The 72,089-nt window shown below is 34.6% G+C and overlaps 2 protein-coding genes across 6 annotated transcripts in view; one reads left to right on the top strand and one right to left on the bottom strand.

The window, feature by feature from the left end:
• The window catches only part of LOC149792354 (solute carrier family 49 member 4-like), a 47,573-nt gene extending 32,172 nt beyond the window's left edge, over nucleotides 1–15,401 (top strand). For all 5 annotated transcript variants that reach the window (XM_089970930.1, XM_089970928.1, XM_089970927.1 and 2 more), the window contains 4 exons: nucleotides 3,047–3,114; nucleotides 7,451–7,569; nucleotides 9,979–10,161; nucleotides 13,366–15,401. In XM_089970930.1, the coding sequence (XP_089827056.1) occupies nucleotides 3,047–3,114; nucleotides 7,451–7,569; nucleotides 9,979–10,161; nucleotides 13,366–13,556 (561 nt within the window). In that variant the 3' untranslated portion in view covers nucleotides 13,557–15,401. The remainder of the gene's footprint in view (nucleotides 1–3,046; nucleotides 3,115–7,450; nucleotides 7,570–9,978; nucleotides 10,162–13,365) is intronic.
• A 24,743-nt stretch (nucleotides 15,402–40,144) lies between these two features.
• On the bottom strand, nucleotides 40,145–55,045 carry LOC149792353 (uncharacterized). Its single transcript, XM_089970932.1, has 9 exons — nucleotides 54,934–55,045; nucleotides 51,745–51,860; nucleotides 50,678–50,770; nucleotides 48,552–48,602; nucleotides 47,071–47,121; nucleotides 45,267–45,470; nucleotides 43,484–43,696; nucleotides 42,305–42,542; nucleotides 40,145–40,555 (listed from the first exon to the last, which is right to left on the bottom strand). The coding sequence occupies exons 2-9, from the start codon at nucleotides 51,842–51,844 to the stop codon at nucleotides 40,420–40,422; spliced, it is 1,086 nt and encodes a 361-aa protein (XP_089827058.1). The 5' UTR covers nucleotides 51,845–51,860; nucleotides 54,934–55,045; the 3' UTR covers nucleotides 40,145–40,419.
• Between the last annotated feature and the right edge of the window lie 17,044 nt (nucleotides 55,046–72,089).

Here is a 72,089-nt window from a genome sequence, read left to right as displayed (position 1 = left end):
TTCAGCTTTGCATAGGCAGAATCCATTTCATCATGGCCTAATAGGTATACCTTTTCAGTTTTCTGAAAAATGCTTTACCAGATTAAAATTGTTGAATACAAATCTTTACCACATTGCAGGCTGTTATTTTGAGCAGGTGAGTTAACGTCAATTTCAGTTAGATGTACAATATACAAGTTTCTGCCCTTGCTGGTGTTGTTATGGCAATAATTATAATGAGTGCACCTTTTAGTTCAAATGTTTGAAGCTTTTCACATAGGTTGTGGTTTCATAACACATTCACCTAATGTTTGGATTATAACATCAACTATGGTTTTAATGTTAAAAATTATAGTGAGAATCTCCCTCTCTTCATTTGAAAAAAATGTTAGGAATTTTCTGAATATAGGAGAGATTTAATGAAAAAAAATAAAAGTAGGGGCTCAAAATATAATTTGCAGTATTTTGCCATTTTTGGGGGATATTTCAAAATTAGCATGAATTTTACAAATATGTGTCTGATGATAACCCCCCCCCCCCCAGGTCATCACATGCTCTCCATATGTTTTAATCATTTCTGCCACAGTTCTGCTGCCTGGTACTATGACGAGGTCAAGTGCTATCTTGGAGATACATTTTAGTTAAACATTTCATTCTTTTCATCACTTAGATGTTGACAGCCTGTTACTTGATTCACTTTATATTTAGAATATAACATCATTTACTCCCCTTTTTTAAGCACACATCCTAAATTATTCCCCTTTGTTGGGTCATTGGATCAGGAATCATAAAGGGGGACGTATTTTTGCTGAAGCTGTGTTATTTAAATTTTTTTAAAAACACTGATTACATGCTGCATGAGCTAGTTGTATGTGCCTGTTTTGGTTATTTCACCTTGTATTTGGTCATTTCACTCTGTATTTAGTAATTTTACTCTGTTTAGGTATTTCACCCTGTATTGGTCATGTCGCTCTGTATTTAGTCATTTCCCTCTGTATTTACTTATTTCACTGTGTATTTGGTCATTTCACTGTTTATTTAGTGATTTCATTGTGTATTTAGTCATTTCACTCTGTATTTGGACATTTCACCCTGTATTTGGTCATTTCACCATGTATTTTGGTTATATGACTTCAAATAAGCACATAATCTATATAATGTAAATAAAACTTATATGAGCGCTTAGATTACATTAATAAATAATGAATAGGTTCAGATATTTCATGAACTGCAATTTAATATTTGTAGCTTATAAATCACTAAAAATATTTCAAAACAACCCCAGTAAATGTACAAGAGAGCACATGTGCAGATGTCTTCACACCAATGGTCAGTGCAAACCATACTGGTTAATAATATTATAGATGAGCAGCCTCAGCTTTACAACTACATGCTTTTAATTGGACTAAATGCATGTTGGTGAAGTATTGGAAAGTTAAAACAATGAAATTGCTTGTTCTAGTGATAAATTATTCAATATTCATGCCTATATGGTGTTGTGATCTGATTTGGATTTTTAATGTAGCTTTAACAATTTTTCAGTCATATCGCTATGATGTCTGCAATGTGGCAGTTTATAGTGATGTTTAGCACTGGGGCATCATGCTGCAGACATGTAGCATGATGTCCCACCCAGTCACTTTATTCTGACACCAGGCCAACCAGTGCTAACACTAGCCTCTTAATGCTGAGCTCCAAGTGAGGCAGCTGTTAGTACCATTTTTGTAAGTCTTTGGTTTGACTCTGTCGGGGATTGAACCCACAACCTCCCACACCCAAAGTGGACGTTCTAACCACTAGGCCACTGGATCGGTCATACCTATATGTAATCTAGGTTCTTCTCTCCATTAATATTAATTGCCATTTATAGTTTCTGGTATACTGTTATGAAGTCATGTGTCTAAAATACACACTGGGCACATTAACCTTAAAAACAAAAGGTAATTTAGAATTAAGAGGTAGCTGGTATGTGACTAAGGTGTGCTGTTGTTCACGTTTATGAATGTATATGTCAAATAAATGTTTAATTTTAAAAAAAAGCATTCTACATAGATTTCATACACATTTTTTATTATAATATATCCATTTTGTTCCCAATTTGAAAAAAATGGGCAGCTGGAGAGACTGCAGTCATGTTTAATATTGCTACTTTGTATAAAATGATCAACATACCATTGTTTTCAAAACATCAACTACCTGGGCTGTAATAGCCAAGCCACCAAATACCTGGGTTTTTTAGCTACGCCATCAAATACCTAGGCTGTAATAGCCACGCTATTACATGTCTTTTGTGATATAAGCCCTTACCCTTTTTCAGACAGGCACACCAACAAACTCTCCTAAATCATGTACAAAATATAAATGTTATTATGGTTTTAAAATTATCTTGCTTTTTTGTTTTAAAATTTAAGGCTGGTATTGATGATATCTGTAAACCACTGTTTGTTATTGTTTGTGTGCATTTAGTGTTTTGGTGTTACAGATTCAGTACAGTAGTGTCCAATGTCCATATACATGTTGTTCTGTGGTATGCATGGTGAGTGAGTAGTATGTGAGTTTCTCGCATTGTACTAACATGCAACCGCTGATTACTTTAATGAGTTCTTTGTTCCATTATTCACTCTTCAGTGACTCTCCAGGAGTCAACTTCAACTTCTGAGTGCAATATGTTACTCAGTACTTTGCAAATTGTATTGAAGATAATGACTATTGCACACCAAAATACTACATGGTACTGGTAAATTTTTCATTACATTGTGATAATTTGATAATAATTCCACACCTTATCATTTTGTGAATTGTCTGTGTTAGATTCATTTGCCTTTAATTATTTATATATTTCATGTATATATGTTGTAGGTCTTCTTCTTCATCATCTTTGTTGTCTTCATTTTCTTCATCTTCTTCTGGTGATTCATTTAGTCATCAAGCCTGATTAAAGTACAAGAACCCACGAAGATGTAACCTTATTTCTCCCCAAGGCATACTTATCCAAATATGCGATATATGCTCAGTAAACTTAAAACCTCAAAACCCAAAATATAAATTATATATATATATATTACAGCTAGATGCTGGCTGGATGGGATTTTATGGGACCATATTTGGTTGTTTAGCAGGACTTGTCATAGCTAGGTAAGATTTTTTCATGTATCTTTTTAATAAACATTGACCTGAATTGTTTTATGGTATTGTTGTTTTGTGGTGCTGTTGTTGTTGTTTTGTGGTGTATGATTGTTGCATTTATTCAACACTGGACAAGCCTATCTCTAGGTGATTTACATGCTGCAGTGAATTTGTATAGATTATATATGTTGATGGTACTATAATTTATCTTATAAGCCTAACTACCTACTGTTTGACAAATTTTTGAGTCTGGCTACTTGTCTTATTATGGGGAAAACATAGTAAAATTGTTATGGTACATTACCTTCAGATGTAAAGATGCATTCAAAATCATCATTTTAATAATCTGTTACCATTTATACTTGTTTATTTCATCAAAGCAACTTTTTATATATTTGTATGATGTATATAAATAGCATGTGAGATATATTTATTAAAAGGATCTTAACTCTTCTTTATGTGATAAAGATTGTAATCTAAATTTATCCAGTGTAACAGTGACCATGATTAATGGCAGTGTAACAGTGACTGTGCTTAATGTAACTTCCTAAAGACAGTGTAATTGTGAATATGCTTAGTAGCAGTGTCACAATGAATATGCTTAATGGCAGTGTAACAATGAATATGCTTAATGACAGTGTATCAGTGACTGTACCTAATATGACTGCTTAATGGCAGTATAACAGTGAATATGCTTAATGACATTATAATAGTGAATATGCTTAATGTGACCACATAATGACAGTGTAACAGTGAATATGCTTAATAACAGTGTATCAGTGACTTTCCTTAATATGACTGTTTAATGATATTGTAACAGTGAATATGTTTAATAACAGTGTAACAGTGACTTTGCCTAATATGACTGTTTAATGATATTGTAACAGTGAATATGTTTAATAACAGTGTAACAGTGAATATGCTTAATGACAGTGTAACAGTGAATATGCTTAATAAGTGTATCAGTGACTTAGCCTAATTTGACTGTTTAATGATATTGTAACAGTGAATATGTTTAATAACAGTGTAACAGTGAATATGCTTAATAACAGAGTATCAGTGACCATACTTAATATGACTGCTTAATGCCAGTACAAGTTACTGTGCTCAATGACAGGATTAGCAGTGACTGTACTTAATGATAAGGTAATAGTGACTTTGCTTAATGACATGTTTACAGTGACTATCCTTACTAACAGGGTGACATTGTCTATTTTTAATGACAAGGTAACATTGACTATGCTGAATAAAAAGTAATAGTGACTTTACTTAATGACACGGTTACTGACTATGCTGAATGACAGGGTTACAATGACTATACTTAATGACAGGGTTACAGTGACTATACTTAATGACAGGGTTACTGTGACAGTTGTTAATGATAGTTTGATAGTGACTACATTTAATGACATTGTAACAATGACTATGTTTAATGACAGGTTACAGTGACTAAGCTTAACGACAGATACATTATTTAACTGAATACCGTATTTCTTGTAATTTTTCATATCCAAAAAGATAATTATTAAATAATTTCAGTGTACAAAAAGTATTTAAAATATTTCAGTGTACAAAAAATATGTAAAATAAATATCACTTTTTGGTACTGACTGTATACAAAAAATAAAGGGATCATACCCGAACAAGTTCTACAGAACACACGCTACTCTACAACCTAATGGTACAAATGTACAAAATGAATGTATATTTTCTGTCTGATTCTGCATTTAACTCAAGAATTCAGTTACAATAAAAATAAAAGTACTCAAAAAGATTTCTGTTGTTATTAGTGAACGAGAAAGATTGAGGGGAGGGAGATAATGTCTCAGTGTGCAAGCTCATCTGCATTTAGAGCATATGTAGCTGTTATGTTGTGTAATGTTGGCAAAATGGTTAAGATGGTTTGAACATGTATTAGTTATGTGTATTATTTATTGCTAAATTGTACGCAACAATATGAATCCATGTCAAGAAATTAAGTGCAGCTTGTATTCCTACAGCAACAATAACCTCATTATCAAATTGCAATAAAAAAATAAAGAGCTTGAGAACACGTTTTAGTTAATGCGTGTGAGCGCATGTGTGTGTTTCAGAAAGAGAGTGAGAGTGGGAGAGAGATGAAGCAAAATTGTGGCAGTGTACAAGACCTTTATTATTCAGGGTGGCTTTTATTGTAGTGTTTGTAAAGAGAAAAAATACTATTTTCAGTTACCTGACAATTCTGATAATCCTCATGTATTGCAGCACTATATTCCATTATCAATTGACACCTCTACATCAACAATGCATTCCTGTTTTAAATACAATATACATTGTCAAAGCAAGCACATGGCAATGCAGTGTTATTTACATGCTACTTAAACATATGTAGAGCTTTGGTTATTCCAGCTGAAACAAGATAGAGGGCAAGATTTGTCAGAAGAGGTCAAATCAGCAAGTCTGCCAGTAGGGAAATGAGGCTTTCTTTAGGGAAATGTGCTATTGAGACCATTGACCAAACAGCATATGTTGTAAGGACAAGTGATCATATGCATTACTTGTTATTCGAACTTGCCAATACAGATAATAATAGAGGAGTGTATTGTAGAATATATTCACATTAAAATGTTAATTTTATCCAAGTCAAAACAGTACAAGCACTTAAAATATTATATATACATACAAATATATTTAATGAAGGCCGTGACTTTCAAATTATGATAGAAAATGACAAGGTTTTTATATTTTTTTTTGTATGACTATGATGAAACAATAAGACTAATTAAACAATCACTTAAGCATGCACTGAGATATAATTGTTGTTTTTGGATAAGAAAACATCAAAGGTCTTCCAAACTCATTTTGAAATGCACATAGTGTTTTGCTACAGTTATGGACTTAATAAGGAGAACTATTTAACGACAATATTTAAAGATATGTTCTGTGAAGACCTTTGTCCAATTGTTAACAAACACTGGTAGATATTGTAATGACAATATAAGAACTTATACATCAATCATTGTATTTTCTCACCAACAATTAATTAGTGATTTAAAACAAATAAAATGGCAATATGGTATTTTCGATCTTTTTAGCAAATGTAAATATTATTAGGAGAAATTTCATGTTTGAAACTTTAAAGGAATTTTCGAAAAGATACAAAGTATTATGTACAAAAAAATATGATACATTTAAATAATTATGCTTCTGATAATTGGATTTTGTATAAAAACTTAAAGGGTACGAAAATTTATATGAAATACAGTATACATCTTTTATTCACTGAATCGCTATGACAGTATGCAAAATGTCCTGGCTGAAAATGATCAGACAGCTATTGTAACAAATGTACTGACCATTCAGAAAATCAAGCTTTCTCTTCTCTTGTTTAAATGAATGATGCCACTGACATTTAGTTTACATTAACCACTGTATTATGTATTTAGTCCTGAATAAAAGTAGCCCAGTTCTGACCACCATTATGTATCTCATTTCTGTGAAATAGTTTAAACATCAGACCTATTTGACATTGGTGTTAAGTCAGAGATCACTGCTTGCATTTTTATATGTTGTACTTCACTGAGCACCTGAACACATTTCCTTATAAATATATAAATTAACTTTTATTCAGAATTTTTATTGGTTGATTTTAAAAAAAATAAGTTAATAGTCAGAAATCAAATGTTGATTTCAAGACTCAGATTTTTGCTGTATCTGAAGAATACCTTGAATTGTGATTTATTAATAACCAGTATATCATTTAGTAATTTTGGTGTTTTAATAATTATGAACTGAACAGAACTTTGCATTTGGGCATATGTTGATAGTATCTGAGACTGTTTCTGTGATCATGATTTGGGACTGGTTCTGTGATCATGATTTGAGACTGGTTCTGTGATCATGATTTGAGACTGGTTCAGTGATCATGATTTGAGACTGGTTCTGTGATCATGATTTGAGACTGGTTCTGTGATCATGATTTGAGACTGGTTCAGTGATCATGATCTGAGACTGGTTTAGTGATCTTTTATCCATACTATCAAATTCAAGGTCAAACACCATAGCACAGATTTTGTGCTACAATTTATCTTGTAAACATGCTCACAAAGACATGTAAGAAAATATATCAGTTACCAGATTTGTTATGTTACACTTTTCCAAGAATGTCCTGATACTAATTCAATAATAGGCAATTAAAACATAAATAAAAGATCAGAAAAAAGACTTTGTGATAAATTCCTGCAACTGTTTTTTCTTTGGGACAAAATCTTGAATGCCTTTAAGGAACTTGACTCTACTTTAAGTTGATAATAAAGTCATCCAAGTACTTGTTTTATGAACACAAACAAGTTTTTCTCTTTTGTAGGTTTTCTGATGTATTCATGAGGAGAATTAAAATGTTCCTGATAATACTGTTTCTGTGTGCCACAGGGTCCATAGTATGGTTTACAATCATGTGCAATCAATACATATCATATAGCAAAGGTAAGTACTGTGTAGCCTGAGTTCCAATTTTCGACCTGATCATTTTGTTCCTGCTTCTCTTCCAGTTGCATCATGTAACTGCAGCTTTTATTATTTTGAAGCATTTTGTAGCAAATGCAAAGATAAGTCAAATTAGCTTATTCTTACTTTAAATCAGTTTATCTCTTTGTCATTCAGTTTTAACAGTATATTTGTAAATTTAGTAAAAGATTACAAATTAACAAATTTAATAACAATTAGTTATTAACTGCATTATTGTTGTATTAAATCTCAGACATTTCAGTGAAAGGATGGGATCTCCCAGAACTTGAAAGATTTCATTACAGATGCTTCTGAACTGATAGCCATATAAACATCTTTACTCTTCTTTCCTGCAAGTTGTTCTTATATTCAAAATGATCTTGATCCAGTCACCAAAATGGCTGCCTTGACAGCCCTCTTGAAAGTTTGTATATGTTTTCATCCTGTGAACATGGCTATTATCTGGGGTTTTACAATATAATAAAATACTTGACATCTTCAGAATGAAGAGTGTGCTTATTTGATCGTCTGCTCGGTACCACAATGGCTATCTTGAAAATCTTGTTTTCAGTACTCCTGCAGCACAGATGGTGGCATTCCGATTGTGTTCTCACTTGTTATGACCCTATGGTCCTAAACTAAGTAACAGAAAAGAACAAAAACCAATAAGTTTTGTGTGTGTATGTGTGATTTGGATTTTTAATGTAGCTCTAACAATTTTTCAGTCATACGCTACAATGTCTGCAGTGTGGCGGTTTATAGTGATGTCTAGCACTGGCGCATTATGCCGCATACATGTAGCATGATGTCCCACCCAGTCACATTATCCTGACACCAGGCTGACCAGTGCTAACACTAACCTCTTAATGCTGAGCGCCAAGCAAGGCAACTGTTAGTACCATTTTTATAAGTCTTTGGTATGACTCAACCAGGGATCAAACCCACGACCTCCCGCATCCAAGGTGGATGTTCTAACCACTAGGCCACCAGATAGGTCATTTTGTGAAATGTAACAAATAACTTATTTACCTAGAATACAAAGTGAAAATTTGAGAACCTGACAGCATCATAAATTAAATTCCAAATAGTCCTTAAAGTTATACCACAAGTCTAGATGTAGAGAGTTCCAGATTAATTCCATCAGTGTTCCAAATAAATTTCAATATTTAATTTTCTAATGTAAATAGCCTTGAATGCACTAATGTGCCAAGGATATTGATATGTCACTATCCAAAATGTTCTTGAATGAATTCACAATAATTAAAAACAATTATTTAGTCTTAAATATTATTGATCACTTTGTAATTCCAGTGAATAATATAAATAAATAAATCTCAAATTAAAACTGAACACAGCTACACAGATGATTCCACTTTAATTGGATGTTAAGTTAGGAATAAATAATTTTAAGTAAACAACATTAATACAAAAAGCTACAAAAAGTAGCAGAACCAGGATGAAGGTCACTTTCCATTCTAGAACATTCAAAGCTGTCAACAAGATCAGGAATTTCCAAATGAAAAACTAATGTCCTAAACTCATATAGATGTAAACGTGTTAATCTCCCATTAATAATAATCTGAATAATTAATTTATAATCGTAGAGAAATATTAGCTACCAGTATACATTATATTGTTTACAAAAACAACTGTCACTTGACTTGATTACTAACAAAGGTCATCACACAATAAAATGTCTGTTAATTCTAAATGAATATGGATCTGATATGATGTCCATTATAGTTGCAACAGCAGCCATCTTGAAAATCTTGTTATTACAATTGCTTCTGAATGCTGTGTCATATCAAAATGGGATTAGCACCAGAGGATTATGTATGCTGTCTAATTGGTCTTGATTAAAAGTTTTCCTTGTAGACATCCAGTATTATTGCTTCAATGGCCATCTTGAAAATCTTGTTATTGCTACTTCTTAAAAAAATGTTGACATAAGAAACAATATGTCCTGAATGAAAATCTTCAAAATAGTTTTCATCACTTTTATTATTCAGAATGGAATGTCTTAATGGCATAGGGTTTTCATCTGAACACTTCTTATAATATCTAGTTGGTCCAAACATCCAATATGACCACAGCAGGGCCATCTTGAAAATCTTGTTATCACTGTTCTGCTTGAATGTATCATCATTTCAATATGGGCTTTTCACTGAAAGACATCTTGCAATGTCTTGTTGGTTCTAATTAATACTGGTTCTGATCTGGCATCTGGTATGATCACCACAGCAGCCATCTTAAAATTCTTGCTACTGTGAAACTTTAAATTTTCGCTGCAAATCAGACAACACAATGAACGGTCATCAGTGTGGTCATTTTAAGAATGAGCTGATGCAAGATACTCTATTTATATTTTTTTTCTTTTCTTTGTTTCAGTATCTCTCTATGCCTCCTGCATTTTGTCATTTGTATTTGTAAATGGTGGAGTTCCGTTATTCTTTGAAATTTCTTGTGAGGCATCCTACCCAGTAGCAGAGGGTGTGACAGGTGGATTTCTTACCTTATTGAACAACCTGTTCGGGATCATCTTCCTGTTCATGCTGCTCATTCCTGGAATAGGTAAAACACTTTTGATTGCATACTAACAATGATCTCTGCTTAAATGTCTGTCGAGTGCTTTAGGGATGAGATTTCCCACATTTTACAAAATGGTTGTTTTTACATTGGAAGTAAAATCATTATAGAAACATATTGTGGTAGCTTTATAAAATGTGTGTTCTGTGAAAAGTAAAATTACACAGAAGTGTTAATAATGATACCCCATTGCTGTATATTCCTAAGATGATTGTATTAATGATGTAGATGTTATTGTGAGCAATAGCACCACCTTTTAATGACAATGCTGTGATAATGTCATTATATTAGATTTGTTTTTCTCTACAAAGTACACGGAAGACAAGTACCTGGTCAGGTACTATGGACAAAGGACATAGTAAAGCTAACAGAAAATTTAATTGATAGATGCTTGGTTTTTAAGCCCATGTAACCATAAAGCTGAGTAAACTTGGGGTGTTGTCCTGCAATCGATTGTGCATGTTGTCCATCAATCTATCACTTTTAGATTGTTACAACTCTGTAGGCTATGTTTCTGAAAAAAAATTTGTACAACTTGAAATATATCCACACAATCTCAGATGTGTTAGGTAATGATTGATATCTGCCATCTGACTGATTTTTTTTTCACTCTGGAGGAAATAATTCTGGTTCGATATATATCAAACTTGTTGTATAAGGCAACATAAATGATCCACTTCTTAAACAATTTTGATACCAAGCAAGATCAAAAATACCATCTGATTAGCCAAGCAAATTACCACTCTGTGGGTCACATTGATGGTCCAAGTTTGATCAACTTTGGAATATAAGCTAATTTTTGTTATCATCTGAGATACTATAATAATAAACTACATCCATCCATATTAATGAGGTGATTTTACATCTGATTGGCTGAACTTGTTACGACTCTGGATTTCTGTTCATATTTTTGATCAAGCTTGACCTGTGGGATTATGTCATTAAGATCTCACATGAGTTAAAAAATAAAAATGAATGAAATCCTTGTAGGTTAAAGAGGTGACATTGAATCTGATTGGTTGAGCTTAAGGCCATAATTTGGTCTAATTTCGTACATATGTGAAATACTGGCTTATATCATAAAGATATCCAACAAACGTAACAATGATCAAGAGCCATGCATATTAATGAAGTAATCTTGCATCTGATTGGCTGAGACAATTATTTCTCCAGCAACTCTTTCACATCCAGTGTAGATAAAACTTGGTATGGAGGTTTATATCGTTAATATCTTGGACAAATTTGATTGTGAGATAGAACTACCAATAATGACTAAGCTTTTATCATTGAAGTTTTTAGCCGATAGAAAAATAAGTACAGTCTAAATGATCTAAAGGTTGGGAGTTATCTCACACAAGGTTGTGTTCTTACAATACTACATATGTCTGCTTTAGTGAAATGGTCAACTGATAAATCATATGAGTCAGGTGAGTGATATCACTTGTTCAACTGACCTGTGGCCTTGTTGCTATAACTGAAGTAATATTTTGCTGTATTTGTTTGATGTCAAACTCACCGATTATCCCTACCTGCAGTTTTACACATAGTCATGCCATTACTAAAATAATTCCTATTGCTTTGTTTATTTGATGACAGTCCCATCCTACACCCCAACAACCATTACACATGACTGAAATAATCCATATTGCAGTGTTTATTTGATGATAGCCCATCCATCATCTCCACCCTAACCCTCCAATTTGTATGCATAGATATATCTGATTATAACCCATGTTTTGTTGATAAGGCAAACCCCACCTCCATCTGCAGCCCCATTGTATACAGTTTGTGTTAAATATTGACTCAATATATTTTTATCTGATAAATAAGCCAACCTACACTTGTTGAGAAAAATTGATTAGACCCATCCTTTTTTGTGTTATCAGATCATTTGAAAAGTATATTTCATGAACATTGTTTGGTTCCAAAATCCATCGATTAACACTTGCAAAGTATTTTTATTGTTCCAATTTACATGGGCAAACTATTGTGTAACAAAATATTTGTTAAATGCAGCTCCAGAAGTGAGATTGTGAGATCTTGTTCTCACACTGTGGGATATGAATGGTTTGTATTGACAAGGAGCAGATTGCATTAGTGTACATTTTGTTAAGTATATATTATGCTTTAAACCTAAGTCCATGAATCCATATTTTATCAAACTATTATTAGTGTAAGATTAGTTAATTAGTCAGTATATATTAAATAAAGTACATAAGTCCATTATTAGAGCAATAATTGATAAGTATGCAGCATGCTTTAACTGAAGTCCATAAGTCCATTATTAGTGTAATATTTGTTAAATATATAGCATGTTTTAAATAAAGTCCATAAGTCCATTATTAGTGTAAGATTTGTTAAGTATATAGCATGCTTTAACTGAAGTCCATTAATCAACTCTTTTTTCCTTTGACTAATTCTATAATTATTTTTGGGGTCTTAAAAACTATTTGATTTCATTCAGACTAAACATCATGTGAACATATTTTTTTCTGTTCATCTTTAAACCCAAAATAATCCTTTTGTGTTAAACACAGAATATAGGTAAATAAGGGCAGTAACTTTAGATTATGTTTTGTTAAATGTGGGGACAAGCAAAAAGATTCTTTGGGAGGGGACACAAATAACCCAAATTTGTGCCAGAGTTAATATAATTAATTTAGTTATGTTGATTGATATTTAAATTCATTATTAGTTTTGACAATGTAATCTTAAGGCAGGTTTTTGATGACCTTGATGTATCACACAATATCTTTTCAAGTGTGCCATAATAACAGCTGATACTGTTCAGAAATATAATATTACCATATGACTTGGAGTTTTTATTTCAGGTGATTTAGCAGTTTTGAAGTTGTTTCTTTTTAAACAGATTGCATAGTTTATATTTTGCCTTTTTGTTTCTCTCACAAAATGCTGCCAAACTCACTAGGTAAGCAAATGAATTTTTGCATACTGATTTTTTATTTAAAGTTTTATAGAAACAAATATTCTAATTTGCAATTTCTATTATTAATTTCAGTTATATTATTGGAAGTTCGTTTCCAAAACATGTTTTATAAAGCAAGTCAATGCTTTACGTGGCCACTAAACTATCTCAAAATTCATGTCAAGGAATAGTATCATTCTAAAATAAACATTTGCATGAAAAAAGATTTTCTAGATTTGTAAAAGTTTTAGTTTTATTTCCAGGGACAGCATGGATGAATTGGTGCTTGCTGGGATCTTCTGCAATTGCACTTCCTCTGCTTCTAATTTTTCCAGAGAAATACAGACGGACAGACATAGACATAACAGTAATCATTCCAGATCCTAAACATATTTGTGTTCAAAGAGATCAACTTGAAGAAACATCAGAACAGTTGTCTGGTGTTCCAGGATAAAAGTGTAAGGAGTAGGGAACAATTTATAAAAAAAAATGCCCAAAAGTCACTTTTGCTTAAAAAACTCAAGGAAGAAATATAACTTTTGACAAATCAGTGGTTGGCTGAGAGTAAAATTTTGCTTGTTTTGCGTTATATATTTTTCCATGGCTATTTTGTTCAGAAAGACCTTATTTGATTGATAAAAATTACTAATTAAATTAAATTGCTAATGACAAATTTTAACTATATGCTGCCTATTCAAATTCTTTGTGACAATTTTTATTTGTTTACTATCAAAATCTTTTCTTTTAAAGCATCTATTTTTTTAATAAAGTATAGCATTTCTGTTGATGATACAATTTTGAATGAAAAATAATGAAGTTATTACAATATTACAAATTGAGTTTATATTTGTTATGTCATGGAATTGTCCAGGTGTTCAGACAATGGCATGGCTTATAACCAGTTAAGTAAATAAGATTAATACAACAGGTGTCATTACATAATAGTTAGCTCTTTGGCAGAAATCATTCAATTTGAACTGCAAATAACAGTTGGTTGTAGATTTGTTGAGTTTTAGAGTATTTTGTCAGTTATCTAGTGCTCCTTGGTACAGTTAATAAAGTATGGAAAGTATCATATATTAAACTGTCTCCCAACAATTAGGTTAAAAAGGAAGAATTTTAAGAAACTACATAATAATTATATAGTATTCTCTGATAGAATTATGTTGATTAGAAGAAGAATTTGAACAGAAGAGTATGATGGAACATCAGATCAATTTTCTGGAAGTTGTATGATATAATATGAAAGATTTACTATCAGGGAAAAATTGAAAAGAAGCACTGTTTAAAAAGAAAGCTGGATAGAACATTTAACAAAGTTTATATTGTTCTAATTTTAATGGATATCATCTGGGAAAGATTGAAGCAAGAATTGCTATCCAAAAGAAGGATGTTAAATAGAACTGCAGAATAATTTCCTAATGTTCAGGGATATTATTGCAAACCTCAGTTAATAACTTTTATAGCTAACTTGGTCAAAATAAAGCCTCATTTATTCTAAATTGTTTTATAAAAAGATTCTTTTAAAGAAGAATCACAAATGACTATCTTTAGATTAAAATAACATGTTCAGAACAATTGTTATTTTCAACCATGTTCAAAGGATTGTTGGGTGACTAAATAAAATGGATTAATTTAATAAAGGTTACTCAATAGATAATTGTGTTTATTATATGAAAACACTTTCGAGTATGTTTCAAATTTTAAACAAAAATTTATGACACTGTATTATATTTATTAAACTTTATATTTATTGAGCATGTTCAATAATTTGATATATTAAGTCAAATGTTTGATAAATTCATATTGCTTACTGTACTCTCTGATATTTTGTAATAATTCTGTCAAACTCTGAAATGAGATTAAATCTTATTCAGAATATTTTAACTTTTATTATGTTTTAATAATATTTTTATACAGAATTTTCAATTTTCATACATATTAAATTAAGTGTATTTGTACCAGCATATTCATGAGAGAATTGATCTGGCACTTTTGTCTCTCCTCAAATCACATATAGATCCTATGAATAAACTACATGTCTTGCGATTTGTGTTATGTCAAGTGGGAGAGACTTAATAATGGCCAAGGCATTCTTTGTTGAAATCTTGAACAAATCTTTTTAAAAGTTGGTGATGATTTTATTTTTTAAGGATGGATGTATTATTGGTCAGATAGAAGTAAATAATACTCTGACAGTTACTGAAGTAATATAGGTAAATATTCTGATATTTATTGGTAAAGGATGCATCTTGTATAGTGTGTGAAGAAAGAACGTAATAAATTGTATGGATGAAAATTTGTTCATATTCATTCAGTTCTGTCTGCATGCTTGCTTTATTAGAAATTTTAGGGAAATGAAAAAGTGAGCGTATGGTTTCGTCCCCCATTCATCATGCACTGTTTGTACAATTTATATTGACTTCTAAAAAAATTGCTGAACAACATTTGACGAAATGTGAATGAAAACATTGTGGAATAACATGCTCTACAGTTGATAAAAATAATGGAAATCTGCTGATTATGCAAAGAAACAACCTCAAAAACAAAACAAAAACGAGCATTCAACTGCTAAACATCATCTCAAAAATCATTCAGCAGAATTGAGTATGGAGTATTAAAAAAATTCAAATGAGGTTAATTCACCATTCACCATCAATCATGGTTAATGTTACCAAATATAGACAAAGTCTTAAATGGCTAGTTTTAAAACAAAACACATAAAATAATTTTACCAAATTTGAGAGCAATTATCCTGGCATAAAGACCTTTCAAATTTGCTCAAATGATTCTGACCCATTTGATATGGCCACCATTGCTATAAAAGTAACATAACAAATTAATTAACATTACTGTATAGTTTGGGAGAAAATGGCATGGTATAGATTAATTTAATTTTGTAAATAAAATTCTGATCTGCCATCAAATATGGCCACTGTTACTTTAAAAAAATGTTGACCTCTCCGAGATTGCTCTGCATAATTTACTGACAAAGGAAAAGAAACTGGCATAAATATCTCTTAAATTTTTACAAATAGTGCCAATCCAGCCCACCATCAGGTATAGCTGCTGTTATTAAAAATAGGCTAAGCTTGAAACAGTTTTACAATATTTATCAGATTTGAGAGTAAGTTTTATAAAATGAGATGGTTGCTAATAATAGAACGTAAAATGTGTTAAATTACATTTTAATTAAAACACACCTAACAGAACTGGACAATATTTTTCAGACAACAATTTGGTATTGCAATAAGTCAATGGTTTTAAGCTAAGTAACAAAAAGTAGCAAAATGACGAAGTTTAGTAAAACTTAAAAAATAATTTAAATTATAAAAACAAATACTGAAGAGGAATATTTTATTATGAATTCAATCCAACAAAATCCTAAAATGTTATACACATGTCGATAATGATCAAGTGTTTTCAATACATTCCATTCCCTTGAATGTGCTGAAGTGCCAACAGTCGTGATGTATTACAGTGGCACTATTCACAACAACTTAGAGTAAATTCACAATAGTCTTAGAATAATAATTTAGTACAAAGAGCACTTTGTAATTCCAAAGAATAATCCAAACGATTTCTTATCAGAGTATATCTACACACAACATTATACACAACTGCAGACTGATATTGAAACAAGAACATAGGATATAAGAATGAATTAATTGACCAAGTCTTTATCTCATTATATACAAATTATTGTCGTATTACAACACTTAAGTCACAATACTTCCTACTGAATGTTGCAGCAGAACGCATCTGACTAAACCATACAATGAGAAATCCCTGCAACTTTGTACACAGATTTATTACAATTAATTCTAAAATTTGTCAACACCTATTTATAGCACATATACAATCTACAGAGACATGCCAAAAGGGAAACACACAAAACAGATGGATGCATAACATTATGGGTTTTTAAGTGTTTGGAAATAATGCCCATCTGCCATGTGATTTGGCTGGTGTTACTAACGACAAAAAATTCTTAACCTTTTTGCAAATGCCCCACATAACAGATTTGGATCAAATTTGACAGAAAGTGGGCTAGCTTGAACACCTTTCTGATCTGTACAAATGAAGCAGTCCTTCCATCAGTTATGGCTGCCATTAGTAAAAACTGAAAAATATTTACATAACATTATCACAGAAAAAGTTATGAATAAAATGGCTAACTTCTGAATTATTTTAATATTGTACAAATGACGCGGATATTTCAAAGACTAGAGAAATCTAATGGAAACTTCTTTTGGCAACAAAACTTGTATAAAATACAGTCAACAGCATTATAAGAAACTTCAACAGAAAGCAACCTTCTGTTTTATATTTCTTGTTAAAATAAAGCAAGGAAAGTAACTACTGATAAAGACTGTTAAGAATAATAATGAGGACTTTGTAAAGCGCCTATGATTACAAAAACAGGCACCATGAACTTAGAAAACATTAAAGAAACATGCTGAGAATATTTAAGGTAGGAAACATTATTAGGTCGTTAAGTTTGTTCTTGCAGTCGAAATAAATGCGTTTTGAGAGCCCTCTTGAATGTAATTACTGTGTGTTTGTGTCTAAGTTCAGTGGGCAATTCATTCCATGTTGCTGGGCCCTGGTACGCAAAAGAACGCTGTCCATATGAAGGGTTTTGGATTATGAAGATTTCTCAGCCTTGCAGAAAATGTTTAAAACAGACAAAAGTTGTTTTCAGGTACAAGGTGCATATATTTAATTAGACCAAGTTTTATGAAAAATACAAGCCAGCAATTACATGAAATTCATTGGTGCCAGCGTGGTCATAAGTGCGTGCCTTTAACGATCAATGCCATATTATCTCTGTTTACGTGGATTCAAATCTTTGGGTCAGCTAGTGTAGGTGTATGACAAAACTGACAGTAGCTTCCTGTGGGTCATTGGTTCTTGCAAGGCCTTTGCCAGGTTCTTCCTTCACCATGTATTATGGCTGGCTTGTATAACCTAACTTGCGCTGCAAAATGGTGTTACACCCCAACTAGAAATAGGCAATGGATATGCTAATATATGTCACAATTCGTCAAAAACAGACCTATAATTGTACATATATGAGAATACAAGGATAAGCCAAGAGTCATAAAGAAAGAACATAATGACAGACTAATGGATAAACATACTGACAAAATGGACTAATGGGAAAGACAGATAATATATAAATATGTGGAATGACTAAAATGGTATTATAGTCAAAAAAAGACGTGAATAAGACCTCAATGCAGTTTGATAGGATTCTGGCAAAACAAACATAAAAGTGCTAACTGATTTTGTTTCCTGTACTATTTTAGCATGCTTACTCCCATCGATTGCTTTCATGGCTTCTGGTTCTGAAGAGGATGAATGGAGGTATAGTTCACTTAATGGACACAAAATAACCCAAATGAACCTAGCAATCAATCAACCATCTACGCAATATATAAGATAAGTTACCACCACACTATTCTACCAACCAGCTTACATACCGATGTCTTGACCTACTATCGTGCGTAATACTACATCCATATAACAAAATACGAAGTTCACATTAAAGCGATCTTATTTTAAACATTTCAATGTCTTCTGGTATTTTGACATCTGAACTGCTATATACAACAACAATACACAATCAGAAAACAATTTATTGCTTCTGTTTTGCTCTTAGATGATCTACCTCTGCAGGTAAATTAGCAAAATTTGAATCACCCATGCTAATACCACCCATATTATGACGAATTTGAAAGATCGTCTTGCGATATTCATCCTCATAACGTTCCTGATGTTATGATAACATATCAGACAAATAATTAGAATCGTTGGCAGTATATTCAGCTAATTAAGCAACATTTATATATTTTTCATTGGTTCCAGGTTTAAATTTATCAATTAAGTTTTGAACAGATGGAAGAGTTTTGCTCTCTTGTTCTTTCTATCGTCGTTTTCATTCTCTCGGCTACTGTTGTCTTCGTTTTTCATAGTCATCACAAACATCGTTTATGGCCCTGATGTATTCTATGTAGGATACACTTTTGTGTCGATTCGACCTCTTCCAGTTTTAATTTTATAACACACATCAGCCCAGTCTTGTATACTGGAAATATATTTCCATATGTTGGTCTCAACATTTTTGTCATTTCTTAGTATGTAACAACAGGAGCTGGAAATCCATCTGAATTAGTTTTATCGATTAAGTTTAAAGCAACTTCAGTAAATTTATTATGTAATTCATCGACTATTTCTTCATCAGTTTTTTTTCCTTCTCTTCAGTAATATGTTTTTCTGGTTGAGGCATTTGAACAAGAAGATTTTGTAAAGATCTCGCTGTTTCTTCAGCTTTTTATTCAAATTGAGGAAGAAGGGGTTTAGTTATTTCAGTAACAGGTTTGAATTTTTTTCTGTACCTTCTGCATATTCAACTTGTGATTCTTGACGTTCTTGAAGTTTGTGTCTAAAAGAATCTATAGCTGGTGCCATATTACTGTTATATAAATATGATCTAATTATAGCAGCAGAGGAGGCGCGAAGTCAGTGAGACGTCCGGTGAGTAAACAAAAACACATACAAATTTCGACAAAAATAAAGTAACCTAGTTAGAGAAGCTCTCGGTAAAGTTAGAGGCTTTGATTTAGAGTTATTGACCGTATTTTATATTTTTTTCGTATAAGGTTTCAGTTTCCAATGTTACGTTTCAGCAAAAGGTCTGTTCGCCTCCTCTGCTGCTCTTGTAACGAAAACAACATCAAAGACGTAAATAATAAATACACGATAGGGACATAAATATTTATAAGCATTGTTGACGGCGAAACGGATCTCATAAATATACGTAGACAGGTCATGTAAAAATACACATTTTAAGAGCTTTTTGTGCCTGCAAACCTTCTCACCTCACTCGGACTTAAAGGTGAGCGTAATGTGTAGAGGTACTTTATTCATACAAATATAATTTTCAGTTTGTTTTAGCATTTAACATTGTTGGTTACGAGATCAACTTCACGACCGCATGACTGTGGTATGGCGTGGGTTATTTCTGAGTATCTAATCATAAACATTATATTCCTTAGCAATGCTTATCTCACACAGATAGACGAACCCCTGAAGTTAAATATATTTCTCATATATATATATATATATATATATATATATATATATATATATATATATATATATATATATACGCTGTTGTCATTGCACATTATGCAGTAAGGAAAGATCCAGAACTGCACTTTTATTTTCTACAGGAAGGATCACGGTATTGACAATTTCTAATTCAATATCATCTTAGTTCTAAAGGAAGATCGAATTATTTCCTCCTCCAGGAATTCTGATTATTTTAACTGCGTCCTTACAACTGCTTAGGCGTACAAAATCTCTGCTGTAGCCTTACTCGATAGGTAAAGAGAAATGGGTAGCAATAAATTTGAATAATAAAATCAAATACAATTTGTCAAACTTTGCTGTGAATAAATGCTAAACCAATTACGTCTTTCCAAGGAAACATTTTAACCAAAATCAACCTTGCACCAGAAGGAATTTTGTATAGCCAGTCAGCTAATGAAATGTTCCGTGAAAACTATATATATATATATATATATATATATATATATATATATATATATATATATATATATATATATATATATATATATATATTGATATTTAGATAGGTAGAAAGATATATAGACATGCAGACAGACAGATATATAGATAGATAGATATAATGATAGATATACAGCTAAACAGCTAGATAGTTCAATATATATATATATATATATATACACACACACACACAGAGATAAGGAGTTAGATATATAGATAGATAGAGAAGAAAAACATTAACAGAGTGGTAATCACTATTCCCTGATCTTATATAACTGCCACAATGTTTAAATTAGAACAACTAATGTTATTATAGGTTAAATAAATTCGTGTTCTTTTTCCGTACAAACCCTGCGCTTTTCATACACTCGCCAACCCCTCACCAGTTTTGACCGTGCAGAAATCTACGACGTGAGCGACATATGAAATAGAAGAGAGTGAAGGAGATGAGCCGGATTATCTATGTACCACTTTGCCGAATACATGAACAGTAGTAATAGTGATAGCGATTGTCTAGTGTTTAAGACGCTCTATTCATGAAACTTGTAAGGTAAAGCCTTTTATATATGCTGGCTCGGGTCCTTCAAGTCCTTGAAAGGAATTGTGCTGTGGAAAGAAGATCGCCACCCTTCACATATACCAACAATATAAACTAAAGATCTCATCTGGGTTGCAGTCTGTCATAAAACAAGCTTTACTGTTTAATTAATTTCGGATAAGCTCAAATTCAAATTAGCTTCATCTTCTGACAAATTATTTACATTTTCATCCACATTCTTAATGTTATTAACCAGATAATATTTTAAACCACTTCTCATTAGATCAAAATGACGATGCCAATCAACTTGCCATCATTGTACCAAGATGCCCACTAAACATAACCACTGGAGCAAACTCACAAAGAATTTGCGTTCAAGGGCCAAACAATATTTTGCACTAATTACACAGTTCCCTCAGGATTCTAAAGTACAATATACTTTTAAATTACGTCTTTTTCTCTGCTTAGTTTTTGAACGAGACCTCCAGATATTTTTTAGGACTGAAAAGACGTCTTCATAAATTGTCATCGCATATAAAGCTTTATTTTAGCAAATAAGATATGCTAATTTTAACATGTCCTACTCGTTTAAAATCACAAATTGTTAAGCAGCAGCAGAGAGAGTGAACAGACAAATGGTCGAAAAACTCCCAAATGTCGAAATAAGCCTTCCTACGAACGATCGAAAAATAAAAAAGCGTCGACAGATTTGAAAAAAGCATCGACACTTGACTGAGAAAATCTCTATGGAATTTCCAATTAATATTACTCCATTGTCGTTGGTGTATTTTTTCTAGTTTATTATGCACGCGTTTTACGCAATTACGTCTTCGCGAGGTCCCACCCTCTCTGCTGCTATAATTAAATCATTATGTTATATTAAAATAATGGTACATCCGGAATCTCATACTGCAAGGATAGCTCGAGAACGATTAGAAGCAATCAAAAAATTTCTTCCTGTCAGAGACTCATTTAGAAAAAACTTGCAAGCGCAGCAACAATCACAAGTTAAGTACGAAGAGAACACTAAAAAAACTGTTTAAACCCGTCATTGCAGCTACTAAGAATGCTGCGGCTGCTATTGAAAAAAACTATATGGGGAGATATTGGGGATGACGAGAAGAAGAAAAAGGGTATTGTTCCAGTATTAGAACAAACTGCAGCGCAGACTGAAAAAATAGCAAGAACCAAATAAACATTGGTGAGGAAATGCTTGAAGTTATTGGAAAACTTCGTAAGTGAGATAGGTGATATGAAAGATCGTGAATTAATAAAACCAGAAGAAGAAGATGATGAAAGGGAAATTATTATGCTGAGCAATAAATTTACCAAGGCGGGCATCAGATTCATAAAAGAAATTAGGGATATTGATACGTTATCAAAACTTGCAGCAGAAAGTAAAGATAAAAAAGATTTTTTTTTAAAACCTGAATATAGTTCCGCTCGTATTAGTAATCGCGAAAACTGGTATAAATGGATATATCGTATATATTATAATAAAGATAGAGCTTATTCTAATGATGAGGTATATAATGATTATCACAGAAAAGAAAACATGCATCTTGTAAAAAAAGAATCAAAATTATCGCAGTCTCTCAGAACAATCAGTAAGGAAGAAGAGGGAGCAACTGGAAGTGGTCTAAATATCCTGACGCAGCCGGAAAATGAGTTTGTTTGTCCTAATAATATCCTCAATGATGTGTCACGGTTAGAAGTTCTCATAGGGGGAAAACGTGCCGGAAATAATTCACCAGAAATAACCAATGAAGCAGCTGTTATTTGTCGGCGATTATTTCAAGGTGGTATCATGGATATCAGTGTTTACCGAGAACTTATCGATGAACTTGTTGATGATTACAGTGACTAGTTGTTAGATAAATGGTAAATAAAATAAGATGATAGTATACAATAATCATCGTAAATCCATACAGGTCAGAGCGGTAAATTCACGATTACCAATCTACGGAGCTATTTACGGAGATGGACTTGGTGATGTAGTACCGGGATTATTTACAAGGATAGCTCCAAAAGTAGCACCTGTTGCAAAACAATTATCGATGAAAGCTATTGATATTGTTCGTGAAAAAAACTCCTGGTGCAATTGTCAATGTTGCTGGTAAGGCGTTCTCGGTGATCAAAGATAGACTAGCACGATTAATGCGACGAAGACCACAACCAGTAAAATTACCAAGTACTGAAATTATGCTCGCAGACGTAAGGAAAATAATAAATCAAGCTGCAAATCAAAAACTGGCAGCGTTAGCAGATCAAGGACTCGGTGAACCAAGGAATAATATTTCAAGTTTGATATCAGGAAGTGGAACTTCCCGAAGTGGAATTTGCCGAACGCGGTAATCAACGTGTGAGACGGAAATAATTATAACAAAATGTTCAAGCGCGTATCCGACGAAGCATTTGATATGGAAGCACCTGTCCTTAAAGATGAATCGGTACGTGATTATCAGTTTTATTCTTATGACGCACGAACACCAGATCAACGTGGAGGAAGAATTGAACTACAAGTTCATGACACAAGTATATATTTTCTACCCGCTGAGGTTTTTATTGAGGTAGAAGGTACAATTGTAAAAACGGATAATACTAATTACTTAGATACAGTAAAAATTGGTTTTGTCAACAACGGGATCATGGCATTATTTGATAGAGCCACATATATGATCGATGGAAAAAATATTGAATCAGTTCAGAATAATGTCGACGTTGCTACAACAATAATAGGATTGGCAAGATATTCTGATGATTATGCAAGACCAGCAGGTTCCACAATGATGTTTGTAAAAGATAATTCTGATCACCCTGAAAGCGACCCGTATAATATAAGACGACCAAGAAACGTTACCAATACCGCTGATGCTGCTGTGTGGCCAGTAGTTCATGGTTCTAATCCAAATTTCAACTTGGGATTTACAATGCGTAGAAATATGTTGCCAAATGACAATAGAAGTTTTTCATGTACAATTCCACTATCGCATATTTTTGGATTTTGTAGAAATGTTAGAAAGGTTATTTTTGGAGCTAGACACACGATTGTTCTTGTAAGAAAGGGTGATGATAACGATGCTCTGTGGAGACCTGCTGGTGATGCTGGTAAAGTAATACTAAAAAAAAACTATCATTGTGGATGCCGGTAATGACTCCAACGATCGCAGAAGAACAAAAATTGATTTTTTCATGGACATAGGTGGTAAATCCTTGTTGTCATGGTTAACAACAAGCACGAATAGTATGCAAACTGACGTGAACGGTCACTTTACATGGCATATAGCATCACAACAAGGTGTTTCTGCACCACGGCATATTTTTTATTGCGTTTCAGAACACTAATCGATTAGGCTCACAAACTCACTCTCATATGATATTTGACCAACTAGGTATCACAGATATTTCTTTACTGATAAACGGACAACAAGAACCAACAGAGAATATACAACTAAATTATGAACAAAATAGTATAGGACGTGTATATCATCGATTGATGTCATGGGACGTGATCAAAATGTAGATACTGGGTTGCAAATATCACAATATTATTTCAGAACTTTGTATCCGATTTATTATTTTTCACTGGAGCATCTTGATCCATCAAAACAATCTGTCGTTGATATACATCTTAAAGCAATGTTAAATACAGGTGGTGTTGATTATAGAGCAATCGCGGTTATACTCAGCGATAAAGCCATGTTACTTGAAGGTGGTAGTGGTCGAATGAGAGTCGTTGATGCACCAGTGGAAAATCTTTAATCATTATTTGGAGCGTGGAAAGTATTTATCATAAAATGTCATATCATCACGTTAGTGTCAGTCTGACTCCTGGTCAGATTATAAACCTTCAATTAAATTCAGCAAAAAAGTGCGGAATGAAAATATCACTAAAGAGAGATCAGATCACTGGTGGTCAAAATAAACTATTATTATCAAAACGTCAACTTAAACATTTCAACGGCGCAAAACAATCAAAAACAGGAGTCAAACTTAATCTCTCTGCGGGTGCGATTAAGGACATAGTTAAAACAGGTGGTATTTTTCCACTTCTCGCGGCTATTCCAGCGTTAATAGCTGCTGTCGCTCCAGCCGCAGCAAAAGCAGCCGCGTTAGGTGCTGTTGGAACAGCTGTTGGAATGGCTCTAAAGAAAGCAACAGGAAAGGGGTACAAAAACGGGACGCAGCCTAAGATTACCGGGATCTCGTTGGGGAAGAGGTCTGAGGCTTCCAGGATCACTTCGTTAGATGCTCCAGCATCAAATTTTGATTTACTTGATTCTGCTAAACGATTAAAAAAAAAAAACTTCAGAGGTGTTTTTATGCGAGATCAATTATCGAAACAACCGAACAAACTCGAAACAGGTATTATTAATCTTGACTCGAATTTAGGACCCGATACTCACTGGGTATCATACGCGGTTGATCCACGTGGAATCGTTTATTTTGATTCATACGGGTTAGCTCCACCCATTGAATTTATCAAGTATGTTGCACTACTTCACGCGCAAGAGTGGTATTCAACGCTACCCACACAAACAATGACAGATCCGCCAATATGCGGCCGTGAAGCAATTAATGTCCTTAACGCTATATCAAAATCATCCTAACCGCCACGTAAAGTCGGGCATGATTATACAAGCAACCAATTCGTTTTAAACAGATCTTAGATCTTATATAATGGTTGATATTTACGGAAGAAGATCTTCTTCACGAGTTAGGAAAAATTCCGGCGACGTTGATTTGTCGAAGTACGCTACTAAAGATGAACTCGCTAATATTGTGAACCTGGCTGGAGTGGACCCAGATGAAGTTGTTATTTTTCAGGATCGACATGGTAAGCTAAAAACCGGCAATATCAAATGGAATGATAAGATTCGACGAGTACAGGTGCAATTACGGATAATATTCCTGTGTTTACTGACAGCGGCAAAATCAGGGATTCAAGTATATCGTTTACAACTATCAGAGATCAAATTACAGCAAGTGTTGCTAATCGCGTGAAAAATACCGGTGACACAATGACGAGAGAACTCAGCATGAACGGGAATAAGTAGTTTTAAGAGATCCATCATCCGACGAAGATATCGCAACAAAAAATATACGTTGACGTCAACTACAACACCGTAGATGGTAAATTATCCACGCTGCTGGCCGAGTATGACTTTCACACAAACGCGTTTACAAATCTTCGCAGAAACTTTAGAAAAATTAATGAAACCGCAGGGGAATTTTTTGGTAATCCGTTGGCCGTTGACGTAGAACTCGTTGATATCAAGACGAACATTGTCCCAATCAAACAAACACAGCAAAACATCGTAGCGGGGATTCTTGAGATCGTTAATAAAACCAGTTTGCTTACAATTCCCGGCGGGGTTACTCCCGGACATATTACCAACATCGTATACACAGTATCATCAGGATTCGCAACATGGTCGCAGCAAAATAAAACAATCAAATATACCGTAACAGTCACTGGCGTGTACAGGTTGTCTGTGTTCAGTGCTGCAAAATTTGAAATATTTACAACGTATCCATGGGGCCATTCAACTAATACGTTTTCCGGGGTTGTATCTGTTGAATTAAATAGAGGAAAGGAAGAAATATTTATTCTGGAAGCATCTGATAAGAAATTAACCGCAACATCTTACTGGTGGTGTCTAGAATTTGTAGCTGAAACACCTCAATTGGTTACTGCATAAAATATAATGAGTACCTCAATCGATGTTGCATCGCAACATTTTAGGTATAATCAAGCGCGTGAATAGCAGGCAGCGTTAAAAGATCGAGTCGAAGAATACATGGTAAAAGTAAAGAAATATCGACGACGACTAGTTATCGTTGATGTGATCGTTTATTCAGTATCCGCTGTTGTTGCTGAAACCGGTGTGATTTTATCAACAGTGACAATGATGGCACCAGTAGCCGTAATTATTTGTATCTCAGCTACAACAACGATTGCAGGTGTGCTCAATATCATTGCAAAAAAATAAAAAAAATATGTATTTGCACGAATGAAAAGTTATCCGATTACATGATAAGATTACATACAGCGACGGTTGCATACTCGAAGTTATCTTCGTTGTTATCAGCGAGTCTCAGTGATGGAATTATATCTGATTTTGAGTTTTCAGAAATGATTAAAATATATAACAGTGCTGTTAAAGGTACGAGTATTAATAATGACGGAATTACTCCAGCAGATCGTGACAAACACAACACCGCACAAGACCACGATGATCTCAGTAAGCTCGATTAATCCTGAATTTGGCAATTTTCCAAATGCCATTCGCGCAAATGAAATTGCACTAGCGTAATTACGAGTATACCATAGTTGGCCAAATATCAGATCGAAATTATTTAATGGTACACCAGCAAATAATTCACTTGTATTTGCTAATAAGAATAAACCCGATGGAACACCTGACTGGGTTGTTGTTAGAATATCAACTGGCAGTTATGAGATCGAACAAATCAATGATGAATATGCTCGTAGAATAAAATCAATAACAGGAAAAGAATAAAAAATATCGATTAACGTTCATGAGCCGAGGCTATCTTCTGCGGTTGAGATACATTCTCTTGATTACGTCGTTGATATTTATCAGTCGACGATAAGATCCGTACTAGGTTGGCCGGATGTTCCCCCAGTGCATGAAGGACCACCATAACCAAAATTAATTGAATTTCTCACGGACGAAGCAAAACTTATGACGGTTCCAGGATTACGTTTTTTCGTTAGTATCCATCATGGAGAGATTATGTTGCTGCTGGTGGTGGAAAACTTATCACACCAACGTTTAATCATTTTGTTGTTGTTGATGTGACAGCTTCAACCACAAATGTTGGTGAAGAATATGTCAGGATTATATCCGTCGAAATTAAGGCCGACTTTACAAATACATCAACAACATTAACACAGTTGTTTAAAAATTATATCCTGGAGTATACTAATAACGATCTGAAAGGAAAAATTATTGAAACAGTGCAACATCTGAATCACATTATATTAGATCTTAAATACGTTAATCGATATTTTATTGATGTTATAAATGAAAGCATTCTTCCACTTAAGACGGGTAAAAGTATCAAACAAACTTATCTTGATCATTATAAGATAAATGAAGCGGATCTATTAAATTTTATACTACCAGGATGTGCCACCGACGACTTGACAAAATCACTCAATGATCTTATCGCGAAAAACTTTCCTGAAATACTAGCTGTGTGGAGAAAAATAGCTCACCAGCAACTGTTCTTAGATATAATAATGATCCATACGGTAGCGGCAGACATGTATCTCCGGGAATCGTTAATATAACATCGACAATCGCGGTTAATCTAGTTTGTGATGTGATCGATGGTAGCTATCAAATAGATTTCGGAAAATCAAATCAGGCTCAACAAGAATATATCTTATAAACGTTCACACCACAAGTTCCCCCTGGCGATTTGATCGTGCAAGAGCCAACTAATTCTGTTTATCTACGTACACATAATCAGTATTTGTCACGAATAAATTTTAAACTAACTGACCCCCTTGGACACTTAATTGATATGCGTGGGGAACACCTACTTGTGAATCTGTATGTATGATCGTAGATCTTTATCTTAAGACTTTGATCGTAAGCCTTTTATCGTAGATTTTTCAGAAATATTTTATTTTATCAGAAATATTTTATTTATTCTGAAATATTTTATTTTTATCAGAAATATTTTATTTTATTAGAAATATTTTATTTATCAGAAATATTGTATTTTATCAGAAATATTTTATTTATTCTGAAATATTGTACTTTATCAGAAATATTTTATTTGATCAAAAATATTGTATTTATTCTGAAATATTGTATTTATTCTGAAATATTTTGTTTACTTTGAAATTGATATGGTGGTTGATACTCAGAATCGTGTAACTCGATCAGTTTGTTAATTCTGATGGGTATTTAGGTTCTCAAAATCGTGTAAATGGATCAGTTCGTTAATTCTAATCTGTATTTCGGTACTAAAAATCGTGTAAATCGATCAGTTTGTTAATTCTGATATACATTTATGTACTCAAAATCGTGTAAATCGATCAGTTTGTTAATTCTTATATATATTTAGGTACTCAAAATCATCTAAATCGATTAGTTTTGCAAAAAATACTACAAAAAATATTTTATTATTATTCAGAAATATTTTATTATGAAATATTTTTTTTTTAATTCTGAAATTGATATGGTGATTGGTTCTTAATATTAACACAATCAATCAGATTTTATGAAAAATAAAATATTTCAGAATAAATAAAATATTTCAAAATAAATATAATATTTCAAAATAAATATAATATTTCAGAATAAATATATAACATTTCAAAATAAATATATAACATTTCAAAATAAATATATAATATTTCAGAATAAATATATAATATTTCAGAATAAATATATATTTCAGAAAAAATATCTAATATTTCAGAATAAATAAAATATTTCAGAATAAATATATAATATTTCAGAATAAATATATAATATTTCAAAATAAATAAAATATTTCAGAATAAATTAAATATTTTAAAATAAATAAAATATTTCAGAATAAATAAATTATTTCAGAATAAATATACCATATTTCAGAATGAATATATAATATTTCAAAATAAATATATAATATTTCAAAATAAATAAAATATTTCAGAATAAATGTATAATATTTCAGAATAAGTAAAATATTTCAGAATAAATATATAATATTTCAGAATTAATATAAAATATTTCAGAATAAATATATAATATTTCAGAATAAATAAAATATTTCAGAATAAATATATAATATTTCAGAATAAATATAATATTTCAAAATAATTATATAATATTTCAAAATAAAATAAAATATTACACGTGTTCGGTCGTTTCACCAACGAAGTTACTTTGGATCGTTTCACCAGTAACGAAGTTACTCGCTAACATGAGTTTTCTTAATTGTCTTATACGAGCACTAATCGTTTTCTTTGCCTCGTATTCGTGGGATAACTCCGATCTAATTTTTCTACTGCGGCAGAGAGAGGAACTAATTTTTTGACGTGATCATCTTTTACTGCAGCTAGTGACCGGAACATCGCCGCCTGAATTCGTTTTATGAACTTGTATTCAGACGACAGTGTAAAACCACCAACACTTTTACGTTCTTGTAAGATTTACAAATCAGAAATAATCTTTTCAGGATTTAGTTCATCAGATATATTAATACTGTCTTTTTCTAATTTTTTAATAGCAACAATTACATCATTGATATTTTCATAGTCCATTATTTAGTATATATATACTTAAAATAAAAAAAATACCCCCTACGAGTCTTTTAGCAAGTTCAGGAAGGGGCACAGCACAACATCTATGATGAATATATACAGTGAATGACAATCCCCTATGAACCTCTATTCGAGTCTTTTAACAAGTTCAGGGGTATATGAAATATATACAATGAATGAATGACAGTAAAAAGCATAATCTTAATTAAGGACAGCACAACATATACACAATCCCCTATGAACCTCTATTCGAGTCTTTTGGTAAGTTCAGGGGGTATTTATAATATATACAATGAAATACAATGAATGAATGACATGAAATATATGCAATGAATGAATGACAGTACAAACATAAATCTTGATTAAGGACAGCACAACACGTAGTATTTATAATATATACAATGAATGAATGATATGGAATATATACAATGAATGAATGACAAGGACGGCACAACATATACGGGGAGCCTTCTCTACGCTCAACATATTTTGACCCCCACCCCCAATAATCAGCCCGTGGGTGATACAAAACATGTATCTACCACCAGTGATGTGGTGGGTGGGTATCTTTCTTCAGTTGAGTTTTGACACTTCAGGCGGAGCCCCCCAATTAATTATAAAAATGGCAAGTATGCGTAAACCACCGACAGTTGTCAGTCATGGGATTCGATCGCCGGGCCACGAGTATCACGGTCCAATACGTTATCAACTGAGCTATCGAACATCTAACAATATACGTTTCAGAAATTATTATAGCCACGGTTTTTGAATAGATTGAAAGTTATACATACTTCTGCATTAAAACAGCGGATTCTGAATAGATTGTAAATATTTCTGCATTAAAATAGCAGTTTCTGAATAGATTGTAAATATTTCTGTATTAAAACAGCGGTTTCTGAATATATTGTCATTATATAAACAGCGTGTTCTACCTAGATTTCTCGTAACAGATTGTAAATATATAAACTGTGTGTTCTGCCTTGATAAAATATATGTACATATTACCACTGCATTATCAAACGTTTTTACCTACAGATCGGTTTGTATATTTATGCATTATAACAGCGGTTTCTAAACAGATTGTAAATATATAAACAGCGTATTCTGTCTCGATTTCTCGTAACAGATCTAAAAATAACTCCACTATATTATACGATGTAAAATACGTTTATTTTTTTATTTTGTGAGCTGAAAACCATAAATATCCTTCTACGAGTATACTTATTGATATTGATTACGACGTGGATGGTTAATTGACTAATAAATCAGAGATCTACGGATAAATATATATTTAGAGAATAATCTCCCTCTCGCATAATCAAAAAATAAGTAGTAGAAAAGTGAGGATTTCTGCCAAAAAGGATAAATGGTTAATAAATATAATTTAAGGTAATTACTCGATAGTGATGATAGGTTATCTCATTAACAATATTGAAACATGCTTCTTTGTTTATATTTCTTGGAAATAGTGGATCTGGTTATATTTTCCGCGACAAATTGTACTGAAGGCGGATTAATATTAAAATATTTCGCAGCTAAATTCATTGATTGAACTATAATCTCTTCGCCAGTTTCTATGTTTGTAGATTTTACCGCCCTCTTTCCGGTTGTTTTACATCTCCCGGTATTACCACGTGTATTATTCTCGCTCTGTGTAACAGATCGAAGGTTGGATAAATAATTATTTTGATCATTCCTGTCAATATGATCGATTACAAGACAGTCTTTGATCAACTTCTTGTGACATTCAAAAACAAATCGATGATTGAGATAAGGTTTCTTCCCAGCAGTAAACAATAGATAACCATGATTATTAATATAACCAACTGGTACTTTCTTCTGACAATTTCTGTTCATACCATCAATATTTAATTCGTAGTTCGTTATTATAGGATGTGGGACAAATTCATTTTGCTCCATTATACAATAATACCATTTGTTTTAATCATAATTTGTATGAAAACTTAGATAATCCTCCACGGATTTATAGCTCCGTCACTGACATCATTTATTTTATCATAATATATTTTAAGCTCGCTATATTTCTTACCACCACAACACGCACACAACTGTGTTTTTTCCTCGTACTCCAGCACCACATCGCAGACATGGTATTGGTCCTAAGCTTCCATGGTGAACGTTTTGCAGGTGTTGTCCGCATGATTCTTTTTTACAGGATTTATTACAACGAGTTAATGATCCGATCATCAACCATTTGCATTGAGACATTGTATATATAATACTTTTTATTTAAATACTTGTCTATAATATGGATGAATTTGAGAGATTATCCAGAATCAAGCCTTGGAAAACAAGTAAATTCAACCTTGACAGGATATCTCCTGACGTTCCGATACGAGATTTGGTTGATCGGAAAAATAAAGGTTTGATCAATAAAATTCACGACGCCAAGAAAGAATTTCACGCAGGTGGTGCATGTCATGTCTGGTCAACGTTCAAGATTATTCGCAATGACAAAGTCAAGGCCAAAGGTGTCGATGGTATCATCGATGCTACGATGAATGACAAAAGAGCAGCAGCTATTATTAAACAGCTCGATGATAGAAGCTATCTTTTTAGAATAAAATTTGTCATACTTGCAGAAACAGATAACTGGATTATCCGTGACAAATATGATCCTGTCCACGGTAATAAAAAGACTGTCATACTAAGTAGAAATTCCAAACCAGGTCTATTAATCGGTATCGACAAACCGTATTATGAGCGAGCGTATCCTGTAACAGCAGTTGTTTATGGAATCTATATGATAAATGAAAAACCTAGCGTTGATAAACTGGCGCCGATGAAATTTTCAAACATAAACTGTGTAGCTGAACGAGTAATAGAACATTTTACAAACGCGGCCCGTGGAAACGGTTTAACAGATAAAAGACGTAAAATAATAAATGAGTGGGGCGAAACAGTTAAAGATACCGGGGCGTCTATCAAACATGTCACTGAGTTAGGAAAACAATTAAAATTCCCAATAACCGTAGCGACGATAACAGGAGAAATATTATATGAATCAAAATATAAATCAAAAGGAGCTTCGATCGAAATTATTGATCATAACGCACACGCGTGGACTAGCGCAGTAACAATATTTCCACGAAATCGAACTGTTAAATTGTATGATGATAACATGTTTGATTTTATTAACAAAATAAATAAAAACGAACCTGTGTCAGTGTGGTTATTTAAGAGCTCAGATGATGAAAAATATGATCAATTTGTGCGACCTAACGGTCAAATATATCGTAAAGAATCCCTTCATGAAGAAATGAAAAATCTTGCTAAAAATATTCAGAAAATGTTGATGAGTTGCTAAGCAACTGTTTTACTGTTCCATCTGTTGCAGCTCATGTTGCTAGATAAAAAAATTCGTGGAAACCAACACGAAATGAATTTCTTTCGGATATACAATCAAGTTGTGTCGAGTATGGCCACGGCGGATTGTGGAATACCAAATATAATTACAACGATATGATATATGTTTATATGGTTGCGTGTTATCCAGCAAGTTTTCTCGGATACGGAGATTGTTCTAAGTATTTTGCAAGGTTCGGTCATCCAACACATGAAATGACATGAGTATCGATAAATGGACCATTGCCGGATTTTGATCTAACTGGATTTGCTTGTGTTGAATCATTCAAGTTTGCCATGGATCTTCATACGATATGTTATGTTTGGTTTGGTAGACATTTCTCAGAAAAACGCTGGGCACCAATAGTTTTATTGCGATATATGCTCGATTGTGCGATATTGGTATCGTTGGTGGTTAGTGAGGCAATTATATCATATAAAAAACAAACTGAGGTTTGGTTACCACCGAGGGAAAATATCAGTCTCGATGAGGTCATTAAAGAATTTAGAGAAAAATGTCCTGATGCTCTCAAGGATGATATCATTAAAGATGCTCCTAGAATCCTCGAGATTAAATTCAATAATAGCGATAAAACAGCAAAGGATCTTGGAAGAAAAATAATAGGAAAATTTACTCAAGGTGGAGCATATGATCATAAACAACGTCATGCACGATTAATACTGGATGATACCGAAAACGATTTTATGGTTGCTGATGCGGCAGCGAGAAATATATTTATAAACCGCGAGGATGTTTATTTGTCAAATGAAGCACGATTAGGTACGATTTTAAGCTATATGGATGGAGAATCGTCTCAGTATACGCATTTAAGATCATCGATGTTGGCCTACGTGAGCATAAACTTGCTATCTATGATAAATAAATTCCCTGATACCGCAGTTAGGGTTGCAACGGATTCGTTCTATATTGATAAGAAATATGCAACGTTGTTGGATGATTTTACGGACGATGATGCACCGTGGGGTTCATGGAGAATAAAGAAAGAAAATATACTTGATTATTCAGAATCAGCAGATGTTACGATCAAAGATGAAATTATAAAAATCAACGTTCAAATATATCATCGACAACTTGGTTGTTACCATCGGTATATGATCCAATAGCTAGATATAAAACGATATAATAAACGGACCGAGAGGCTGTGGTAAAACCACTCGAGCGATCGAACTATTTCAAAAATCAGATATGATCGTGCTGACACCTACACACAGACTCGCGCGAGAGATGAAACAACGAGGAGTACAATTGTGTACTTATCACAGCTTCTTCCGATGGAAGGGTGATACATGGACATCTTTAAGGATGGGCGAGAAATACATTCCAAGGATCATCATTTGGGATGAAATATGCACTGCTTCGTAGGAAACATTAAAAACATTTCTAGATTGGTCGTTCACAAGAAATACTGCTGTGATAATGTGCGGAGATCATGGTCAACCATACCGTTTGTTGGACCATCTCCACATGGATGGCTGAAGAACTTTGTCGATTATTATGAAGATGTGGCTGATGATCATAGAGCACTTGATGCAACGTTGAAGGAATTAAAAAAATTAATCAGACTACAACCGAATAAAATTCAGTGTGAAGTAATGCGCGAGATAATTTTAGAAACATCCATGAACGACTTTTTACAAACATGGCGACCAACCGAGTTAATAGTTGCAAGTAGAAAGATAATTCGTGATAAACTTCAACGGGAATTGTTTCAGTTGCATAAAGAAAAGTTTCCAACATTGCCAGTTCCGTTATGCTATCGACCAGCTGATACACGGCGGCAGAATATTGATGTTGATATACCAGGACAGACCGAGTCAAGGGAACAGAATCCTGTGCTGATAATGTCGCAGTTGATGTTGATGTTGTTGAAGATGCTCTACGTGTTGATAAATCCCCGTGGACGCTAGGATACGCAATGACGATTCATTCATCTCAAGGACTGACTATCTCTGATACAGTTGTTTGGATCGTCGATGATCACATCGAATGGTCAAACTTAGTTTATCTTGCAGTGTCTCGAGTTAGAAAAAATATCTCAATTGAGACGAATCGTCTTGGACGAGTCAGTGATTAGTGATGATATTGACGAATGTCAAAGTGATATAATAAGAAAAATATTAGCTGGTTATAAACAATCTGATAAAAAAAAATAATCGAGAATTTGATATAGACAGTGACTTTGTCATTACGCTGAAACAACAACAGAATAATCATTGTGCAAGTTGTAATTGTATAATGTTATGGCGGTATCTGAAAAATGTTCCAAGACAATTTACAGTAGACAGAAAAAATAACAATTTTGGTCATACACGAGAAAATACCATGTTGACCTGTCTTGAGTGTAATCGACGTAACGGAGCTAGTTAAGTGATCGCGGTGGTAATTGTGCATCCTCGGGAATTACTTGTAATTGTTCACGTACAAATCCACGTTGAGGAGCAGTTGAATCTAATCGGTAGATTGCGGGTCTACCTGAGGATCTTGTCACGGTGGATATCTTATGTGTGGTAACACTCCAAATAGGATCAGTCGCTCTTTTTTTTACCACCTTCGAGTTCACCGGGTTCGTATAAATAACTGACAGTGATATTACCTAATATTGGCTGTGCTGAAAGATCACGTCGTTGTATTGGTATATGCGCGCTTGTAATTGCATAAATAGGTTTCATGTTGGTCGTTCTAGTTATTTCATTATTTAACGCTGCTATCACTCTTGGTAATCTTGCAACCCATTCACGAGATCTCGTAACCTGAATAAATTCCTTCGCGTATTGATATCCAAATAACCGCTCAGCTAGCGTTCGATTAAATCGTTCAACAATTGCATGATCACGATGAATTGCAGTATGTCCTCGTCGTATTTTGGTATTATGTTTTTTCATCAGCGATGATACTGGACCAAGAAATTCCTTGCCAGGATCAACCTGTAGCAGCTGTGGCCATCGCAGACCACCTCCTTGATACATTCGTTTAAAAGCTACCTCAGATGCTGTTTTCGTTGATAGCTGTTCTGCATCTTTATATCTACTTGCAACATCAACAACAGTTAGCGCGTATTTGTACGTTTTTCTACGTACAGTATCATGTGGTAAAAACAGAATATCAGCTTGATGAAGTTCATTAATAACACTAACATCGAAATGTGCAAATCGAATTTGCTTAGTTGGCGGTAGGTAAATTTGCCATATTGACTGTTTGGATAACCACGCTTTAGCAGTAGAATGTTTAACTGCTGCTGCATCAGCAAGTTAACTAATTGCTGCTTTACCTTTCCAGTATCCAATCGATTCCATTTATATATTACCAGGCCCTAGCGCTAATTTACCTTTCATCGCGGATCTTACTAACCAATTAGGTAATTTTTCTTTGATATTTTTATTTTTTTATAGAATCTAGCGCATGAATTAATTTCACATCTGCAATATGCCTATGTTGTAGATCTTTGCTTTTATATGCAACATCATGAGCATGACATGCTTTATCAATAGCGTTGATTGGTTCCTCGCCTGGTTTTGGTTGATCCTGATTATCAAGCCTGATATCGAGTCGAGTACCAGGACCACAATAATTATATCCTGGTAGATGTTTATCTCCGCTGTATTTAGCCCACGGAGTCCCGGGTAATTTTGTTTATTTTGCTGCAATATCACCTCCGCGTTGCTTTTTTTTAACGCTGACTTTGTCTCTGACTTATCACCGGGAATAAATTTAAACTTCTTTGTACCACACCGCGTACACTTATCCGTATCCGCTGATCTGTTATTTTTTGTGGTAATAGTTGTTAGTGTATCCGTAGGTGTACGAGTCCTGCACTTCACACAATATAAATCCATGGATATTTTATACAGCATGGATATAATTGATTTTTCAGCGACAAGAAAACGAGAACCTGTCAAACACCATCCTGCGTTACCAAATTCCATCAGAATGATAATAATAGGACCATCTGAAAGTGGAAAGACACAGTTGTTACTTAATTTTATAATGAGATGATTAAAGCGGGATAAATTGTATTTGGTAGCACCGTCAGTTGATGATCAACGATGTTATAATGTGCTCAAGGATTTTAATGAAAACGCGCGAATAGATAAAGATAACGATGTTATCGAGTTTATAAACGATATTGATGAAGCACCATCAGTTGATTCCATAGACGTATTTATTAATAATTTGGTTGTATACGACGATGTGATGCTGGATAAACAATCAAATCCAGCTAGAATATTTTCTCGAGGTAGACATAAAAACACTGATGTCATTTATGTTACTCAACGATACACACAAATACCAAAAGTGATCAGAGATAACTGTAATATTTTAGTTGTGTTTAATGGAGTTGATACACACACGATAAGAAATATTCATCAAACTTGGTGCAGCGGTGACATGGATATAATTAAATTCAGAAACTTCTTTTCACGAGCGCAAGCTACTCCGCATGGATTTATAACAATAAAACAAGATCCTAGAACAAGATATTGTATTGGGCTTGATAAAATATTTGGATAAATTGATAGCAGCAGAGAGGGTGGTGGGACCTCGCGAAGACGTAATTGCGTAAAACGCGTGCATAATAAACTAGAAAAAGTCACCAACGACAATGGAGTAATATTAATTGGAAATTCCATAGAGATTTTCTCAGTAAAGTGTCGATGCTTTTTTCAAATCTGTCGACGCTTTTTTATTTCTTGATCGTTCGTAGGAAGGCTTATTTTCGACATTTGGACGTTTTTCCACCATTGGTCTGTTCACCCTCTCTGCTGCTTAAGCAACACATTTAGTTCGTGAATAAGGAAAACGAAGATGAAAATAGCGAATATATGATATTAACCGAGTTTTGAGAGTCGTATGAAAATATGAAAATATGAAATATATACATTATGCCACATTTCCTACATTATTCGAACAATTCTGTCTTCTTCTACATAACTTCCAGTTCTTTAGATCTGATCCCCAGCCGAGAGAAACCAACAACTTGAAAACAATACTAATAGTTCCCTCACTTGGCGCCTTGCATTGAGGTATAGGTGTTAGGATTGGACAGCATGGTGTCAGGATAGCGTGACCGGGCGGGACTAGATGCTACATGTCTAGGGCATGATGTGCCTATGCTAGACATCACTATAAACTGCCACACTGCAAACATCGTATCGATGAGGCTGAAAAGTTGTGTTGTTCCCTGCGTTCAAATGATCGCTAAACTTCTTTTAAATCGTTGGAGAAAAAGTCAGTTGACATAGTTTGACATTGGCAGCAGTTTTCAGATAAGTATTGTTAATTTATACACCGGAAATGGGGGTAAGGTGGCGCATATTGGGTAAAAATTGATCAATTGAATATTGTACTTTTTAAATTTCTTCACCAACATAATATTTCGTTAAGCAAATTACCTCGTTAGTGACCTTTAACCAACGTTCTATTTTTTAATATTCCGATAAAACACGCATAATCTTAATATCTCTCTTAGAGCTGATTTTAATTTTGTCTGGACGTGCAAATCATGCCAGTAAAATTCATAAAAAAGTTTTCTTTCCGGAAGTCTTGTATGACGAATAAAAATCAAAGTTCCCCTCCGAATTTGTACAAAAATTCTTACAAAACTTCAATATGTATGAATATTGAGGTGAATGATTTTTATCTTTTTATGAGTGTTTAAATATATTGTACACATTGACCATTATATTTATAACAGGAAGCTTCAAATATTTAAAATAAGCACCAATCGTATATGTTAGACACAAATAATGCAGGAATAAATTGTTATTTCCAAAAACCTGTCTTATGTTAAAATATCCTTAGAACAAAATCAAGCTTTGATTAATATTTGAATATTTTGAATAATTACATCCTGAAATTGATTAAGAAAAGCTAAAAGTTCATTCATGGATATTGGTTTTTTTTAAAAAATTTTAACATTTATTTGATTAGAATTGATGTAGAAGAAATGAATTTTATTGCGTATCATATGTTGTGTGCAAGATTAAGCGGTAACTCTAAAGATAGGGTATATCAACATCAATAGGTTCTTTATTCACATTCATAATGTTAACAATGCCCCTAATTACCGCTTGTCTAGGTTCTTGTGCTTTAATCCACCTGCTACATGTATTATAATCAAGGAAATACCATCTGTGATAGAACTAATGATACTAGTTATTTGTCTAAAATAAACAGATTTAAAGAGTTTGTAAAAATATAAGACAAAAATAAAATATAACACCATTTAATCATTGCATACCCAAGAGAAAATATGTACAAAGTGCTCACAAATTTACAAAATAGAAGCAAGCCTGTTTTGTTTGGTTCGTTTTCTTCTCATTAACCTATCACCTCTAATGATTTCATTGTCTAAGTAGAGACAGTTTCGAACTCAATCTTGCTTGTGTGGACGCCAAGACATTATTTCAATAATAAATTAGTAAGTTACTATTTAGATACAGAAACTAATGTAATATAATTAGTACGTTTTACATCCGAACCAAATGCAGTTTAGAAGGTCACACTTAATTTATCCAAGTAATCGAAAATCCGATTCCTTTCGGTGTTGTCTTGTTATCAACCACGAATACAACTCCAGCACATCCTACATTGCAGATGATGGGATTCACGGGTGGCGAACCACTACAAATCTTGAATTCTCTGCAATATAAAACATACATAAATACATTCATATATACGCAAGCACGCACGCACACACTTACACACAAATCTACATACATACATACATACATACACACATACAGACATACATACATGCTATCACCACGATTTCATTTCACGTTTAATATAATATTAAAATAGCAGTTCATACGGGAAAATCACACTATTAAAATCAAGAAATTGCCATTGTTATAATGAAATCTTGTACAAAAGTTCCACGTCATTCGCTCAGTGAAAAGCAGCAAAAAATTAATTTCACCGAACTCACTTTCAAGATAATGGGATGTGACATATTTCATCTGCGATTCAGACATTAATTAAACTGATTAAACAAAAAGTATATATATATATATATATATATATATATATATATATATATATATATATATATCATGTCTTTTGTATGGATACTTTTCATCGTACCTGGTGAATGGGTATGTTACAACTAAATGACATTAATTATAATAGTCAGATGATATCAGTAATCAAATGTATGTTCTTCGGCAGCTTTGGAACTTCGTGAGAGACTCGCATCGAGCGTATTATATCAAAATGGACAACTTTGTGTTGTTATGACCAGGCTCATTGTATAGACTATGAAAAGAGTTTCGAACCAAACACAATACAGTAAGGTAACATAGGTGTCCTGTGTAGTCACCCGTACGTCTGCTTTTACATATTACTGACATGTCAGTCTTGTTCTTGTCGTTTCGAGTTTCGGGCTCTAGGTTTGGTATGTGAGAAAGCCTGCCAGTATGTTTCCGAGTATCAGAGGTTCTTTTTGGGATATATCCAGTGTTTCTTATGCAAAATACACTAGCTGCCATCATATAGCCTATCAGATACTGTAAAATGGTTTTTAACCAATAACAAACATTCAAAAAAGTAATATTATTCGTATTTGGAGATCAGTAAGTAGGTTTGTACCTGCACGCAAAGTAAATATTTGTTAGCATTTATCCATCTGTAGTATGCATTGCCCAAACGACAGCAAAGTCGCACGTTGTGTCTTGCAATTTTATTTGCTTTTACTTTTGTTACTCTACCCGTTTTAATTACACTAATACTCTGTTCTTTGGCGACTTTCAACGCAATACCCTATTCAGGAATAAATGCCAATACAACATTGTTGTTCGTAATAGTTCCTCTGATATTCTTCGCATGCAGGTCGTTGCAACTGCTTGAAGGGAATAGCGTTACAGATTGACGTATGAATCATTGAAATGAAATTCATGCCTACTGCACTCGCAGACATTAAATGTGGAGATGTAATCCAAGGAGGTAAACTGTAAAAGAATTGCTGTCAGTATGGTATGATATGATTGTATACATCTTTATATTATATTTTTACAATCACGCTCGTGATGGAAATGTGAATAAGAATGTGTATCAGTCTAATGTAACTACATGCCGGAAATTACTTTGTTTTGAAAACAAGGGTATATCGCGCTTCAATGTATGGCTATTAAGTGAAATGATTTTTTGTTTACAATATGCTATTAAAACTGAACTACAATTCAGTTGCTTATGTACTAACAACGTAATGACAAATATTCAATTCCTAATAGAAAATGGTTACTGATGACAACGATGATGATAACCGTAACGTACATGACAATGTTCGTTCCTGCGGTTGCTGACTTGATTCAGAAAACATTTGGCGGAATATCATTAGAAGGAAATGAGGCAGAGACGTGCATTGAATAAGAAATACAAGCGGATATTTACCGACTGCTATCCTTGAAGCCACAGAATATTTCCAACCTGTCGCCATTGTTACACTGATTGTTCCCATTTCGAACATCAAACGTATTAATATTAAAAATGATTTGACTTCCTGTAGTTACAATGTTCCATCGGTATTCCGCAGTTGTAGAACTGTACGGAGAGGTCCCATCAAATCCTGGAGAGGTGATGGTGTCTGGTGACGTCTGTGTGTCATCACCAGGTGGTGAATTCGCAGGAGCTGGCCATTAAGTTTAAATATTATAAATAGTATCTCTAGCAAATACGTCAAAATATTCACCAAGTTATTTGCTTAAGGAATATTCGAGCCAAAGTGTTAGGAATTCAAAATATGTTTCAAAACTTAGATGCTACAAACTAGAATAGGTATCAGTACATTCTACTGAAAAAGAAGAAAATACAACAATCATACATACATAAACATCATATAAATTCGCAGATATATGTATTGTTCTTCTCCTGTGTCCATTTATTGAAACAAAGAATGTACACCATGTATACAACATTTACGTTGCTCAAGTTATGAACTTACTTTTTCCACATAAATAGTAACCGTTTACAGACATAGACATTTGGCTTAACACAACGGTGCATAATACATGTTTCTGTTCTACTTTTGTGCCAAGGTGATATATATATATATATATATATATATATATATATATATATATATATATATATATATATAACTAGCTATATAAATATGTATATCTATCCATCCTTTCAACCAGGTGACACTCAAAAGTTTGACATTTGTTGTGTGCGGAATAGGCAAAATATGATCATTCAACCGCTATCACTTTTGTTTCTCACTTGCTCCGTCTATATATTATCTTCACAAGACTGTGATGTATCATACAATCTGTCGGACAGGCATGCATTTAAGCAACAATATATTTTATATAAATTATGTAATATATTGATTTTATATGGCCTTCCATATGCTAAATCAATAAAATAATGTCGCCATCTCTCTCTCTCTCTTTCTTTCTCTCTCTTTCTCATATTCTCTAGCTCTCTGACTGTCTCTGTCTCTATATCTTTCCCTGTCTCTCTCTTTCTGAATATATATATATATATATATATATATATATATATATATATATATATATATATATATATATATATCGATAAATAGATAACTGATTGTCGTCTTATTACCTTCACAAGTCCTGGGTTTGCTTGTAAATGACGGATCATACTGCCCGTTAGACATGCATTTCATTACTGGGCACTGATTTGGATTAAAAGCATTTCTCGGGAAGGTTTCATCCGGATTTTCACATCTGTAAAGCTTTGTATCGTTCACATTTGCTCCTCCTGGTGGCATGACCAGTAATCCGAGTATGCTTGGTGCGGAGCCACATATAGGGGCTACAAATAATAATAATAATAATGATGATAATAATAATAATAATAATAATAATAATAATTATAATAATAATAATAACAATAACAATAATAACATTGCTTTCAAGAGTGAAACAACTGTATCGGTGTCCTAAGTGATTTTTTGTCCGCCTCGGATGCGAGAGGTCGCGAGTTCTAACCCGGTCTTGTCGTACCAAAGATTTTTATAAAATAGTACTTTCAGCTGGCTCCCATGGTGTTCAGCATTAAGAAGTTAGTATTATGACTGGTCGTCCTGGTGTCAAGATAATGGTACTTGGTGGCACATCATGCTATAAGTCTGCAGAATGATGCCCCAGAAGTAGACATCACTATAAACCGCCACACTGCAGACGTAGCGATATGACTTAAAGCTACTTACGATATCCAAATTTACTCTCTCTCACACAGATACACCCACACCTACACATTCAACATGAAACTAATGTCCATGGGTACTTCTTCGTCTGCGTATGTGTTTGAGTTCGTACAAAATGTTTGATATGAGTCAGTGGGATTCATCAGCGTGCATAATCATCAGTTCATGTATGCATATGTGCATGGTGGAATTCATGGAAAATAATAATAATATGTATTATTATTATTATTATTAGTAGTAGTAGTAGTAGTAGTAGGAGTAGGAGTAACAGTAGTAGTAGTAGTAGTAGTAGTAGTATACATTATAATCTGATAAATGTTGAGACGTTTTATTATTATTATTATTATTATTATAATCGCGCTCCGGAAAGTGGGCAAAGTTGTGATTTACATTTATTCGAACGGTTAAATTGTTGTTGGATTTCCCTTCCAGACTTAAAATCAAGACAAATTAACCACAGCGAAACAGTATATTGACATACCAGGGATGGATTGGATCAAATATAAGTGGTGCGATCAACTGTCACAACGTATATTTACCCATGAACTATTACATACAGACGTACACAGATCGTATCAACTACATGGATAGTACACATATCCTATCAACTACATGGATAGTACACAGATCGTATCAACTACATGGATACACAAGAGGCATTACGTACGGGCATAATCAGAAGAGAAAATCAAGAGTACTGGAGTTGTTTCACCAATTGGTATGAGTGAGTTTTGCATGTTATGTTAATAAAACATAACTCTGATATTTTGGCCACTATACTGAACGCATCAAGAATATTTAAACGGTTTTTGCTGTACATGCAATAGATAAAAGAAGAGCATATATGAAATGTATCGGGCATATTGTAAAGTGCGACACACAACATTCAACTTATATCCAATAGAAGAAAGGTAAATCAGGTGTACTGGGTAATATTCAGATTACGTCATAAACAGTTTGATGATCAGCGTTCTAAAAGCAACATATTAAAAAATACATAACTTTGATGTACTGGGCATTATTCTTATTGCATCGTGAACAAGTGTGTGGACAGTGTTCCACATGCAACAGATTTAATAAAACTACATAACTGAGATGTATTTGGGCACTCTTCCGATTGCGATATGGACATTTGCGTGATAAGTGGTCTACATGCAAGAAATTACAATACGTTACCTTTAGTGGTTGCATATGTTGTCGACGGCGTTGTAATTGTAGCTGAACTCGTCGTTGGAGTGGTGCTAGTTGAATATGTTGTCGACGGCTTTGTAATTGTAGTTAAACTCGTCGTTGTGGTCGATGGATTGGTGCTTGTAGATGAAGTCGTAGTCGGTGTAGAGGTGATGGTAGTTGCAATGGTGGTCGACAGTGTGGTCCCTGCTGTCAAGTTATTATAAATATGAACTCACTGATCGAAGTTAAAACAATATTTATTGATCTGACATGACCTATTACATGTCAAAATGTTGATATATACTGATAACGATAACAACGGTTAATTCTAATGATAATTATAATAAATATTGTAGCCATAAATGATCATCATCATCATCGCAGAAAAAGCAACTTTGATAGACAAGTACATATGCTATTTTCTGAACATGAATTGAGTTTATATTCCTTATCTTTTTAATGTTTCGATGCCGCTGTTCGCAGTTATTATTGTTATTATTATTATTATTATTATTATTAAGTTCTTACTAGTAGTATTAGGAGCTGAGGCAGTGTACCAATGATATAGGCAACTATGATTTCGTCGGCTAGAATGTTATTCAATTACCCTTCAGATATAATGTCATGAATATATTTTATATAGCACAAGAACCAGTCAATTTAACAGACCTTGGGTCGATTGCTTCAAGTGTATTTGGTTACGTCACATTAGTTTTGAAAACGTTATTCATCTGGCTAGATTTTCATTTGAATTTGAATCGATTAATAACATCGATAATGTAGTTTATATAGCCATTAAACCAATCTATAAACATATGTTGGAGAACTTGCTTCAAGTGTAATTAGTTAAATTAAAATTGATTTTGTAGAGTTTCATTGCGTTCATGATTTCATTTAGTCTTGTCAGGCATAGTTATTATTTAAATCGCATTACCATTGAGAACAATTAAAGTTAGGAGCTTTTCTTGTCTACATGTATTGTCTAGAAGAGGCATTACGTACAAAGATAAATTATATATTACAAGCATAGTGAAGAAGAAGTAAATAATCAATAATCTTTACGTATGTGTTAAATGAAGAAGTATAACGTAAATGCATAATCAAGAGTCATTACGTATTGGCATAATCAAGAGTCATTAAATATTGGCATAATCAGAAGAATTAAGGACAAACATAATCAATGGGAATTACGTATTTACTTAATCAAGAGGAATTAACTATTTGCTTAATCAAAAAGTATAACCTACATGCATAATCTAGAGACATTACTTATAAGTATAATCAAGAGTCGATACTTATTGGGATAATAAAGAGTCATTAAGTATTGGCATAATCAAGAGTCATTTCATATGGGTATAATCAAGAGTCATTAGGTATTAGCATAATCAAGAATCATTTAATATGGGTATAATCAAGAGTCATTAGGTATTGGCATAATAAAGAGGACTTATGATCAGGCATAGACAGGAGGTATTACTTAACGGAATATTACGTAGACTCAAATACAAAAAGTATAACAAAAATTATTACGTATAATCATATACAGCAGGCTAGCACAATATATATATATATATATATATATATATATATATATATATATATATATATATATATATATATACACACAGGCATGGACAATGGTAGTTCATGCTGGGAAAATCAAGAGTAAGTTTGTACTATAATACTCAAGATGCATTATTTACAAACATAATCCAAAGACACTATGGACAGGCCTAATTACGTGGCATTAAATGAAGTCATAATAAAATGGAAGTTTGTAGATGCGTTATAAAGAGGAATTACTCACCGGCAAAATTAAGTGGTCCACCCACAGCTTGTATCTTGCTTCCAGTTCTCGCTTAGCCATATAATAATAATAATAATAATAATAATAATAATAATAATAATTATTATTATTATTATTATTATTATTATACCAATAATATTAATCGCGATGCGGAGTGTGGGCAAAGTTGTGATTCACATTTATTCGAATGGTCAAATTGTTGGATTTCCCTTTCAAACATACAATCAAGACAGATTAGCCACAGCGAAACAGCATATTGACAGACCTGGGATCGATTGGGTCATATATAAGTGGTTCAATAAGATGCCACAATGTATATTTATCCAAGAGCTATTACAAACAGGCATACACGGATCTTATCAATTACATTGACAAACAAGAGGCATTACGTACGGGCATAATCAGAAAATACAATCAAGAGTACAGGAGGTCTTTTACCACTTGGTGTGAGTGAGTTTTGCCTGTTTTGCTAGTAAAACATAATTCTGATATTTTGGGCACTATTCTGGAGGCATCAAGATTATTTAAACGGACTTTGCTTTACATGCAATAGACAAAAGAAGAGCATGTATGAGAAGTGTCGGGCATACTGTAAAGTGGGACACTCAATATTCTACTTATGGCAAATAGAAGAAACGTAAGTTGGGTGTATTGGGTACTATTCCGACTGCGTCATAAACAGTTGGGTGGTCCGTATTCTAAAAGCAACATATTAAAAAATACATAACTTAGATGTATTGTGCATTATTTTGATTGCATCGTGAACAAGGATGTGGACTGTGTTCCACATGCAACATATTTAATAAAACTACTGAGATGTATAACCTATAGGCAAAATCAAGAGTCATTGCGTATCAGCATAATCAAGTCATTTCGTATTGGCATAATCAAGAGTCATTACTTATTGGCATCATCAAGAGTCATTACTTATTGGCATAATCAAGAGTTATTATTTATTGGCATAATCAAGAGTCATTACTTATCGGCCTAATCAAGAGTCATTACTTAATGGCATCATCAAGAGTCATTACTTGTTGGCATAATCAAGAGTCATTACTTATTGGCATAATCAAGAGTCATTACTTATTGGCATGATAAAGAAACATTAAGTATTGGCATGATCAAGAGGAGTTATGATCAGGCATAGACAGAATGCATTACTCAACGAAATATTACGTAGACTCAAATACAAGAAACATAACAAAAAATATTACGTATAATCATATAGAACAGGCTAGCTGAATATATATATATATATATATATATATATATATATATATATATATATATATTACACACAGGCATGGACAATGGTCATTTCGTGCTGGGAAAATCATGAGTAAGTTTGTACTATAATACTCAAGATGCATTATTTACAAACATAATCCAAAGACACCATGGACAGGCCTAATTACGTGGCATTAAATGAAGTCATAATAAAATGGAAGTTTGTAGATGCGTTATAAAGAGGAATTACTCACCGGCAAAATTAAGTGGTCCACCCACAGCTTGTATCATGCTTCCAGTTCTCGCTTAGCCAGATAATAATAATAATAATAATAATAATAATAATAATGATAATTATTATTATTATTATTATTATTATTATTATACCAATAATGTTAATCGCGCTCCGGAATGTGGGCAAAGTTGTGATTCACATTTATTCGAATGGTTAAATTGTTGGATTTCCCTTTCAAACATACAAACAAGACAGATTATCCACAGCGAAACAGCATATTGACAGACCTGGGATCGATTGGGTCAAATATAAGTGGTTCAATCAACTGCCACAGTGTATATTTACCCAAGAGCTATTACATACAGGCATACACAGATCGTATCAATTACATTAACAAACAAGATGCATTACGTACGGGCATAATCAGAAAAGACGTTGAAGAGTACAGGATGTCTTATACCACTTGGTGTGAATGAGTTTTGCCTGTTTTGTTAGAAAACATACATCTGATATTTTGGGCGCTATTCTGGTGGCATCAAGATTATTTAAATGGACTTTGCTTTACATGCAATAGACAAAAGAAGAGCATATATGAAAAGTGTCGGGCATACTGTAAAGTGGGACACTCAATATTCAACTTATGGCAAATAGAAGAAACGTAAGTCGGGTGTATTGGGTACTATTCCGACTGCGTCATAAACAGTTGGGTGGTCCGTGTTCTAAAAGCAACATATTAAAAAATACATAACTTAGATGTATTGTGCATTATTTTGATTGCATCGTGAACAAGGATGTGGACTGTGTTCCACATGCAACATATTTAATAAAACTACATAACTGAGATGTATAACCTATAGGCAAAATCAAGAGTCATTACGTATTGGCATAATCAAGAGTCATTACGTATTGGCATAATCAAGAGTCATTACGTATTGGCATAATCAAGAGTCATTACGTATTGGCATCATCAAGAGTCATTACGTATTGGCATAATCAAGAGTCATTACGTATTGGCATAATCAAGAGTCATTACCTATTGGCATAATCAAGAGTCATTACTTATTGGCATCATCAAGAGTCATTACTTATTGGCATAATAAAGAAACATTAAGTATTGGCATAATCAAGATGAGTTATGATCAGGCATACGCAGAATGCTTTACTCAACGAAATATTACGTAGACTCAAATACAAGAAATATAACTAAAAATTATTACGTATAACCATAACCAAGATGCTAGCTCAATATATATATATATATATAGAGAGAGAGAGAGAGAGTGAGAGAGAGAGAGAGAGATCACGCACAAGCATGGACAATGGTCATTTCGCGCTTGGACAATCAAGAGCTTGTTTGTACTATCATACTCAAGATGCATTATTTACAAATATAATTGAAAGAAACTATGGACAGGCCTAAACATGTGGTATTAAATGCAGTCATAATACAATGGAAGTTTGTAGATGCGTTATAAAGAGGGATTACTCACCGGCATAATCAATTATTACACCCACTGGCAAAATTAAGAGGAAGTACGTAACTGCATAATCAAAAGTCATTTCCTATAGGCGTACTCTTGATATATTAAGTATATGCATAATCAAGGAACCTTACGTACAAGCATACGCCAGAAATAATAAGTGGCATAATTTAGATGTGTTATGCACAAGCCTGATCAAGAGAACCATACTACTGCACATTCCAAAACACTTTAGCAACAGGAGACAAATGTTCTTAATCCATAATTAATTTCACATGTTTGTATTTCTGATATTACTACTGCAGACGTCAAGTTTTATTAATACACATATATTGTTAGGATCCAAGTGAAAGGTGAGGGGAAGAAGTGCCCGTTTCCATATTGCTATAGTTTTATGTGGATCATGGAAGTTACGTCAAAAGCATCACGCGAAGGTTGTATACAGGCTAGACCAGTAATGCCTTTCCCAACTGTACACTATTATAGAGTTGAACGCCTCAACCATACAATACGGAAATATATATATATATATATATATATATATATATATATATATATATATATATATATATATATATATATATATATATTATTTTTGATATTGCTAGTAGTAGTAGAGGTAGTAGTAGTAGTAGTAGTAGTAGTAAATGACGCATGTACTTACCCGGCACTTTATTGCCATTGTAATCAACACTGCTCAAAGGTTTTGCTAATGCACTTAGTAGCAAGACAATTCCGAACATTCCTCCTATTAAAACTGTTTATATATATGATTAATAAACAAAAATGAAAAATACGTCTTATTTACACAAAATATTCCTCACGCTCACTTTCTCTATACATGCATACACACACACAAACACAGACACACACACACACACACACATATATATATATCTATATATATATATATATATATATATATATATATATATATATATATATATATATATATATAATACATACATAATATAATAACATACATACATACATGAGCCAAATAGTACATACATAGATACATACATACATACACACACACAGACACATTGCAGATAATAGGATACACTCGTGGTTAACCACAACAAATCTTGAATTCTCTGGAGTATAAAACATACATACATACATACATACATACATACATACATATATACAGACATATATACATACATACATATGTACACATGTGGATATGATTGTTGGACAGATGAACAATTAGTCATATAGAATGAAAATAAATAAATGTGAAGTTATCATAACAATGTTATTGGTTAACATCACGTTAGATCCATTTGTACCATTCCAAAGGCATATGCAGTTTGTTTCGCTAGTTTTTCCTTGAAATCATTGCATCTTTGCCCCTAACACGTAAGTTGGCAATGGAATAACGTTTCAGGTAAGGCATGAACAGGTGGGTTTATTTAAACTTGTTGAATCCCATTTAGTACATTTGCTAACCGAATCTTTCGCTATTTAGAGGATTCAGAATCAGAATATTTGTTAGCCACATGTTCATCAAAAGATACTTCATTGAACTTGGATGAGATCCGTCATTATTAGTTTCTCTTAGCCTATCAAAACGTAATTTTGTCCATACTAATATTGCCTTTCCAAGTTATAATTTGAACAGCGCATTTTAGAAATGCATTTCTTGCGTATGGCAAATTATCCGATAAATATATCGTTCGCGGAAAATGTAGGCATTGAGTGAAATATCATCAGCTATAATATTACTTGCAAATCCATTTATTGGCTGTCGTGGTGGCAATGCGGACAATAAAATCGGTGCTGATGCTCGCGGCACAAAACCCCGACTTGGACCTAGACGATACATGTCACTCCGTTATTGCCTGCTCAGAACAGAAAAGATCAATGACAACAAAATTTAATTGTGCATGCTATATAGTACGCCATTATTCTTATTACTTCACAAATTTTTAGAATACTCTAAGCGTTTATCAAATGGACTAATGAACTATGATTTTCATATGAATAATTTTAAAATATGGAAATAGCTGAACATAAGTCAGGCAAGATGTAAAATAATTGCCTGTGTCATTATTTTAACTTTTTGTTGGGGCCAAGACGGACTTTTGCAATGATCATTTTCATGATTTTGATAGATTGGTATTTCCAACGCATTTAGTAAACCATCTCTCTCTTCTTGGAACAGCTCTAGGTGAGGGAGGTCGCGAATTCGAACCTCGGCAGTGTCATACCAAAGCCTTATAAAAATGATACTAGTAGCTACCTTGCTAGACGCTCAGCGTTGCAAGTTTAATGTTAGGACTGGTCGTCCTGGTGTGAGGAAAGTGGCACGGTGGGGGGGGGGGGGAGGTTGGGTTGTTGGGACATCATGCTACATGTCTGCGGCATGATTCCCCGGTGCTAGATATCACTATTAACTGCCACACTGCAGACACCGTAGCGATATGACTGAACATTTAATAAAGTTTTGTTAAACAACCAATTCAACCGCCACACACACGTACACAAAATTTGTCTCTATTCTATGACCCACTATTAGCATGGGTCTTGTTGCTGTATCTACATGGTTTTCTTTCTGTGAGAAACAATCTGTGTGTTTTCTTATGTCTAGCGGTTGCCATGGTAGGATACATGAGTATATTTATTTACTTCTCCTACATCTCTCATGTTTTAACTTGTTCGGGTATTCGTTTATCTCTCGTGGAGTTCAAAATAGTCAACCCCACTTGATGCTTTAAAGACTATCATCTCTCCCTATTTATACATTTATTGTTTAATCATACTCCCACATAAAATAAAACAGAGATTCAGGAAAACTTGCCTCGTGTAAAATAAGCATTATTGTCATAAACTATTATACTTTATATTGGTTGATATACATTTGTCTGGTTGTCTTTTCACTTTTAACAATGATTGAGTCTTAGCTTTTGGAGTCTCCATGCAGAGTTATCAACATTGATTTTGTTTGGTGGAACTTTTAAATTGTAAGCGGCATGTCCATCGTGCTGCTTATTGATTGAAAAGTGGCATTCAAACTCTTGGATGTCAGTTTTTAAAACCAACCGGATTAAACCTGAGAAGAAAGAATTAATTTACATTCATTTGGAAGACAGGAAGACTTATGTATTTGGGATATTGGGGGTCTCAATATTTTCCTTCATTTTATATTTTTGAACGATTATTTAGCGAAAAAGGTACCAATTAATAACGATTACATAGCGTACATCGGAGACGGAAAGGGTGAAGTATGTTTGGAATGATATGAATCATTATAGGCATCATAAGCAGCAGTTTTAATCAATTATTATAACATGACTTTATCACAGCTGAAACCGTGATGGTCAAGCCATTACAAGATAAAAGCGCAAATACTTCACAGATGGCTTAAATGTTCTTTAATGTTACCTCTCATTATTTAGAGTTTGGTATGTTTTTCGTTTTGCTGTCCTTAGTGGCACTTTTAGTCATTAATGGCTATATAGTAGAGAATACACAGAAGCTAAGTGTTTTCTCAAGGACAGACTAAGGCGCAAACAGGCTGACGAAAGCAAGTATCAAGTCCGAGACACTTCCATTACATGTTTGACACTGTAGCAACCGATCTATAACGGTTGCACCTATAATGTTCGATTCTTTCCAAATACAGATACCATAACCTCCGAGCCAATTTGAGACAGCCACAATTACATTGTTTGAGTTGTATCGGGAAGAACAAGGATATTTTACTGCTGATGATGACGTCAATATGTGAATGTGTCTGTAACACAATATTCAGCAAATAACATATTTAGGAATCTTTCTTCTCTTTACAATGCGAGTCGAACAAGTTCGATTCTCTGAAAGAGGTTTGTTAGCAATCATATTATTATTTGTGAAACTTGTGATTGTTTGTGCACAATTATCTGGCCAGATATGAAAAGAATATAGCTTTATATGATGAAAGGTAGCACTCGACTAGATTCCGACCAGAAATTAAATATACGCTGTTGAAATTTGTAATGTTAGTCATGGAACCATTAAATGTCAAAAAATGAAGCGATCATTCAGTTTCAATAACCTCATGTCTTGCTTAAATTCCACCAGCGACGACACGACATCAAGTCCTTGTTATGTTATGAGCATGTGTATACAACAGTGGTTTGTTGAGAGACTTATCATATCACTATGTTTCCCTTTTTGCCGGCCATCCGAAAAATATGTTCTCATGGAATCAAGAGAAAGGAGGTAAGAACATATTAAGTGTCCAATTGTAGCTACATATCTGAATTTGCCTTTTTGGTACAATACATATATATATATATATATATATATATATATATATATATATATATATATATATATATATATATATATATATATATATGACAGGATTGGAGAGGGGCAAACCCGGGCAAAATGACAGATGAATGAATTGTTTTTACAAGCTAACAAAATTTGTTGACACTTAAGGTATTAGTGACAAGTGCCTTTACGCAGATGTGAGATAACCAACTAAGATGTTATTTTAATATTATTTGAAACATCAAGTGCCCGACCCGCAAAAACAGGAACATTGTTTTCCACTTTGGAACATAAGGACATATTAAGGAATGCAGAAAAAGCATACATTTTAAGTAATATTTGCAACAACATTGCGAAAAAGCCTTTATCAATAATGAGGAACAATGGAGAGTAAATGAGATATATTCAGCTTACGGGGAATTATCCTTGTCGATCCATTCTACCAAAATTATGTATGTTATCAAATTTATTTTAAATGTATTAAAAACGCCAGCATCATTCTTAAAGCTGTTACGTATTTTATAAAGTATTGTAATTGATTCAATTACAGTTGGTCTTCCTTTCACTATTGTTACTGTGTAGGCCGTAAGAAAAAAAGTATCACAACATCTGGATTTTAGTTTGGTGTAGAATGTAATAAAATGCATTACTTACAATGTGCAGCCTATTGAGTTGTAGCAAGATATATCTTAACTTGCAGTTGAAATCATCTACTTAGATACAGCTTTAATAACGTACGTCAGATCGTTCCTTCAACAGATCTCCCTCCAATGTGGACACGCTCTGAATAAGCCGTTAAAACAAAGTTGTAATGGGTCTAGACCTATATAAAGGCTGTATGGAAATTTGCGCATGCGTGGCTAATGCTAATTCTTAAGCAAAATGCAAATGATTAGATAAAAAGTATGCTCATATTTAGCCTGATTCTTAAAAGATGAGAAAACATTTAAGAAAGGAAGTCTAGCTTTAATTTCTCATTATGTTTTGTAAGAGGCAAGTGATTCAGTATCTGAGGAACGAACATCAGACAGGTACCAAAGTACTTCAGACGGGTTAGAATGTGCTATATCGTGATCCTACATACAGATTTCATCATATATAATGAAGCTGTAAATTGGCAATTAAGACAATTGTGACCTGAATCGACGACACTAGTTTTAACTAAGATTATATCAGAGCAATGCGATAGATAAACATTCCTTATCACGATGACCTGATAGTGTGCTTTATTTCATGACCTTTAAAATCATTTGTATGATAATAATATCATTAATATTTTCATAGCAATACAAAAGATACAAAGATGTAAATATAATTATTAAAATGTTGTACATTTCTCTTTTTAGAAGAACGGAGACTTGAGTCGTCATAAATTTTGAATCGATTAAAACCGATGGAATCAATATAAATGAGAATACGCTGATATAGTCTTAGCATTTGTAGCAGCATTACCACTTATGGGATTCAGTGTATTCTACAAGTGTGAAAAAAAAAAAAACTAAATATCTAAACAAACTAGTAAAATATCTCCACAGCATCAAGTCTCTGGAGATAAGACTATTTCTTGGGTCCAAATTTAGGCACATTCTTTTCCTACCGGATAAGTGTCGTATGACGGGACTATCATTGATGTTATTGTTATGTGCTGGTAATAGGCCCATGTAAGCCCGTGTACACAAGTGTTGGAAATGTGATGCAGGCATTTTGTGAGAGATTCTTCGATGAATGCCAGCTACATTGGTCTTCAAATGTTCACAGCTATCTAGATGTGTGCCCAGTTTAAGAGATCATTAAACTTGGTGTGAAATCCAGGATGGGAGAAATTAAGGCGTATTTGTAATCTTGCAACTCCATTATGACAAAAGCCTAGCTTGGCGTACGGGATAAAGGCAGAAATGAGGTGTGTGAAACTGACGGAGACTTGTAATTGTATTATTCTTCCAAACTGGTCATTATTTAGTCTTAGAAGCCTCTCTTTTGTAAATTACTGTTTGCTCTCACCTTTACAGTAACTGCCATAACGAGCAACATCCTTGAAATAACTGAATCGAAGTCAAATGTATTCTAGAAGAGCTGGCAAGATTCTTCCAAAACTCTGTGTGTGTGTGTGCTTATGTGTGTGTAATTTGGATTTTTGACGTAGGTTAAACAATGTTTCAGTCATATCGCTACGATGTCTACAGTGTGAGAGTTTATATTATTGTCTATCACTGCGGCATCATGCCACAGACATGTAGCGTGATGTCCCACCCAGTCACATTATCCTAACAGCAGGACGACCAGTCCTAACACTAACCTTTTGATGCTTAGCGCCAAGCGAGGCAGCTGTTAGTACCATTATATGTAAGTCGTTGGTATGACTCGGCCGGGCAATGAACCCACGACCTCCCATACTCGAGGCGGATGCTCTAACCACTAGGCCACCGGAGTGGTCCAAAACTGTATAGTGTATCATATATTACTTTAACTTACAAAATAGCATTGCGATCTACTGTGCCTAACAAATTATGTAGGCCTCTAGATAATAGTATTCCGATATTTATTGTTGTATATAATAAAGCATTACATTTATTAGCAATATATAACCAGTATGGTACTGCTGATGTTTCAAAATATGCAGCGTACCCTTCAGATGATGTCTCATGGACAAAGATAGCTTAATATCGTAAGTCCGAGAATATTTTCAACCGATCTCTCTATAATATAACATTTAGTCTCAAAGTCATGTCAAAAACTCGTTTGGTTTGATGAAGAAAAAAAACAACAGCATCATAATATCTTTCATAAATATATCGCTCCACCTAATCTCGAAACAAATAGAGTGTAACCACTCTAGAACCAGAGTACTGTCATTTGCCTAATATAAGTTGTAGACAATTACAATTATAAAATATACTCCATCTCAGATAATAGGTTTGAAGAAATGTTTAGATACTATTACTTAGAATAAATCAGAACCCGCATGATTAACTGTGGAATGGTACGCATTTGATCTTATTTCATTCGAAACCGAAAGATTTACAAGAGATTGTCTTGCGAATAATTATTGCACCTATCAGATTTCGGAATGGATGAACACAACTACCCACTTGCAAATCTTATTTTGAAACTAACCGTTTCTTTACAGTTGATATAAAGCTGTTTTGCATAAATTGGCCATCACTATAGTGATGGGAGTAATTCACAATTGCTTCCCCTACATTTCGTTTTCCAATTCCAGATCAGTTAGACTGTATTTCAAAGTTATTGTCTGTAATATGCGAAATACCAGAAAGCAAATTCATGAGGTATTAATGACGTACCATCTGGCTGTGGTAGCAAATAAACCTCCGAACATACGCCCGAATAGAGAGAGACGTGCCTGATTGTGTCATATTGATACATAAACATGACATCACGCTTGCGCAGCTGTACGATAACTAGAATACAAGTACTGTCTTTATATTTACTTGAATGACCTGGTTTAGTCTAACACAAATATTTAATGATTCTATTCGTTATAATTCCCTCAATATAACAATGGCTTTGCCTCTGGAACTCCTTCAAAAAAGAACAATAGCATTTTTATATAGTAGTATAATAAGTGTTAATGGGTTGTACGAGGCCTGGGCCTGACGTCCCGCTTGCCAAATGAAAGTGAAGTGTCTATCATAGCCTTTTCGTTCCAGTTGTAATGATCGCCACAGAACCACTGTCTCGCTCTGCTGGGCAGAAGGTTACTTGTACATGGCCTCTCCCACACTATTGTGTCCACAGCAGCACCTTCTGGCGGGGCCCCATGTTTTCACAGAGCCTGCTGTGTGTCGCGACCGAGTGCCCGGCGGTATAACTCGATGTGCAGACTGGGCTCGTTAGACTTGGCAGGCAATCAGTCTAAGAGAAGGGAAACTCTGACTCCAAGCCCGGGTAGATGAAGCTCGTTAGCCTTGTCAGACAGTTCGTCTAGGAAAAGGAAACTCTAATTCAAAATCTACCAAGTCCCATCCATTGGATGATGGTTCCACTGCCTTGTGGATATCGTCGGGAGTAGGAAAGGCTATGGGAGTAAACCTAGACAGAACGTCCGGTGTTGAGCCCAAAGGCGGCTGGGTGTCGACTACGCCTTCTTTCCGGCAACTCCTGCATCCAGACTGGTGCCAAATGTCATGCTCAGCATTCTTCTGGACCCCACCAGCAAGGACGAGAGGGGGATCCTGACGTCTGGACAGGCCAGGGTCTCCATAGTCCACACTCAGGCTTGCGTCCTGGAAAGGTCACACCAGTTTCGCTATTGAGTGAGGAAACAACACGGAAGCTGACAGTTTACGGGTTATACGGCCCACCCGAATGGCGTAGGGAAGGGGCGCCAGAAGGTCAGCTTTGACGGTGGGAGGGATCATCGTGTCCCACTGGCCGAATACCGCCCGCCTCAAGCCGGGCAGCCCCAGGTCAATAAGGTGTTGACCAGCCATCATCTGCCTGCTCCTGTGGGTGACTGGACCCTGTGTTGCTCAGCATGACAAGCATACGGAAATTCCACAACAGACAAAAGAAACAAGAAACCAATAAAGAAGAGTACAGCTTTTTGATTGGCATACTGGAATGTGCGCACCATGTGCATATATATCTCCTACGGCCTCAGGGAATTGAACGACACCAGAAAGACGGCCGTCATCGATTGAGAACTCACCAGACTAAATATCAGCATATCTGCCCTCCAGGAAACCATTCTCTAGTGGCTCCCTCAGAGAGGAAACTACACCTTCTTCTGGAAGGGTCGAGAGCACGGTGTGGGCTTCTCCATCAAAAACAATCTCCTGTCCTCGGTTGAACCTCCCACAGGGGGCACTGAGCGTCCCTTGTCCATCCGCCTCACCACTGCTGCAGGTCCTGTCAACATCATCAGTGTCTGTGCCCCACCCTTACGTCTTCAGAACACACAAACAATCTGTTCTATGGGCAACTGGACGAACAGATCAAAGGATGCCCAAAACACGAACCACTATTCCTCCTCGGCGACTTTAATGCCAGAGTAGGTGAGAACCACGGGTCATGGCCTACCTACCTCGGATATCATAGCACTGGAAAGACCAACGAAAATGGTCAGATACTTCTGCAGCTGTGCACCTACCATGGCTAGTGCGTCACCAACACCTTCTTCAAGTGTAAGCCACAACACAAAGTGTCATGAAAAATAAATAACAGGTCTCATCGCCGGCACCAACTCGACTTGCTGATCACCAGGCGCTCTGTCCTTAACAGCGTCCTCTCCATCAGAACCTACCACAGTGCAGACTGAGATTCCGACCATGTTCTCGTGAGCAGCAGGGCGCGACTACAGCCACACACACTACACCGCTCAAAAACAAAAGGACACCCTCGCATAAACACTGCACAGATGTCGGTCCCTTCCATGGTGGAGGAGTATGTGTCCGCTCTGGAGAGGGCTCTCCAGGATCTGACAGAGCACGATGCCACAGCCAAGTGGAACGCCATGGAGGGTACCATCTACAGCCAGGTCTACGTCTGGCAAGAAGGTACGATCCAGCCAGGACTGGTTCAATGCACACCTATCAAGGATGGAACCACTAATCGAGGAGAAACGAAACACCGTATTAGCTTATAAAAATGCCCTAATGAACGGACGCTTGCTGCTCTCAGAAGTGCCCAAAGCAACACCCATGCATCGCTAGAAAGTGCGCAAACGAATTCTGGCAATAACAGTGTGAAGGAATCCAACCCAGTGCCGAGTACGGAAACATCCAAGGTATGTACAGTGACATCAAGAAGGCTCTAGGCCCTAGAGTGAAGTGGTCGCTCCCCTGAAATCTCTGATGGGAGAGAAGATCACAGATCGTGGGCAACAGATGGCCAAATGGGTGGAGCACTACTGGGAGCTATACTTCCGAGAAACGTCAGTCACCGATGAAGCCCTCAGCAGCATAAAGAATCTGCCCACCATGGAGGAGCTCGACACAGTGTAAACCTTAGAGGAACTCAGAAAAGCAATCGACTTCCTCCCAAAGGACAAAACACCAGGTAGTGACAGCATCCCGCCCGAAGCTATCAAACGTGGGAAACCAACATTACTTCAGCCACTGCATGAGCTACTTTGCCTCTGCTGGAAGGAAGGATCAGCCCACAAGACATGCAGGACGCCACAATTGTGACCCTTTACAAAAACAAGGACGACTGCAGTGACTGTAATAATTACAGAGGGATCTCGCTCCTGAACATCGTTGGAAAAGTGTACGCCCGCATCATACTCAACAGGCTTCAGTTGCTGACGGACCGTGTTTACCCGGAATCCCGGTGCAGCTTCAGACCAGGCAGGTCGGCGACATACATGATCGTCTCCCTACGACAACTCCAAGAGAAGAGCAGAGAACAAGGTCAACCACTCTACATGATGTTCATCGATCTCACCAATGCCTTTGACTTGGTCAGCAGGAAGGGCCTTTTCGAACTTCTCAGTAAGATCGGTTGCTCCCCCCCCAAAAAAAATAAAACAACTCCGCAGCATGAAAATCTTTTTCCATGAATATATGAAAGGAACAGTCCTGTATGATGGATCCTCCTCAAGTGGCTTCCCAATTAACATCGGCGTGAAGCAGGGCTGCGTGCTGGTGTCAACCCTTTCCGGGATCTTCTTCTCCCTGCTTCTGTCCTACGCCTTCGACGCGTCCACTGATGGCATATAGCGACACACCAGGTACGACTGCAGCCTGTTAAACCTGGCACGACTGCGCTCGAAGACCAAAGTGAGGGCTGTCCTCATCAGGGAGATGCTTTTTGAAGATGATGCGGCTCTTGTGACCCACAGCGAGGAAGCCCTCCAGAGACTGAGAGACCGTTTCGCTGATGCCTGCATGCAGTTTGGGCTCACCATCAGCCTGGAAAAGACAAATGTCAACGTGCAAGATACCACCATTGCCCCTTCCAGCAAAATCGAATGTGTCATCCTGGAAGCAGTCAACAACTTTACCTACCTGGGGCCAAGCATCAGCAACACTCTCTCGCTTGATATGGAGCCGGACAGAAGGCTTGGAAAGGCAAACACCACTAACAAAGAGGGTGTGGGAAAACAACGCGCTGACAGAGCACACCAAGGTCCAAGTCTACCAGGCCAGTGTTATGTACCCTTCTATATGGAAGTGAGACCTGGAGTACCTACATGTGGCAAGAGCGCCGGCTCAACTCTTTCTATATACGGTGCATAAAACGCAACCTGAAAATCAGCTGACCGACAGTATCCCACACATGGAGATCCTGAGCGTGCAAGTACCCCCAGCATGTACTCCCTGGTGAGGAAACGCCGCCTTCTATGGCTGGGACACATTCGATGCATGTAGGATGAAGCTGCCAAAGGACATCCTATATGGACAGCTGGCCATGGCACGAGAAGAGTCGGCCGCCCCTCACTCAGTTTCATGGGTTTGTGTGCAAGAGCGACACGAAGGCATGAGATATTTCACCCGATGGCTGGGAAGTGCTGGCCGAGGACCGAGGCACATGGGGACTGACGGTTAGCAAGTCATATCAGTCGCTGATGGGAGGAGAGGCCAGTTGGCGGCATATAAACGTGAGCGAAAGAAGAACGCGGCCGCAGCCACAGTAATTCAGACTTCCCAGTATGTCTGCATCCAAATGCAATAGGGACTGTCACTCGCGTATAGGCCTTCACAGGCACAGCAGATGATGTTAACACCTCAGAGACAGACAACACCCCAAGGATGCTATTCGCATGGTCTCTCGAGACTGATTCGCCAATGATGATGAGAATAAGTGTTAGTAGCAGTAATTGCAATAGTACTATTAACATTAGTTGTAGTAACATCAACAATATCATTGCTACTAACATATATATTTTTATTTCACGATATATAGTAATTTACTGTATTTAATTTAGTTACAATTGCAACATTTTTCGACCTAGTTCTCTGTTTAAATAAGCTGAATATTTGCTTAATTCAAACACCATAAGTCAAGACATGCACCTATAGATTCTAGCATGGACATATCAGAATCTGTTAAAACTTTAGCACAGACAGATTGCAATGTTTTACAAACTCTAGAAGAGACATATTACAGTGTTTTATAAATCTTATCACATAGAAGGAAACACTCGTTAGAGCATATGTTGATCCTAATACCTAATCCGAACAGTTGATACTAATTTAAGTTTTCTTTTAATAGAGATATTAAACGAATATAACTACCATGGGCACGTTTCGCCGACACAGAACATGTAATGAATTTAAGCGAGAGCACAGAAGTGGCATGACAATTTCATGAGATGTGAAATACCGGTATAGATACAGATACATGCATATTTTCATATTTTTTACAGGTTTGGCAAAAAAGAAACCAAACATACTGTGCATTCTGAATGTTCCTTGCGTTTGTAGTTTTCTTTACTTGCAAAAACGTTATATTTATTGTGACATTGAAGACGCTGTACAAATAAACTGACTCAAATATAAACAGTTAAAAAGGCACACGAAAAAAAAATACTATATGACGAACGAAATGACTATTAATTCGCCTTTGTTTTGTTTCTATTATGGGACATGCGCAATGCAATCGAAGATAAATGATGTGACGATTGGCACTTTCAGTTGTGGCATTGATTAAAATATGTTATTGCACTGTTTGAGGCTTCTTTGTATCCGATATACACGTTACACAATAAGTCGTCTACGTAAAAGGACATTCGGCTACAATCGCAACATCCAATTACCAATATTAAGTAGATTTACGACCTGACCATGACTTCTTAATATGAATTAAAAGTACATTTTCAACTCATTTCTAAAGCGATGAATGAAAGACCCAAACTCAAAATGGCTAATATTTAATTACGCTTTCTAAAGGGAATTTACTCATAAATATTTTTGCAGTGGTCACTTCCTTATTATTGAGCATTAATAATTGTGAATTTCAGTTCATTTATAATTACGGTGATATTGTCGTTGCATATAGATTTATTCTGTGATGTAAAATGTCAACGTTTGTGTCACTGTATCAATCATTTTCGGCAGACGTTTATAAGCGGAAATACTATTAAATTAGTTGAAACGGAGTGTAGTGACATATAGTCTGATAGATAAACTTCCTGCATATTTTTGTATTGTATGACGGCCAGATTATTTGCCAACAGGTGTTAATCAGCTATTGCACAACATACCTTCAATAAGCCTCTGATTTAGCTAGTCATCTGGCTACGTGTCATATTATTATATAATCGCACTCCTATTTTGCCCTGCTCATTTTGACAGACAAGATACTTATGGGCTATTACTTCTTAACTTGCAAAATTTCAAATCTAACTATAGTTTGTATATTGTGTCTAATTGTGATGAACAATTCAGTTTGTGCTTATAAGTAATCTATCAATTATCGATGTTTCAAAAATGTTTTGAAATAAGATGGGTCAAACTAAAAAAAACGAGTTGAAACAAAGGATTTTGTTAGTCTGAGGGTAAAACATACTTCGTTTCTCCAAGAGCCTATTGTCTCCATCAAACTATGGTCATACAAAATTTAACAAAATAAATTGATATATAATGTCGTTTATTTTATCATCACGTGTTGCAAATTTCGCGACTTTACGAGACAATTACGTAATCGCCGGAAGTTTGATTTGGGTCAATCGATTTTTTTGATCTTATGGGATAATTACCATGAGTTATACCAGATTGTATGCCCTGTATCAGGTTGTTCGCTTAGGATTATTTGGCATTTTAGAGTCCTGGTAATTATCAAAGTCATTATCGCTAAATGACATAGCAAGAAACATATTCTATGTGCATCTCGTCCGATATTAATTGAAACAGTGACTGAAATTGAGAAACGTTCTTGACGCAGTATAAGTTATGATGATGCAGATGTTAATAAGCAACGATGATGCAACGATACTCGCAAGCTATACATAATACTATGATGTAATTACAAACCACTTAAAAATAACACATTCTGCTATAAGCATGTGAATGTATTTGATGTATCCAAATTTTAATGTTACTAGAATGTGACATGTCCAAACTATGTACGAAAATATCCAACATGGTATTTAAGAATATTGGAATTGCTCAATATAGGTAAATTAGCGTGTCAAAACAATCAAAGAACATAGATTATTTTGATTTAATTTAGCAGTGTGAATCAAGTGAATGAAAAATTAATACAGACAATCACGTCTCCACTTGAAACCATCACATCCGTTTTGCTGATATCCAACAATACATGTAATATTTCTAGTGATCACGCTGGTGAAATATCCGTTTCACTATCAATGGCTAATGCTTTAAATAATAAGTGACCACCATTACCACGCAATGTATGAAGTACTAAAGATATTTTTGTTTTGTTTGGGCACATTTTGAACTGTAGATTGCATGCACTTTTAGGCCGCTATATACGCCCCAATTGATTTAGGAAACAACTCAACCATATCTAGAATTCTAACTCCCTGGAGATGATATGACATTAGTGGTCCAGTTTGCCGGTCACACAAAACTGCTGTATCGCAAATCCCGGATGGTATTTGTTGACAAACGTGTGTTGTATGGGCGTTGCTCCACGCGTTCGCATCTTTGAAACCAGATATTTGAACTTCAACGTTGAGACATTCAAGTTCCATGAAATGACACAATGGACTGTCATCTTTTATTGTATCGCCTGAAAACTGAGATTGATTTAGCATGACGTCGTGATGGTATACTTTTAAGATTTCATCTCCTCTTCTTGCACTATAAACAAACAGAACTGGTTTTGGGGTAGAGTGTGCAGGTTGTGTTCAATGACATAGTTGGTGTAGTCGATTGTATTTGAGTGGTATGATGGATATTATATTTTGTTTGCTTTCATCTCTTACACTAAAAGCTAGCATATGATTTTTGGTGTGGGGCAATGGGTTTTATAGATCGTGTAATGAAGTATAATGTTATGAGGTTTTGGATGTTATAATTGGTGTGTGAGAGTATATTTGAGAAATGTCTTCTTCTCTTCGTACACTCTTAGTTAACTTAGGTTATTTTCGGATAGTGTGTGTAAGAGTTGTTGAATAGTATACCTGGTGTGATGGAAAGTATGAATCTGGTGTGATGGATACTACGTTTCTCTATTTTCGTCTGTTCCTCATACAATCTACGCGTTTTGGGGTAGTGTGTGTGTTTGTGTGTGTGTAGGCGGTGTTGAATGGTATTGGAATGTTGGATGGCATATGTGGTGTGATGGATAGTATGATTATGGTGTGATATATAGCATGTCTTACTTGCTTTCATATAATGTTCTAACGTTCTAAGCTAACACATGATATATTTGGACGGTGTGTGTAAGTAGTGTTGGGTGGCATTGGGATTTTAGATGGTGTGATCGACATTATTTGTATGTTGTAAGGGATATTATCTTCTACTATTTCAGCTTCTTTTTTTAAGATACCCCATGGCGTTACTGACAGTGCGTATATGAGGTATTGGATGGTAAATCAGGTGTGTGATTTTACGTTTGTGACGTTTCATCTCCTCTTACACTCCAAGCTAGCATAGGATGTTTTGGATAGTGTGTGAGGTGTTGTTTGGAAACATGGTTTGTGATTGTTGAATTTCATTTCATTCTCTTATATTTTAAGCTAGCACAAGTTGTTCTAGTATGTAGGTGTATATTGGGTGTTGGATGACACATGGTGTGTGATAGCATGTTTGTGAGATTTCATCTCCTTCTCTTATCCTTCAAGTGAACACAAAACTTTTTTGAGAGTACTTTTTGTGGGATTTCAGCTTTTTCTCTCATACTGAAAGCTAAATGAATGTATCATGTATGAATTTGTGTTTGGATGTGTGTGTTTATGTTTAATGTGCCCTTATAAAACGTCCTTTGAATCTATCAATCCATTTCACCTACCTACCGTATTACAGTAGCTCGTATTGAGGTCAACTCGAACACAGTTACTTATTCACTGCCTGATTGCGGTCAGAAACTTGCAACACTGTTGCCATTTTTTTTAGTGTCCATTACCGTGATGTCAGTCATGGTAAATTCCCCTTGATCCTATACTACATTACCGTGTCTAATTTCCATTGAACCTATATTCAAAATTCACTGTTTTGCATGCTTGTCCTGTAGATCCTGTTTCATCCCTCCCCACCCCAGTAAAGATTTAAATGACGTTTCCGTAAAGTAATATGCAGTTCGTGTATTTGTTTCAGTTTACAAATTCATCTTTGGACAAGCTGGTGCTGTAGGTACTGTTTATACCAATACTGACTTGTGACGGTTAAAATATTTGTATACATACGAGTACATGAATGACTGGGATAAAATTGTTGAAGCTCAGTTGTCATCTATTAACGCGTTTGGTTCATCGATATCAGGCAAAGACATATGAGAAAGGAATTACAAAAACGAAACGTTAGGTCAGTATTGAAATGCAAATCATGACTGACTACCACGACATGTATATGGCACGGACATCATGTTGCTCGATATGATTGAGACATGTCGTGATATTGCCGTACATGCGTATATGTTTGATCATGCACAGTACTTAACCCCACACATTGAACTACATAGTCACATAAAACATTACAACACAGACATCGAGAACGAATATTTCTTTAACTTTCGTATATAATACACTGAATATGTATGTTATATACACAACAAGTATACATCAGCACCAGAGAGATTGTTGATGCCTGGTAACAGTGCGCAATCGTTGACAAATACGAACGTAAATAGTCTGAAAGCACCACATTTTTACCAGATCGTAGAACCAAACACAATTATGACCAGCATGCAAGGAACATCCAGATGAATCTGTGATTACCTATGCGTGTAGCCAACATTCATCGAGTGTATGATTCTTGCCAGTATTCGTGTATGCAACCGTATATCCATATAACTACGGAGATGATAACAAATGGGCACCAATAAGTTTGAGAATGACTTGCATGCTCATCAATAATTCTCTTTTAGAGGAAAAGATAAAAACAGCATAAAGAATTTGTGCAAACGGATTTGCGTAAACATTGTCCGTGATAGTGAATAAATCAAACTTCGAAAGGTCATATATAACACGGCCTTTTAATATCGGGGGAAAAATGTGGTGGTGAGCTAGGTGTCGTTGATATTAACAATAATACGTTACACGGAATTCTTTTGTTTACCTACAATATGCCAATACATATATATGCTAGACCTTTTGTCGCCACAAATTGTATATATATATATATATATATATATATATATATATATATATATATATATATATATATATATATAAAGCTTATCCACATTTCAACCTTAAATTTTTACAATGTTGATCACAGCATATTGGTGCTTTATTTAAGTTTTCGCTCGCAACGTTAATGCTGGAAGTAAACACATATTCACCTTGTTTCGTAAGAAGAACAGCAACGACGAAATTTGGTGCACATGGGTGTTTGATGGCAATGCTGAGTTGCAAACATTGACTTTGTGTATATCAGTTATAAACCCTTTACTGATTACAAAAGCTCTTCCCGGACTACATAATCAAGTTTTATATGATTTATGCACTCATAAACCGCTTCGACACTGATGTTTCTCGCATGGATCACATACGAGCATAAACCAACTACTTATTATGAAACAGCTTATGCGGCAAATAAGTCCCAAACATAGGCTTACTGCAACAAAACAAGGGTTCATGGACTTTCAAGTTACACTGCGAGATAATAGCCGAGAAAATGACAAAATGGTATTTGACCACTGAAAAGTGATTCAGATTTATTTGCAATTAAATGGTCCTAAGGAACAGTCTGAAAAATATAAGCTTAAGTATTCAAGCATCATTCTTCATATGACACGCACGTCTGCACATTCCCAACTAGCGTTTCTTACGCTGTGTTCGATTTATTACTTTTCATTGCAACATTCTCATTTGTTCAGGCTATCCGCTGTTGACAAGTATTTTAATGCAAAAGTCGGTCACCCTCGTGGTATGTATTACAAATATTATGGTGTAACACTTTTCGAGAACTCTCTTTTATCAGAAGGTGGTGGCGGCCTAATGAGATTCACCGATTCACCTGCCTATTAGAATACTACTGTCCTATAACAAATATAAGATCAAATTTATTTAATTGATGTTGAGGAAAACAAAAAGGTGCAATTAAAATTAGGGTGAGTCATGTTAAAACTTTCTCAAGCAAACTCAGGTTAATATTATCTAATAAAACAATACCTCAGTGTCATATCAGTTATGGAGCACAAGTACAAACGAAGAGTGGATTACTTTTATTCTTTCCAGTAAGTTCAGCGGTGTTAGTAGCAGCAACTTCAGCGAATGCAAATGCTGCGAAGTTACAAGACGTCCGAACTGTATCTTGAATGGCAATGTGAAAGGCGGTTTTCTTAGAAATGTATTTCGATTACAAGAAAGGATACGTCGAATATCATGGTTCAGATGTCTGCTTTGATCAGGTAAAACACGCAAAGGATGAATCTTGCTTTACTCGCAATGTTAAGGTCAGTCAAGAATTTTCGTGGTGTCTTTATCCGAAATAAAAGTGCATGGATGGTGCTACGTACACTGTAAACTGATATTGTCAACCTTGATGTCATAACAAAACCTGCTATTCATTGGGTTAGATATCTGGTGATACTTTAACCTCGTTTTAACTCTTAAGAGAGTTGGAACAGTAGTTGAATTTGTTTAGTTATATTTCTAATTGCATTGGCCTTATACATTTTTTCGACTGTTCCAGTGCAAAGACTGTTTTCTCTACTATATTGTACAAACTATGTTGTTTTTTAAGCATTACACCAACGGGCTGTAAGCCTACACCACATAACAAATGCTGATTTCGGAACAGAACGTGTAATATTATACAAAAGTTTATTAAAATTTACTGACATTTATCAACGTGACGACACGGTGCTGATTTTGGATTTCGCAAGTCTACCACCGAAACGGGTTTGCATGAATTTAATAGTCAAGTTGTTTGTGTTGACCTAGGTGATTTTGACAGAGTTAAAGATCACACTAATAAACATAAAAGAGCAGCCCTAGATCTTCAATACATTACTGTCAAGCCCAAAGGCGACTTGTAGTAAATAATCTGGCTGAGTTCAATGAATATGGTGGAATGAGTGACAGCTGTATGTCAGTAGAGTTTATTAAAGAGTGTGTAGATGATACTAATCCGAAGTGGAATCGACCGGCTGGAGTTGCGGATGCTAATATTAAGTTTGTTCCACTGGTCGATTAATATCTGGTTTTGTTACGGGCCCAATAGACACTGGTCATTTTAATGACCCTGATGAATCCACAATGATACGTTCACAAATGACTGTTTCGCATCAACATTAATTCAATTGAGACAAAAATGATCTCAAATGCTATTCAGCAACAAGATACATGTTTGAATACATTTTATTGGGCAACGACAATCGTCGGATGGTAACGATAAAGACGTAATTGGTGTATTTTTTAATTAAATGGGAGCTAGTGGTTTCCATTACTGCATAACAGTTTTTCCGCCAAAAATGTGTAATTGGATAGAAGTACGTGTACATATTGCACCCAGAATTAACGAAAGCAGAAATTTCTGATTTTTGAGCATTTCTATTAGGCGATTGTAATACACTTGTTACAATGTCGGTTATTTATTCAATTCTTTACACTTTATGGATAACTGTGATTCGGACTTGACCTTGTCCAAAAGCATGTTCCTGTTGTTCTTGACTAGTATTTATGAGGTTGATTTTTGTTGTAAAGTTATACCTATATAATATTTATATATGATAATGGGTTTAACATTAGGATCATAATCAATAAAGGCTAACATATTTATTAGGGTCATGGTCATGGTTATTGGAGTTCTCCCATAAATGAACCTAATCTACCCGATGTTTACCGCAGTCTATACTATAATGTTAGTAAGAGATAATTCTGGAATTGATGTTTCTGTTAGGTAATATCTTTCTTTACGAAATGCTAAGTGCTGAATACAAATTATCGATGGCGACATTAAATTAGAAACATAGTGAATTAAAAGAAATATATATTGTTGGTACATTTTTATGATGCATCTAAAGAATGTTGGCAAATCTTCACAAGTAAGGCCATATTATGGTAGTATATACGAGACCTCAGACACACCAACGCCTTCAGATCTGGATTATCTTTTGAACACCACTACTATTTTCTTAAGGATTGCCGTTAAATATGTTTGTTCCATTTGGGGTTTTATTCGCGGAATAATAGCAGAGAGAATAACTAACCAGGAAAACCCCATTAATAATGAAATAAATACAGACGCGCCCGTTTTGTCGTAGATCTATTGGCTGGATTACTGCTGCAATAAGTGATGGAATTGGTGTGATCGTAGTAAATCAATCGAATTAGTGTTGGGGCTATATCAATAATAAATGTTGTCTGTAGTGGAACTACCAAAAATACTTGAAATACGATGACATTCAAGAATACGGCACAAAATAGTCTCAACACAATTATTACACTGCATTGCATGTCAATCGATAATAAAAAATTAGTTCGGATGAAATCGAGACGATGCTGGTGAAAAAGGACAATCACCAAGCACTAGGAGCACAGATAAAGAACAGTTCGTTTGTCCGTTTATGGATATACATTGAAAAAAAGATCGATAAAAACGTTAATGCGTTAATCATCCACGGATTGCGCATAACATGTTAGCTTGACAAACAAAGTAATGTTGTTGGATAGAGGATATTCCGATTATTACGACCCAAATAGGCAAGAAAGCCAAAACAGACAATCTGACACTACTTACTTTTACAACTGAAGATTTCCAAAAATACAGAATACTGAATACGAAGGCAACTAACAAATACAATTCCCACGATACATGAAACTTTGTAAATTTTGGTTAATTTTATTTTCGTTTTGTTTAGCTGGTCTCAAACTTATGTTCACTGTCTTTTGGTAAGAATGCATTTTCTTTGAATTTGAAACTTTGTGATGTCTAAATATTTTAAACGGACCCATTATTTATTTTCTGGTATAAGATGAGGAGCAAAGTTTAATTTCTTGATTTTGAGTTAAATGTTCATGAAATGTACAGATTTAACTTATAGACATCGCAATGATGTTAAGGTATGACTGCATAAATTACAATTATGTTCAAATATTTTAACTTCATTGAAATATCTTAAGACAAAATTACATAATTAATTTTGGTTTTGATTCTACGATGAAAAGGTTTCAAACAGTTTAATTTTATGACTCTATAATAATATTATAAAACATTATTTGCTGTCATAATCCATTACATACATCATGTTGCTGACTGCTTAGTCTTGATGGTATGAAGAGTAATGAAAGGATGGAAACAATATTAATAAATGCTTCCATGCCGTCACCATGTCAGGTATGAAATAGTCCATTCGTTGACTTCAAATATTATATAAATCAGCATGATGAGTATACACGACGAAATATATGGATGCCACACTGTATTAACATGATTCTAAACGATACAATATTCAATGGAGAGGAGGTCGTATTTGTACGATTGCGTATATGACTACATATCTTGTCGAGTGTATACTTGCATTATGTGAAGCGTAATTCTTGCTATGTCAGCTCAATTAATGACATAAACGACAATAGTCTACTTCTTAAAACACTGAGGTTTGATTTGGTGCCAATATAATTACCATTCAAGTTGTACCACATATACAATAGTGTGCTTACATGCCGGTAACCTCATACACACTGAAATACATACTGTTTAAACATTTTCTTGTTAAAAATGTTCGCAAATAAAATTTGATATTGGAACATCTTGATGTCTGATTAAAGG

This window comes from Sinohyriopsis cumingii, chromosome 9 (genome assembly GCF_028554795.1).
Source record: "Sinohyriopsis cumingii isolate HCF-2022 chromosome 9, ASM2855479v2, whole genome shotgun sequence".
Classification (NCBI taxonomy): Eukaryota; Metazoa; Mollusca; class Bivalvia; order Unionida; family Unionidae; genus Sinohyriopsis; species Sinohyriopsis cumingii.
Note: the sequence above shows the minus strand (reverse complement) of the source record. Positions and strands in the feature narration are given on the sequence as shown.

Excerpts from the sequence above, each read along its gene's own strand:
- LOC149792353 (XM_089970932.1), bottom strand. The coding sequence starts at position 51,844 with ATGTATCGTCTAGGTCCAAGTCGGGGTTTTGTGCCGCGAGCATCAGCA. Across the intron at positions 45,471-47,070 it reads TGGACCACTTAATTTTGCCG|CAGGGACCACACTGTCGACC; the intron begins GTGAGTAATTCC and ends ATAACTTGACAG. Across the intron at positions 43,697-45,266 it reads AACATATGCAACCACTAAAG|CCCCTATATGTGGCTCCGCA; the intron begins GTAACGTATTGT and ends TATTATTTGTAG.